Raw genomic sequence first — 72,089 nt, 5'->3', positions numbered from 1 at the left:
TATTTCTCTCCCCCCTATCTTGCACAAGGACGCATGTTGGTGCATGTCACTTTTAGCAAGTCGCACAATAGGAAAAAGGTTTTTATACTTTTTGTGCTGTATAGAAGATATATACTTTCCCATTCAGCTGTCCAATTTGGATCAATCAGGTCACTAATCGTTTGATCTAGATCTGACACTTTAGAGTATTTTATTTTTTATTTTTTTACAAATTATATGAATATAACATTTGGTATGTACCATCATCTCAATCAGGTGCACCTAAAAATAATATTAAAAAATATTTTTGATAAAATAAAATAATCAAAATACCCCAAAAATTTTTAATAGCATTTTGGTCATTTTATTTTATCGATAATATTGAAATTTGGTTTCAAAATATTTTGTAGAAAAAAATTACAAATAAAATAGTGTAGAGGCGTGAAATAGTGATTGGGGGCATCTCAACCGGCCATTCAAAATGGATGGTTAGATAGGGAGAAGTATATGAGTTTTATATATTATGGGAAGTATAGAAAGCATGCCCCTCACAACAAAACATCATTGTTTAAAAAATTCTTTATTTTATGAAATAAGTTAAAACGCCAAGTTGAATTTAAAAAATCTTTATTTCATGGAATCTTTAAAATTGCAAGTTTTTAGAAGGAAGTTAAAAAATTAGCATTTAATGAGCATTTTATCATGTCTATTAGATTTTACATCGAATGTATAAACATAATTGTGACCTCCTTGTACCAAATAGCAAATCGTAGTATGCAATCCTATAAAAAAAAAAATCATAAATGTACATAAAAAAAATTTCTAAAAATTGCTAAAAACTCAATATTCCAAATGTACAAAAAGCTTTCAAGCTAAATATTTCATACTACAAAGATGGAAAAAACCAATTTCACAAAAATTTTTGACAAAAATCTCAGAATCGCCTCTAACAGTAGGCAAAGATATGAGGGCACCTCTCGAACTGATCCATGTCTTGTGGTGATAGAGTGACCCACATCTCCACCCCACCGGTGTCCCTGGTTGGCATCAGCTTCACCACCCTCGGCATGCAAGCCCCACTCGAGCTCGCCCACACTGGTCACTCCCACTCGAAATCATCTTCGTATAGTGGAAACCGTACTAGCTCGTAAGCCCGACGAATGCCGTCCCTCCACAGCTCCCTCATCCTCGCCATACTGTCCACCAGACCCATCGGCCTCCCCCTCGCATTCTTCACATACTCTTTGTCCACACTGTGTATCGCTACCCTCATCAACTCCTCATTCTCGCCGTTGCCACTGCCACTGCCACTGCCACTGCAATCCTCTGCGAATGTTCCCAAGACAACATTCTCGAATGAGGCTTCGAGGAGCGACGGCTCGAGAGCCTGATGTATGTTCACGATGTGCGCCAATGCAGAGGGCTGACCATCCTTTGAGATGGACCGCCAGATGAGAACAGAGATCGCCTCGACAGTTGTCGAGACAATTCCTGGAATCATGCATGAAGCCTTTAGTGATTTGATGGTTTGGGCCTCGAAGACGAAAACATGGGTCACCAGCGGCTCCGCCGACCTCTATTTTATGTGTTTGGATTTCTTATGAAAACGTAGCTCATTGGATACGTAAATTGCCGTCGTGTTGTCGCAAAAAATCCTTATTGCCTCACAACATATAGGGTAAAGTTGAATTGATTAAGAAACTTTTTAATCTACACGACCTCCTTGGCGGCCAAACAACATGCCACGTATTCTGCTTCCATGGTGGACAGAGATATTACATCTTGTTTCTTTGATTTCTAAAAAACTGTATCCCCTCCAAGCATAAACACATATCCAGATGTAGATTTCGCATCATCTAGATCCGCGAGACAGCTTGCATCTGAATATCCCTCAATAGCTATTTCAGTTCGTTCTTTGTAAGTAAGCGCATAGTTCATGATCTCTTTTAAGTATGTGAGGATTTTCTTAATCGCCCTCCAATGCTCCTCTCCAAGATTGCTTTGGAATCGGCTAACTAAGTTCAAGACGAAAGATAAGTTCGGCCTTGTTCTTGTCATGGCGTACATAAGGGACCCAACTGCACTCTTATAATGTACTCTCTATATAGCTCTTATATCAATATCTTTAGTATGACACATCTTATTATTAAGCTTCGTCTTTTTATCTATTGGGGTAGACATGAGGACTTTTCCAGTATCCTCTTGTAGTAGGTTGTATGGGAAAGTTGGATAGTTTTCTCTTTTCTATTTCTTATTATCTTGATGTTCAACACATATGAAGATTTTCCAAGATCCTTCATATCGAAGTGTTATGCAAGTCTACTATTAAGGTAATCAAGTCACTAACAATTAACATATCATCCACATATATGGAAATAAAAACCACATCACTCCCACTGATATGTTGATAGATACAATAGTCATCATTATTAATAGAGAACCCCCAAAGGCAAAGGTCTCTTGAAATTTTATGTACTACTTACGTGATATTTGTTTTAGGCCATAGAGAGATGTGTTAAGCTTACACACTAGGTTTCCCTTTCATTTTTCCTAAAATCCCTCGAGTTGACACATGTAGATTTCTTCTTCTAAATCTCAATTTACGAAGGCTATTTTGACATCCATTTGATGAATCTCAAAATCAAAATGGGCTGTTATGACTATAAAGATTCGGATAGATGTGAATTTGGTAACAAGGGAAAACGTCTCATCATAATCTATCATTTCTTTTTGAGTAAATCCCTTTGCAAATAGCCTAGCTTTGTATTTTTTTATCTTCCCTTCCGAGTTTAGCTTTTTCTTAAAATCTCACTTACAACCTATAGCCTTACGTTTCTGAGGTAGTGTCACTAATTCCCAAACATAGTTTTGGTTAATAGAAGCAAATTCCTCTTTCATGACTTCTACCCAATATTCTTTTTCAAGACAAGACAAGGCTTCATGGTAAGTTTTAGGTTCAGAATCTAGATCTTCCACAACTTTATCATAGTGTTCCTTGAGGTAGATAAAGTGTTCTAAGTATAGAGGTGGTCTACTAATTCGGTTGCTCCGTCTTGGTTCGGGTTTGAGTTCATTTTGCACTGCATTTCAATTTTTGAGTTCAGGTTCAAGCTCAAGTCTATTAGAAGTTTCACGTTGGGGTTCTCGAAGCACATCCTTATTTATTGCTTCCTCAAAAAAATTGGCTTGTTTATGACTCAATCTTACTTCAAGGAATTCTTCCTCGAAGAAGTGAGCATTGTGGCTTTTAATAACCGCCCCGGTTTCAAAGTTGTCGAATCGATAACCGTTACTATGGTCTGGGTAGCCAATGAAAATGGTTTTTACAATTTTGGGTTGAAGTTTGGTCATCTTTTAGTGCTAGATTAGGACATGGGCTGAGCAACACCAAACTTTTAGATGGTCAAGGGAGGGAGCATGATCGGTGAATATTTCGTGAGGAGTAAGTGTAACGGCTTTTTGTGAGAGTCCAATTAAGGCTATAACATTCCGTCAACACGGTTTCTCCCAAAAAATCTAGGGAAAGTGCCCCATCATACTCCTTACCATTTCAACCAAGGTCTTATTTCGTCTCTCGGTAACACCGTTTTGTTCGGGAGTATTGGGCATGGTGTACTGATGGATAATTTCGTTTTCAATACAAAATTCTTTGAAAAGGTCAGATGAATATTCTCCTCCTCTATCAGTTGTAAAGACTTTGATTTTCAAGTTAGTTTGATTTTCTACCTCGGCTTTATATTCTTTGAACTTTTCAAGGGCTTCGGATTTTGTGTGAATAATATAAACATGGGCATATCGCGAGTGGTCATTTATAAAAGTGATGAAATATCTTTTGCGGCTTTTGGTAGCCACATTCATATGACCACATATGTCACTATGAATGATTTCTAAAACGTTAGTAGCTCTTTTTGCCCCGGTGGTATTTTTTCTTGTTAGTTTTCCTTACACACATGACTCACACACTTTCAATAAATCACCTTTGTAATTGTGAAGAATACTGTCATTTTTCAATCTTTCCATTCTTTTGTAATTAATATGTCATAACCTCATATGTTATAGGGTAGCATCCAAACCATTAAGGGACGAGACATAGACAATGTTCTATTTCATTTCAATAGTAAATAAATCATCTACAAGATGTCTAGTCATGACAACATTATTTCCCTTCTTGACTACCACCTTATCTCCAACGAAAGTGGTCACAAATCTCGCTCAAGACATCTTGGGAACCGAAACCAAACACTTCCTCATAGCGGGAACATAAAGTACTTGCTATAAGATTAAGACGCTCCCACTCTTCAATTTATGTACAAAATCCTCGACTCCAAGCACATTGGTCTTCCGGTTTCCTCCCGTGGATATATTGGTCTCCCAGCCCCATGGGAGTAAAAGAGCGGAAAGCTTTTTTGGTGTTTGTGAGATGAGCCGTAGCTTCTGTGTCAAGACACCACAAAGCTCTATTGAGATCGGCTAGCAATGTCTCAAAGATCACATAAGCAAGTTCCTTATTAGTCCCACTAAATTTGTTGGATCGACAATACTTTGCTGTGGCCCATTTTCTTGCAAAAAAGCAAGTCATAATATCTCTTTCCTCCTTTATTTCCAAAATCTCTCCTTTTGCAGTCGTATATCTTTCCAAAATTATTTCTACCATTTTTTTTTCTTAAGTTTAAAGCAGGGTGGAAATTTTACCTTATGTACAGCCTCCCTTAGGGTTGATGTCAGTGCATGCTTTGAGTTCCTCATTTCTTCTTCTCCTTTGATTGTCGTGATGAACTCCTCCAACTTTGATGCCTTCCTTCTAACCGAAAGAGAGGATACAAAAGTTTCCCATGAGTTAGGAAGTGAATGCATAAGATGAATTACTTGCATTGGCTTACTAGGTATCATGCTGGTGTCTTCCATCTCTCGGACTAGTGCACAACAGCTGTGCATATGATCCGAGAATTTAGTTCCCTCTGCCGTCTCTAACTCATTATACTCTTTTATAGTCATGACTTGTTTCATGAGAGAGGATCCACATACTTTCTCTCAAGCCTTTCATAGACTCCACTTGTAGTATAAATTGACTAATACTTGGAAGCATATGAGTTATTCATGACGCACAAAAGAATGTACTTATGTCTCAAGTTCCTTCTCATCTAAGTGGCATTCTCATTTTTTATTGCTTAAGATGAGTTGTCACTTGGACGATGAGGACGACGCTCATAGAGCATCTCATGCAAGTGCTCCTCATAAATGACATATCCAATCTTTCTTTTTCAAGATGCGTAATTAGTCCCATCAAACCTTTTAATTTTTAAGATCTCTGAAATGAAGGTACGGGTAGCCATATCTTTTATTCCCAAGCAAAATCTAGATTTCATAAAGATCAAAGATTCTTAATGACAACAAGTAACTATACTATGATACCAATGAAAGAAATACCAATGTAATCTTGTCGGGGTATGTATATTTTTATTTTCTTATTTTTCACCCCTTTTATTTTGGCAAAGATCACTTACAAGTAGTCTTATTACAATAACCCATGTTTCAAAGAAAAATAAAACCAAGATCTTAAAACCTTGATGTCATTAAATAAATTTTTTTTAAACAAAGAAAATAATAATTACTTCATATGCTTGGGAATATAAAGATAGTATAATTAAATATGCAAGAAACAAAAGATATGTTAGAGATTACCCCAACCGGGCTTATTATACCCCACGCCGAGTCACTACCATCCAATAACACGGGATCAATGATCAACCTTCAATCTCAACCGAGAAAACAAATTTAGGCCTAGCCCTTTAATGGAACTATGAACTCCTCTTGATCACAAGACTTTAGATTTTAGGTTCAAACCCTCAAGACCTAGTCTAGGGTATCATCTTGTTAATACTACCCAACCCTTAGGTTTAAAACAAGATGAGATAGAGAGATATAACTCAAGAGGTGGGGCATGCCCCTTAGGATAGGCTAGAGAGAGAGAGAGAGAGAGAGAGAGAGAGAGAACTATAGGGTTGGGGCATGCCCCCTATTGCTACCAAGAGAGAAATATTTAAAGAGAGATGATAGATTTTTGGTGTAGAGATTTCATGGGTAGATGTCTTCTATTATAGGGTAAGAATAAGATTAGGGTTTCCTAGGGCTTTCCATGGCTTGCCTTTTTTTGTGAGATGGAACATGAACTATTGATATTGGGTGACTTGTGGGGTGAGAGATTGGAGCCCTTCATACTATAGATGGGCTATCAACATTATGGAAGGAGCTAGAACTCTTATCCCCCTTTCCTAATCCATTTTCTCATCAATAGAAATTAAATAAAATAATTCCAAATAAAATATAGAAAAATATCCCTATGGATCCCATTTTCAACTTGCATTTCTTCTTGAACCCAAAAATTCAAAACCTATCTACTAGCCACCTAAATAACTTTATCTACTTGTATCCCAACTTTTAACCCAAACAAATTGGAAAAGACACCTTTTTTTTAACTCTCTCTCTCCTCACATGTTTCAAACTCTTACCTCATGTGTTTCTCTCTCTAGATTGTCCAGGAACTCATCAGAAACCTTGTGTTTTGGCTGTTTTTTTATATCAATGACTGCTGTGAAATAAATCTCAAGCATTCAACTTCATCACCATCTTGCAGCTGCTCTCCTTCTAAGAAGATTAACATTAGGCATGATAATGGAGGAGGAGATAGTGAGTGATGATAAGTACTGTCAATCCCAGGCAGCCATAAGAAGAAAAGCAACATCACAACAATAACAATTGATGGAGCATGAGAACTATGAAGAAGCAATTCAAGTTGTGAACCACTTCCTCTCTTCCTCCTCCAATCCTCTTCTTGAATTAGGAATTGACCTAGAGCTAAGCCCATGCCTCATTTTAGGGCCTCATCTGCTTTGGTGACATGCACTTTGCCCTCTCTCGCTATGACGAAGCTATGAGCTGTTACACCTCTGCATTGGCCCTTCAGAAGCGAATACTCGAAGACTCCGACTCTAGCTTGAAGATAGTCAGGGGATTGAGAGGGGGAACGCTTTGCCAGGGCTGAGGAGGCAGGGTGAGGTCGCCGAGATCGCCAAGGGCTTGGGATTCTCCTTGCAAATCCAGTCAAGATTTCGGCCAAAATGGTGCTGGCCAAAAAGATTCAGTCTGTGAAACCCTAAACCGAAAATTTTTGGGTTCTCCCTACAAATCCCTATCGAGATGCCAAAATGGCGGCCGGCCAAAAAGATTCAATTTATGAAACCCTAAACCAGAAATTTATGGGTTCTCCCTGCAAATCTTGGTCAAGATTCTGGCCAAAATGGTGGCCAACAAAAAAAATTGAAATTTGTGGGTTCTCCTTGCAAATCCCAGTCAAGATTTCGGCCAAATGATGGGCGGCCAAAAAGATTGAAATTTGTGGGTTCTCCTTGCAAATCCCTGTCAAGATTTTGACCAAAACGGTGGCTAGCCAAAAATGGTTTCCGGCGAGCAGGTGAGGAGGGGAGATAGAGAGAGAGAGAGAGGGCGTTTGGGAGGTTGATGGGGGAGAGAGAAAGGAATCACGTTAAGCGAGAGAGAGAGGGGTTCAGAAACCAAGTCTTTTTTAAGTCTGTTTGGGTCAAAAAAATTAATAAAATATGATCAGAGGGATAGGAGATATAATAGTGTAAACTTCTATGTAGTAAGATAGGTTTTGCAACCTAAGGTCAATGGAGAAATGAAAGTTGAAAATGGGATCTATGGAGATATTTTCCCTTGTGCATTCCAAAATAATGCACAAGCCTTCTCATACTTTCATAAATCTCATACTGTGGGCCATACTTTCAATTCCTAGATCATATGGATCCTTTTCCCATTTAATGAATCAATAAACATGGGGCACTCCACTTTTAACTGTGGACTACATATCACACTTGCTTTATTAAAGCGACCAAGTATTTCACATGGCCCACAGTCCATGGAAGGGCTCATTATTGGGTCACTAAAGTCTGGCCGATGAGCCAAGGGGTCGTAATTTCAGTTTGTGGATTACAGGTTCTCCCCTAGAAACGTTCCAAGATCACTTAGACATGATGCGATCACAACTCCTATGATGCATAGGGGTATCTCTCGCACATATATAAACTTCACCCTGAAAGGTAGTTCACGTTCCTAAAACAGTTATCATTATGTATGTCATGTGATGGTATATGGATGAGGTTTTGGCCCCCATCTCTGAAGGTCACCATCACATATAAGGGTTGCACAGTCCCTCAGCTCACTCATCTGGGCATACTTTGACTTTATCAAGGGATGACATATTAGAACCCTTACCAGATAGTTTTCTATGCCCAGGTAGCATAGGTTTTTCCCAACTGATTGGCTGAACTCATCAAGCTCAGTCTGGTATCAGCCAACGTTATTTGCTTAGTATAGTCCCCGAGGGACCACACTCCCACTGAGTTCATGTTCCATTATATCAAAATATTTTATTACAAGCATTCATAAGGCCTTTAATGGCCACACTCACCTAACAATTAGACCTTTTAGAAAATTATAGTTCGAAGTCATATTATTTTAAAGAGTAATGATTCTATAGGACCTCCCCTACCCATGTGTGTAGGACCCAATTAGACCTTTCAGAAAATTATAGTTCGAAGTCATATTATTTTAAAGAGTAATGATTCTATAAGACTCTCCCCTACCCATGTGTGTAGGACCCCAAAGGGTCACCATTAAATTTGGTACATATCTCTAAAAAAATTATCACATGGGTGTGAGACTTGACTTTTTTAAAAATCCGTACCAAATTTAATGATGATCCTTTGGGGTCCTACACACATGGGTGGGGGAGGATCCTATAAGATCATTTTCGACAAACTAAAAAACAAACATTTCCTCCACTTTTTCAAAATATTATAGAAAATTGAGACAACAATATATCATTTGCATAGTATTAAGGTCTTTTTCAATTTAATCCTTCACTAATGAATATGTGACAAAACCCATGAAGTTCGACAATAGCACATAGCTTTGAACAAATGAGCTTATCCAATAGACTTGTAGTATAATAGACAAATAATTTATATATCAAATGTTTTTACGAATTTATTTTGGACCTTGTACTTGTATCCCAAATTTATAAAAACACCATGATCTTTAAATAGTCATAGATTTTATTAACAACTTAATTCATCCTTCCTAAGGTCATCGCTAGTCTTATCTGCTACATGTATTTATTTAAAAACAATATTTATTACTAGTGACTAATTAACTATATTATCAATTAGTTATATGCATATTGAACCCAGAATTTTGAGTTAACAAAATATTAGAGTGCGTTCCCATAAAAGATGATTACATTATGGACTTGAGCCCCATTCTCTCTGACATCTTACCAACACGTTCCTTTGCTAGGCTTTTTGTTAAATGATTGACCAAATTTTACTCTTGAACTCACATGTTCCGTATTTACTAGTCCATCTTCAAATAATGTTCTTATAGATATGCTAGCTTTTCCATTTTATGCATCATTACATGCTCTTGCAATCGTAGTATGATTGTCATAATGAAATGTGATTCCTTGCACCGATTTTAGCCATATTGGTATGTTGTACAAAAAAATTCTTTGCCCATTTTGCTTCTTCACAAGAAGAATTTAAAGCTATAGATTTCACTTAATTGTTGAGTACCAAATGCGTGTTTGTTTAGTTGACCCCCATGATACTGCTCCACTTACTTATGGAAGTATTCCACCCGATTTTAATAATGATTTTTGGCTTTCCATATTCCAATCCGCATACCTATCCTGCCAATACTTAAGGATAACTTAAATAGTGTATGCCGTATTTGATAATTTCTTCTAAATATTGTAATACTCGAGCGATTAATTTTCTATAGGCCCAACTGATATATCTACTAAGTTTCCCTACTGCTTATAGAATTTCAAAGGAATTTTAATAATTTTTTATTGGTTGCTCCTTGTTTTGACGTGGGGGACCGTAGATTTCATGCAAAATATTTATAAACAAAATATAAAAATATAAGGCAAATCTCTACCATCCAAAGGCCCAAAGGTTGAAGCTACGAACTGGGCTAATTTGCAACCAGTCTCATAAGCATATATGTTAGCATGAGCTGTTAATTCTAAAACCGTATGATAGTTTATAATTAGCAGTATTTAGAAAATGTCTCCCATATTTTCCCCTTTCTTTCCAAATACCTTGGGCTGAAAATTACTTTTGAATCACTCAAGGTAAGGAATCAATACGGTCCAAAACTATTGTAAGGAATTAAACTAGTTTTGAACCGCTCATTGCAAGGAATAAAACTGATTCAAAACTATGAGTTAGTCCCAACCTGCTCATTTTAATGAATCATAGTGGTTTAGAACTTACAGTACTGAACCACCCATTGTAAGATATCAAAGTGATCGTTATAACAAATGAAAGTGAGTCTAGTAAGCAGTTAGGAACTAATAGTTTCTAACTAAAGATATTTTGAAAAAATTAAAATACAAGCATAAAATAAAGTATGCAGAAAATATCTTAAATACCACTAATTTCATATTAGGGTAAATATCCCTACTATATTCACGGGCATATACTCCCCTTGTTTGTACTATTCGCACAAAGAAAATAGTCCAAAGGCAAAACAAGCTCGAACTTCTGATTATGATTGCATTATGAGGGACTTAAAAATAAAAAATAAGAGAAAAATGGGTTGGTAGACAATGACTGGTGGCTTAATTTAAACATTATTTGCCGCTTGGGCTGTAAGCCGGTGGGGCCGGACCTAGGCGGACCACTTCCCTCAGGCTAGGAAATGTAACTGTGCCCAAACCCAGCCCACATCGGCCCGTACATTTTGAGGCTTGTTTGGCGAGGATGGCCTATTTGCACCATCATGGGGGTGGTTCCAACCTTAAACAGTCCAATTAAGGCGCACCTCCAAATTTTATGTAATTTTGGTGTAAAACATTCTTAGGATTGTCTAAAAATCTATTTTCATATCTAATTATAAAATTTTAAACTTAAAAAATAGTTAAAATCAAGTATATCTATAAACATATGAAAATCTTGAAAATAGACGATCTAGATATGTGTTGTAAGATGCTTTATTTTAGGACTCAAATTTATTTAATTTTTTTATATCCATATATCTCGATGTCAAGATGATCAATTAGAGGGTGCAAAGGCTGAGTCGGTAGCCGGAGAGGTAGACGAGGCAACTCCATTTTTCGTTCCAAACCTCAAGTTTTGGAAGCCCCATAGAAGCCTAGATAGCACCTGTAGTTTCAACATTAAGACAACATTTTGTAAAGGATTTTTGAGGTGCATCTTTAATTCTACATTTTAAGGTTGCAACCTTTTATAAACTTTTTTCTTTTATCCTTTATCAAATAAACATCTTAAAAAAAATCCATCCGTGTTTTAATGTCGTCAATTTTTAAACATTGGTTTCTTGAAGTCTTTGAATTTTGTTTTGATAAGCCTATAAAATTAAGATTAATAAAGAACATTGATTTAACAAAATAACATAAAAAAAAATTTGACTCATGTATTCGTAGAAAAATGTATTCCCCTAAAAAAACCATCCTCAAAAATTCAAATCACTCAGCTAGTGGATCTTTTTAATTCATCTTGTAATCATTTTAAAAAGAAAAAACAATTCTTAGAGCACTAGATTTGATCATCGATCAAATAGATGCTCTATAGCTATTGGATATGAAATTCAGGAGCAAAGTGTGTTATAATATTATTTTAAAAAATTTAATTTATGCTTTGTGCCCAGTCAATTACATATCTCCAAACACCTGATTTTACATCTAACCACCAATAATGATCTTGACCCCTTATATAAAAAATAACTACCTATTATATACATTTATATATAATAAAATATATACTATTTAGGAGATAATTTAATAATCATAGGGAACCTTAATGTGATCCCTCAAAAGGATATTCCTAAAAACACAACCCATTGGTTGAGAAACTTGTTCGCCTATCACTGCTAGTTACAAGCACGGTAAAGAACACAGATATATACAATAAGAATATTTATTTTTATATAAAGAAGTTACAATCATTAGATCGTTAAAATATTGAAATTGGGTGGTTAAAGATGTGTAATTCATTGAGCATAACGCCTAAAATAAATTTTCTCGAATGTTGTGACAATTCAATCTATTAGATTTTATATCAAATGTCTAAAAATAATTGTGACCTCGTTGTACCAAATAGTAAATCGTAATATATAATCCTGTAAAAAAAATAAAAAAGTCATAAATATACATAAACAAAATTTTTAAAAATATAAGACTAAAAACTCAATATGCTAAATGTACAAATAGCTTTCAAGCTAAATATTCCATATTTCAAAGATGGAAAAAACCAATTTCACATAAATTTTTGATAAAAATCTCAAAATCGCCTCGAGCAGTAGGCGGAGATCTGAGGGCACCTCTCGAACAGGTCCATGTCTTGTCGCGGCAGAGTGACCCACATCTCCACCCCGCCAGTGTCCCTGGTTGGCATCAGCTTCACCACCCCCGGCATGCAAGCCCCACCTGGGCTCGCCCACACCGGTCGCCCCCACCCCAAGTCATTCCCGTAAATTGGAAACCGGTACCAGCTCGTGAGCCCGACGAATGCTGTCCCCTCGTCCCTCCACAGCTCCATCATCCTCGCCATACTCTCCACCAGACCCATCGGCCTCCCCCTCACCTTCTTCACATACTCTTTGTCCACACTGCGTATTGCTGCCCTCACCATCTCCTCGTTCCCACCACTGCCACTACGATCCTCTGCGAATGTTCCTAAGACAACATTCCCGAATGAGCCTTCGGGGAGCGGGGGCTCGAGAGCCTGACGTATGTTTATGACGTGCGCCAATCCAGAGGGTTGGCCATCCTTTGAGATGGACCGCCATATGAGAATGGAGACCGCCTCGACCGTTGTCGGGACGATTCCTAGAACCATGCATGAAGCCTTGAGTGATTTGATGGTTTGGGGCTCGAAGACGAAGACATGGGTCACCAGCGGCTCGGCCGGGTTCTGTTTTGGAGTGCAATCACTGTCAAGGCATGTCATGTCTTGGGGTGGGAAGATGGCGTGGGAGTCGAATGTGGGGGAGGAGGAAGGAAGGTCTCCTCGGCTAATGCGGGACCATGTCAAGATGAAAGAAGCGAGGGAGGCAGCATCGACAACCCTATGAGCGGCGCAGACAGCTAGGGCAATGGCTCCACAACCGAAGTGGGTGGCCTGTACGCAAGCAACAGAATCGGAGCGTACAGAGAAAGGATGGCATGGGAGGAGAGAGACAAGGTCTTCGAGGGGGGATTCCGCTATAACGTCCGAGAAGAGATTAGGAGTTTGAGCTTCGACAAAGGTTAAGCCGCACGGCGGAGTGCAGTCGATGTGGATATCCGGAGAGAGGGGGTGGCAGAGGCGGCCCGAGAGGGGGTAGAAGAGGGAGAGAGCTTTAGAGAGAGAAGATTTGAGGGTGGGGATGGGATTGCAGTGAGGTGGGGGAGGGGGGAAGTAGAGGATGAGGGTGCTGTAAATTGGGGGGGCCATTTGATCAAGGAAAGAGAGGGGGTGGTGGGTGGGAGTTGGAGAAGAGGGAGGGATGGTTTCAGTGGAGATCATCTCCACCTCCATCTCCGTTCTGCTCCTCCTCCTCTTTTTTTCAGCTTTTGGGATCCCCATCAATCTCTTTCTTCTTCCATGAAAACCACAATGTATATTTTGTTTTCTCTCTTAAAAACAGGCCGCGTTTTGTTGGGAAGAGGTGGTCGTCCAGCAGTCTAGGCACAAACCTCAATTAATGGTATTGGAGGAGACTTCCAAAAATTGTTCATTGATAAGCGGCTACAAGAGCCACCTGACTGACCATTCTCGTAAAATGAAATTAGATGGTGCGCAATTGTTTTAAACAAAACTTATACTTTAAATAATATATGCATATATGAGTAATGATCCTAGTGGACTTTCTGCCATTTATGTATGGAGGATATCAAAAGATCACCATTAAATTTGGCTTATCAAATGGGTATAGGACTTGACTGTTTTAGAGATCCGTGTCAAATTTAATGACGATTTTTTGGAATCTTAAATAAAGAGGATTATATATATATATATATATATGGATAATCTAAACTCTACAACCTTCAAATTACAAAAGTTAAAGATAGAGTTGTGAATGATGGATTTCTTAATTTTGTAGTTTATTTTTTCAAAAAAGTTGATTTTTTTTGTGATATATTCATCATTAAGTAAAAATAATTGTGTAAATATTACTACAGGACAAAAGGTGCTTTTGTCATCTCTATGAAGGGTAAAGTTGAAATTTTCACTAAAAGACAAAGACACTTTATCGATAAAATTTCATAATACTAACTTCTCAAAACACTAACTTTCAAAATGTTATTTGTACTTTTCTAAAAATTTCAAATTTGACATAACTTAATAGTTAAATTACTTGTTAAAACAATTTTTAAAACAAAAAGTTAATCATCTTTTTTATATATACACTCATCACAACCCCTTCTAAGTTTAACTTTTGTATTTTGAGGGGTTGTTAACCATATATATATATATATATATATATATATATATATATATATATATATATATATATATATATATATATATATATATATATATATATATATATTTATTTATTTATTTATTTTTCTTCATATTCATGATCATCTTAATTGCGATCACGACTCCTTAAATTTTTTGATTAAAAATCTATTTTTAAGATACGATTAAGTTGAGGCTTGCATATGCATGGTATGAGTCGGCTGGCTCATAGAAATCCATCCCAACCAAAAAGTCTAAAGATTATATGCCTGCTGGAGCATGATTCCTCGAGTTAAACTTTAGAATGCTAACAATTTTAGGATCTTAAATTTTTAAGAATGTAACCTCCAGAACCAACATTAAAAAGTAAAAATAAAAATAATATGCTCATGCATCTTCATCAGAGCTTTATCTCAACTACTATTCGGGAACACTACTTGGGGCGAGTATTTGACCCATTCTCAATCCAAGTACTCTGCCCGAGTTTGAGTAACTCGGCTTGAGTAGAGTTGAGTAATGTAGTAGCAAAAAAAAGTTAAAAAAAATTATACAAAATACTCGGCCCAAGTCCGAGCAATCTTTATTTCCTAAAGGGAATTTATCAAAATACAATTAGGATATTAACTATTTAATATTTTAACTGTATTTTTTATTTAATTTTAAAATAGACCATCAAATTGAACATACTTTTGAGTCGGGATACTAGAGAAAAGGCAAAACGCTGAACAGTTGAAAAGTAATGTGTGTTTCGATAAAGGAAAATGTTTTGATAGAGCTGCAGTTCTGTCAAAATAAATCAAACCTCATTTCAAAACTCATAAAACATTACAGTTCTGACTTTGGAAACCTTCAAACCAACCATCTCGACCTTGACTATTATGTTGTGAAAAAAAATTAGAACTTTGAACCTTCGACCTTGACTATTATGTTGTGAAAAAAAATTAGAACTTTGAACCTTAAAAATAGTGTACATTGTATCACATTATCTAGACTATTGATTTCACCCTAGAAATAAGTGTTCACGGATCCTTAAGTTCTGTACTATTTTTTTAGCTTCAAATTTTATAGTTGATGTTGAAATTTGATTTTAAAGCCACCATGGAAATATTTGATACCCAAATTGCTTTCTAAACTGGAATTAGAGGTGAAATTTCACTTTATTTTCATAAAGCCTTTTATAAATTTCCCTTTCTTTCCCTACAATTCGCCTGAGTTTCTATTTCTACTTAAGTTTGTTGGGATATAGATATCTTGGATTCATATTGATATAGATGTAAGGTTAGATATCTAGAAGATAGAGACTAAGTTACTTGTTCATCAGTTATCATATCATAATTATCTCTTCTAATTGTGTGATTATCCTCTATATATAGGTAAGTTATCATACCATAATTATCTCTTCTAATTGTGTAATTGTCCTCTATAAATATAGAGATACTTCTTAATGTAAAGATTAATTCAGTATAATGAATTGTGTGATTGTCCTCTATAGATATAGAGATACTTCTTAATGTAAAAATTAATCCAGTGTAATGAAGATATAGCCGGTTGGGGACGTAAGGCTTTGGCCTAAACCACGTAAATGTTGTGTTCTCTCTCCATTCGTAAATGTTGTGTTCTCTCTCCATTCTATGCTCCTACAAATTCTAACATGGTATTTTAATATGTATGCTCCTTGTAATGTTGTGTTCTCTCTCCATTCGTAAATATTGTGTTCTCTCTCCATTCTATGCTCCCACAAATTCTAACATTATATTTTAACATGTATGCTCCTCGTAATGTTGTGTTCTCTCTCCATTCTATGCTGCCACAAATTCTAACATAGTATTTTAACATGTATGCTCCTCGGCTTAGGTCTGAGCTCGCCAACCTCAGATTTGAAGTCGAAAAATTTCAAAGCAAATAAGAAAAATCTGATTTGCTCCTCTACCGGAGCCCTCTGGTCCACCACGAAGAGTTTTCATCTCTACATTCTAGCCCAAAAAAACTTCCATCGAACTTGATATTGTCTCAGCCCTTAGAACTTGCCTTCGAAATTGATGCCTTAGAAAAAATATTTCCAAACAGATCTTTTTTCAGAAGAGGAAAAAGAACAAAAAAAAAAAAAACTTGATTTACTTCCTTTTGAGATTTCAAAGCAAACATGCAGGTGTTATGCGACATCATTTTAAGGTTCCCACACGGTCCTTGATGGTATTGGATGGTGTAGATTGTATGTGTCATTCGATTTTTATCCGAGCATTGGACAAATGATATTGAACTTGGTACAAATGATAAGGTACCCCAATTAAATATTAGGATGGCATTGTAATCCATGGAGGCTTGAAGGACACGCACATGTATTGAACACAACCTTATTCAAGGGCTATAAAGTAGTTTTATTTTTAAATTTTTGTTTTTGTTTTATAAATCTTATTGAGATAAATATGGGATTTTGTACTATGACAATTTATTATTGCTACAAGGAGCTCACTCATGGCCATTAGATATCGAATTGGATGGCTTGGGATGCATCTCGAAGTTTGAGAATTCTTTTCTTAAATTTCGAGTCCGGTCAATGATACACACTTACAACTATTCGATTTAACATTTGATGGACATGAATGATTGTGACCTCTTTATACTAAAAGTAAATGATCTCTCTACATATTTTTCTAATAAAAATTGGGGATAAATAAATCAATTTAAGACCCAATAGATAAAAAATTTATTTCAACTAAAGTTGAACAAAATATCTTTGAAATATGGAGGAGTATTTTGGTCTTTTTTTATTCAAAATATTATTTTCTTTTTAATTTGTTATGCCTATCAAAAATAAATCTAAGCCCAATTTTTAGGTAAAAAGAATTGGTAAAATAAAAATAAAACAATAAAAATCCAAATGAACTTTTGCCCCTCAAGGACAAGCCCTTGTTCGATCTGAACTGTTGGAACATTCACACCATGTGTAGACGGAATACTTTCCTTAGAGATTATTAAATGAATCCACTTATTTAAGCTTATTGGTTCACAAATCATAAGGATTTTCTTACAGTTGGCATGGGTTGGGCACCCCAGTCCAGCCTAGCCCTTAAAAATAAGGCCCTGTGGGATGATAATTGGGTTGGGTTGATCAAACCAGAATTTGGATCTGACAATAAATATTGAACCGGGTGGGTCTGGTCGGGTCATGTCCATGTCTACATGACTTTGAACCTGACCTAGGTCATGTCCATGTCTAAATAACATGAACCCTATATGGGTCAGTTCTAGGTATGGATACATCTTAAAGCATATTGGATCAGGAAGCCCTGGTCAAGGTTGGCCCGACCTAGCAAGTGGGGTAGGCACAACGTCCTAGACCCAAAATCTTGATGCCTAGAGGAAGGTCGAGAGATACACGAAGACCTACGCAAGGGGGGATCAAGTTGGGCTACGACAGAGTCTTCTTCTTCTAACTAGTTTGGTGAGTTTTAGATGTATCTTCATCTTTTGTTTGATTATCATGACTTGTTCCGAGTGTATTGAACACATCACTGATACTAATATTAAGCAAGAACAAACAAACTCTTAAACACTCCCCATGAGTCGTATTTTTCAAGCCACTCTCCAATGTGTTATGAAAATAGGACTTTGTTTTGACAAACATCTCAGGAAATATACATTTTTCTTGTTATGGGATCATAATATTTATGTCACTTTTAGGTAGAGGAGTATCCAATAAGGATACATCTCTCAGAATATTTATTACATTTATTCATGTTGTGCCTAGCCACATGAACATAAGACACGCATCTAAATACAACAAATGGGACAAATAATTTTTTTATCTTTCAACACTTCAAAGGGAGATTTATCCTTAAGCATTTTACTCGAAGTCTGTTAATCAGATAGCAAGCAATTAAAGTAGCTCGAAAACAATAAATTTTTTAAACATGTCTATGAAATATCAAAGACCTTGTAGCTTCCAAAAGGAACCTATTTTTTCTTTCGGGAACTATGTTTGTTGAGGTGTTCCAACACACGATGTTTTGTATATAATACTAAAATTATATAAATGCTTAGAAAAAAATTTATTCACATACGTTGTGTCATTATCAGTTCGTGGAATTTTAATCTTGCCATGATAATGAGTGGAAATTAGTTTGGAAAATTATATGAACACATGAAGAACTTATGTTTTTTATTTCAATAAATATACCCAAGTAACACGAGACCATTCATCAATAAAAGTAACAAAATATTTAATGTCAACATAAAAATCAATTGGGGTTGGTCCCCACACATCAGAATGTACAAAATCAAATGGTTCTTTTGAAACATGCATAAAAGACAAAAAAAGAAGTCATGTCAGTTTTGATAATTTACAAACTTCAAAAGAATGAGAATTTAAAGATAGAGAGAGCATTAAGATTTTCAAAACTTTATCAGAAAGGTGTCCAAATCTCCAATGCCACAATTTATTAATATCATAATTATTTTAACTTGCAACCAAAGCCCTATTCTCTTGATTAAATAAATATAGTCCATGAGGCAGTCTTCCTTCACCAATCTTCTTCCCCGTGGCTCGGTCTTAGAAAGTCACAAACTTGAGAGAAAATTAATATTGCAATTCATGCTCTGAGTAATTCTACTAACAGACATCAAGTTAGATGAAAGGATGACATAAAAACAACTTCAGAGTTACGAGACTTAGAGAAGAACTTAGTCTTACCAACACCACTGACAAGAATCAATGAACCATTAGCAATAGACACATAGTTCATATTTTCATTATTTTTTAGGTTGAATAGACATTATAAGTTTTCAGTCATATGATATGTGGCTCCTGAGTCAATTCATGTAGGAGTGTGGTCCACTTGGGTATGCCCTCAAATAGACATGAAGGTGCATCCCTAGTGTGAGGGCACACCTAAGTGGACCATAGTACCTTCATGATTTAACTACGTTACTTCATGAGAAGGAGGTGGGGACAGGTTTGACCTCTTCATGAAGGGATTACTTTCCCATGAATGGCATGCAGTATGCACCATTAGAGTGCCCATTAATGAGAAGATTACTCCTACATGAATGAGAGGGTCTTTCTCTTACTATAAAAAGGGAAGGGGTAGAGCTCTCTACACACAACAACTCACACATGAGAAAGGGTGAGAGAGCTCCATTTGAGAGGGAAAGGTTGAGTGTGGGAGAGAGAGTACAATCACTCATTTGAGTTCTTAGGAGAGACCCAGCCCTAAGAGATAGAATCGTGTGTGAGAAAGTCGAGCTTGGACTGCTCCTCATATTGCATTTGTTGGAGTATTCATGAGCTTCTACTTTGCTTGGGATTTGTGATTTGGAATCGATTATAGTAGTTGAACTTGCCTATGTAAGTTGATCATTCCTCTCTACATTCATTCACCAAATTTGTTTGCGAGCACTCAGGTATGATACTCGGTTCCTAGTTGTTTATTTTACTTCCGCTTAGGCCGTTGGACTGCTTTTTCCAACAGTTGTGTAAGTAACAAAATATTTGCTAATTTTCATAAGTTCGCCCTTGTAGATAATAGAATTTTTAGAATCTAAAGTCCACTATCTAGACTCTAGACCATAGACCAAAATACCCCCACTCTTTAATGCTGTAAACAGGGACTTAAAACTCTTAGGCCAAACTAGAAACCAAGAATATCCAAAGCCTGTTCATGACTAAAATTCCTTTATGATCTTGAACAATGACCGATAACTGTTTCAGATAAAGCCATGTCATCAAGACGCCAGTTATCAGCCATGAAAAGTTATCTTTTTATCCCTTTCTTGAACGGTCATGGAAACATGAAAACATATTAGTGAGGGAGAATCATATAGAGCATAACTGGACATGAAAGGGATAGAGAGAGAGAAATAACATCATCAGACAGTTCATAGAAATTCAGGAAAAATCTCTTTCCCCCTCTCTCTCTCTATGGTACCTTTTATGAAGAATCTGAATCTACCTTTCTTTATAATGTTATATCCAGCAAACCCTCTCATTGTTAAGACTTTAATCAGGTAGATACCCATCACAAAAATGTATATTTACTCCCCGAAATATAGAGTATACAATATTTTTGTATTCTTGTTAGAAAGTTTAAAATGAAAGGCATCACAATAAATCCACTTCGCACAATGAATTTGTAGAGAAATATGGATAGTACAACCAAGATCATTAAGGAAATGGTTATAAATATTGTTGTCTCTTATTATCTCACTTAGAGGGAAGAACATGGGCCCAAAACTTAAGATGTTCCTTCATATCGATGTTTTGATTAAATTTAGACATTGTCCATTGAATCAAATGGTTGTGAGTTTCTAGCTGATTAGTGGAGGCCAAGAATAATTAATATGAATCTATGACTCAATTTAGTCTCATCAAATGTTAAAACCCATGTGCATAAACCTTGTAGAATATTAGTTCTCAGACTTTTGTCCTAGCAAGAGCAATTTATGGGTGCTAAAAAAGTTTTGAGATGGACTTTCTGGTTTCTTAGATTATGGCATCTTCGGCAGATAAGACTAACCACATATCCAATGATTGGTCTCACTTAGTGATCTTTGGTATGGTGATGGTCTTACATCACAGTCTTAACACTGTGACATGTCCACCAGAGCTCATGTTCATCTTGGAATGGATCTTCACTATCCTAAACCATAACTATAACTAGATTGTATGTTCTTCTATGCAAGAAAAGAAGCCATTGAATAATGATTCTCTTTGTGAGTGGAACCAAATCTATGGGTTTGAGTTAAATTGTGCCTTGTTTTAATGTGAACTTGAAAACTTAAAACCAAGCAGCCCAAACACCGCCTCAATTGTCATATATGGTGGTCGTAGGCATTCTCCATAATCAGAAAGAACCAGCTTTTCTCAACATGGTGGAGGACGTAGTTGTAGTAACCTTTCCTTTTTCTTTTGGCACATATGGAAGGAAAGAAACAACAGAGTTATTGCTGATAGGCAGTGCTCTTAGGAAATTGTTAAAAGCAAGGCAGATTTAGGCTCGTTTCTTGGATTCAGGCTTAGAAGTTTTGTAGACCCCTTTCTAGAGAAGAAATCCTTAGAAACGGCGACACACTCACCCAAATTGGAACAAAAAGTTGACGAGAGCTTCTATATGAATTCTGCCACATGAAGGATGGTTTAAGCTCAATTTTGATAGAACAAAAGGTTGACAGGAGCTTCTATTTTCTCTTAATCGGTGCCACTTCGCCCATGATTGCTAATGAAGCAGAGCTTTGGGCAATCAAAATTGGAGTTTTAAAGCTTCAAGAACAATGTTCAAGATTGTCATCGAGGAAGACTCCATGAACGTAATCTGCTGGTACTCAAATCCTACCTCGACACCTTCGAAATACAGACTTATCGTTTTTGAAATTCGCCTCATCTTATTGTCTAGAGTCGTTCCTTTCCGCCGTATCTTTCAAGAAAGGAACAATGCGGATACTCAAGCAAAAGCTTCTTCCTGACCTTTTGAGGGCTACGTCCCTATTCATTTCTCTCCTATTCTCTTTTCTTTCCTTTCTTTTTCTCTCATCTCCTATGCTTTTTGCTCTCTCTTCTTTCCCTGCCTCTTTTCTTCTTGTACATTGCTCATTGTACACCTTTCTTATTCAATGATTTCTTATTAACAGTAAAACAAAAAAAACAAAAACAGGATTGGCCTTAAAAATACAAAAGCATGAGCATGAAAACAGACATAGGGTTGATCCATGGGACAATCTCATTACAAGGGCTAAGGAGTATGGAGGTAAAGTACCACATTGATTGAAACCCCGAGAATATAGCATTCCAAAGGACTTCTTTTTTCTTTTTTTATGGTCAATGTTGGTGCAAGTAGTGGAAAGGTTTACATGGATGCTGGTGTTGACCCAGACCCGAAAAAATGATATGGGACCCGGACCTGGTCCCAACTAGATTTGAATTCACCGGCCTTGGACCAGGGCTTAGACCCAAAAATATAGTGTGGGACCCAGACCGATCGGATCCAGACCCAAACCCAACCTGCCAAGTCAAATTTTTGGATCCGGACCCGATCGAACCCGGATCCAAACCCAACCCGCCTGGTCTAATTTTTGGACCCATACATGGACCCAGACCTAGACGTAGACCCAGACCAAAACCCAACCCGCCAAATCCAATTTTTGGACCCATACCCAGATCAGGTCTAGTCCTTGGGTGCCGGGTCGGGTCAGGGTCCATTGCCACCTAAGTTGGGAAGCATTGAAACTAGGTTCGGATGCTATGTCACCTTCATGCCATAAGGTCATCATCAATCTTAACTGTCAGATGTGGAAGACAGCAGCTTGGGTTCTGCTTTTAATTTCAATTTTACATTGGATAAAGATATATGTGACCTCTCGGAACAACAAGATGAGTAGTCTTATTGCATACTTTTTCTTGACAAGATTCGGTATCACAACATAAAGCAAGAGACTTTGCTACTAAATTCACCAATTTACACATTGTCAAATGACTAATAATTCTTGGGTAGGAACCGGTCTACGGTGTGAGAGGGAGACTAAGCTTAGTACATCAATTTCTAAGAGAAAGAGAGGACGAGATAAAAAAAGAAATGTGGCCCCACCTCCACCTAAGGATGGCAATGGACCAGGCCAACCCTGCCCCTTATATGGCCGGGCCAAACGGAACTGGGCTAGCAATGTTGTAAGCCAGGCCCCTAAGCCACAGTTTGTGGCCCAGGGCCTACTATTTTAGGGCGAGGATCCAGGGCGACCACCCGGCCCATTACTAGCCCTAACTCCACTATGGTCATGTGTTTTATGCAAGTGTGAGAGCATGTATGTAATTTCTACAGTGTTTAAAATATAGTGGAGCCTATAATCGAATCCATTCAGAATCACCCGAGTCGGATCAAAACTATTGGTGGTGCAATCCAATTCTGCTACAAAATTGAGAATCGCCCCTTTTTCGTGATATCATTTGGTTTACTACAGTGTCAATACTCCGATTAGTTATTCACTAGGATTTGGGAATCGCCGGATTATTTAAAAATCAGGCGGTTCCCAAAAGTGCATTAATGAGGTCCCAAACAAAGCCCTCCCTCTAGAAAATGAAATTGATTTCTTATGGGTTATTCCAATTTGGTTTTGTTGAGAAAGAAATGAGGGTTGAAATGGGGCTTTTCAGAGATCAGAAGATCAACAATAAAAGTGGGAATCTCACCTGGTGCTTACCCTAAAGAGAGAGGGAGAGATTGGGAATGGGTTCGGAGCATTCGTGATTTGGGGGGCAGGTGCCTCAACGTAATGTCCATTGCTCTATTTCCATCATTAACACTTTGAAAAATAAATAACGAAAGAGATTAGAAATAAAAGAAAAAATACGGAAACCATTTACCTTTACAAGATGGTGACAAATGATCTTGAGATAAAAATATAAACGAGAAAATAACTAATACATTAATTTTATTTTATTTTTGGAATATTAAGATGTGACCTAGTAGGAATCTAACCCAATATTTCATTTGGCACCTTAAGACAAAAAGCACCTTGAGCCCACTCATAAGACCAAAAAGCACCTTGAGCCCACTCATAAGACCAAAAAAGGAGGTACAAAAATCTTGAAAGATAAAAAACAGGGTAGTGCACATTAATAGGAAATCAAGTTTCTGAAATGCTCGGAGTTTCATTCCCTTTCTCTCTCGGATAAAAAAGTTAGGTCCCCTTAAAATCCTTTAGTCCTCAACCTATGTTATTTCATCATAAAAATTTCGCAAACCACAATAATGCGTTATTCGAAATCATTTGACAAATATTCCCCGGTTTTACTCAAACCCTTTACATCTATACTAGCCCAACTATGCCGAGCCAAATCAGAATCGTCAATCCAACTCAATCTCACATGGATATGGATAGGTTTAAGAGGTTTATACAGAGCCGAGGCTCTAAACAATCAAATTAGAGCCTACCTCCAAAATTCCACTACAAGAGGTTGTTTTGATGCCCAAATATCCTCAAATTGATCATCTGACATCAAGATGCATGGACATGAAAAAAAAATAGACTTCAAATTTTAAAAATAGTGATGCATTTTTGGACCGTCAATTTTCAAGATTTTCAAATTTTTATAGATCTACTTTATTTACACTATTTTCTAAGCCTTAAATTTTATAATTAAAGATAAAAATATATTTTAAAACTAACACAAAGATTTCCATTGAAACATTTGAGGGTAGGCTCTAATTTGATTGTTTAGACCCATTTTTAAAACCCTGATTTTATGTGTATGTGAGTTGCCATATGAAGTAAACCTCAATAGCAAGCTGCCAGGCATCATTCATCCGCATCACAAAAACTGTGAAAACCTCCATTCATATGAATACATCCTATCATTTCACAATCTTTGAACAAGAACATTACTCGCAAGTAACTGTAACTAACTTGTATCCTCAATTCTATACCAAATTTCTAGTGAATACCTAGTCCTTGTATTCTCTTAACCAGAGCCAAGGAGCAAGCATGCCTTGCTTCCCAGTCCTCCCTACTCTCCCCACCAGACCCTCTAAGCAACGAGTTCAAGCAGTCATCATTGCCCCCCAAAATGCTCACAACCTGCCTGATGCTTGGCCTCACCCTGGGCTCGAACCTAGTGCACACCACACCCAGTTTCACGAGCCTCATGAGCTCAGACCCATCGAACTCGTCGTCGAGCCGAGGATCCACGCAATCGTGCAACAACTCCCTCCCCTCCATCGCACGCACCCACCTCACCAGTAACACCTCTGGCGTCCGAAAGTCAACCGCCATTCTACCTGTCACCATCTCCAGAAGCACAACCCCGAAACTGTACACATCGGCCGCGGCTGAAGCCTCGCCTGTCTCTATGTACTCTGGTGCCATGTAACCAAATATGCCACGCACTGAGCTCTCGGTGCCAGACACTGAGTGCCCCTGCGCGTTTCGCACTAGGAACTCTGCCAGAGCAAACGCTCCAAGCCGCGGGCTGAGGTCAGGGTCGAGGACGATGGACGATGAGGTGACACTCTTGTGGATGACTTGCTCCTCCCACTCCTCATGTAGGTAAAGCAGCGCGGAGGCGAGGGCCTGTGCAATGCGGTAGCGGTGTCGCCATCCCAGTACAGTGGTCTTTTGGTGGAAGAGGAGCTTCGAGAGGGAGCGGCCCGCGAGATAGTCATAGACAACGAGCATCTCACCACGCTCGGTGCACCAACCACGCAATTGCACAACATGGCGATGACGAAGGCGCCCGAGGTTGCGGAGCTCTCCGGCAAAGCGATCCCGGAGAGCAGGGCACGTCTTCCAACCAAGCCGCTTGACGAGGATGTGAGCCCTGCGGGTGCTGGGCAGGATGCCATGGTAGGCTGTGCCGAAGTCCAATTCTGCCACTTTTCGGGTGCTCGAAAAGTTGTCAGTGGCAGCAGCCAGATCCTCGTAGGTGAATTCTCGTGGGGTGTCGACCATGACTGGAAGGGATGTTGAGCCGGAGCTCCAGTCAGAGGCTCCACTAGAGGCTGAGCTACTGGTATGAGCGGTTACATAGTTTGTGGTGGTGGCGGTGGTGATTATAGTGGCAGTGGTGGTGGTGGTGGTGGTGGTGGTTGTGGTTGTGTCTGTATTTGATGATAACGAGATGTAGAAAGGGAGACCCTGGAAAGATGGAAGAGAGGGCAGCTCATTTATGTCTCCGCAGAGCACCTCATTGACCCATTTCATGGTGGGCCGAGCTTGTGGGTCGTTGAGACTGCAGAGGAGACCAAGGTGGATGAGGCAGCGCATCTCGGCAAGGGCGTACGAGCCATCCGGCAGCCGAGGGTCCCCGGCCTCGAGAGGCTTCCCAGAATCATAGAGTCGGCGGACCCAGTCCAGCAGAACGATCTGCTCATCAGGGAAGGTGAGATCGACTGCACGCCTTCCCGAAGCAATCTCAAGCACCACGACCCCGAAGCTGAACACATCTGACTTAGCAGTCGCAACGTTGCGCTTCCGGAAGCTCTCTGGCGGGAGGTACCCAATGGTGCCCCCTATCTTACTGGTCTCAGCCAGCCGAAACTGCGAACAATAGTAAGCAGTTGACACAGACGACAAGGACGACGAGGACAATGACGACATGAGCGGGGATTGGGGCGACTGGGGCTCGAGCTCGTGCTCGAGCCACCGCGCCAAACCGAAGTCCCCGAGCTTCGCATTGTAGCCAGAGTCGAGCATCACGTTGCTCGTCTTGATATCCCGATGGATAATCTGTGTCTCCAGCTGCTCGTGGAGGTAGAACAACGCGGCGGCGAGCCCTGAAACAATTTGGCATCGGCGCCCCCAATCAAGTGTCACCGTGCCCTCTGCCCTCTGGAAGAGGATCCTGTCAAGGCTCCGATTGGGCATGTAGTCATAAACCAAGAGGAGCTCATCACGCTCAACACACCACCCTCTCAGACGAACTAAGTTTCGGTGGCGGAGCTGTGCCACCGCCACAAGCTCGGCCACGAACGTCTTCTCGAAGGAACTGCTTCCACCCCTTTCAGCCACACACTTAACAGCAACAGTGGTGCCATCGCTCGGGAGAACCGCACGATACACACGTCCAAATCCCCCGCTCCCCAAAACCTCATCTTCGCAGAATCCGTTGGTCCCGATGTAGAGCTCAGAGTAACTGAAGATCCTCGGGTTGTTGCAATGAACCTTGCCAGGAAGTAAAATTCCCGGAGTGTCATGGAACTGCAGGGGTTTATGAGCACGACTCGAGGGGAAGCAATTGCAGCGCCGGGTCCAATCTCGGAGGTGGAGGAGGGAGCGGTGAAGGAGGCCGGAGATCGAGCAGCACAACGATTGGTGCTTTGGGGGGATGTCATGGCCAGAATTGTCATCTCCGGTGAAGATCTCGTCGACATCCGCTGGTAAGATGATGCAGAGTCGGCTCAGCTCCATGGTTACTACATCCAGAACCCCTCTCTCTCTAAATGAGTATCTCTCTCTAAAATGGGGGGGATATATTTGTGTGTCCCCCTCTCGCTCCATGGAAGGGGGTACTGTTTGAATTTTTGGTGGCAGTTGACCTGTACATCGCCGTGGGAGGAAAATTATAAATACGACCTCACCCGCAATCACAGGCTTTGTTTCTAGAAGGGGAGGGACTGAGATGCCACATCTCATCAATTGAGAGAATAATCGGCGTGGAAGAGGCGCCCACACGCTTCGAACTTTGTCCAAAACATGTGTGGAATCCGACGTGTGAACTGAAACCCGACGAATCTCCGACTCTGTCTCCCTCCATATCTGCTCATCCACACGAATGTTTCCAAGAGAGCGCGGAAAGAGTTCAACGCTCACAAGGAAAGAGAGCAGCATACAAAGACCCGGTTTAACCCTACGTAAAGCACTTTGGTCACCAGCCACTTTTTTTGGACCCCATTTCTATGCTGCCAAGCTCGCGTATGCAGAAATGCCGGCTTCTTAATAAATATATTTTTTAAATAGATTTTAGGACTTAATTTTTAATGGCATGTGATTTCTAACATGGAAATCATAAATATGAAAAACTAAATAAATTTTAGAAACTAAAAATAACCATTCTAGTAATAAAACATTTGGGACCATTAGTTTCTATTGTTTTTAAATGGAACAACTACTTGCATCCCTCTTTAAGATGGATTATGTAAAACTACAGTCCAAGCTGCATGAAACAATTTTCGTATGGAGAATAGGACAACACGGTCAACAGTCATTGAATGCTAAAATTGCATAAACAATGTATAATTAATTAGGCTCAAAAGTTAAATAGAAAAAAAATTGCATAAACGATGTATCACCCTCAAAGTTAAAAGAGTAGAAACTTCAATATTGAGGACTACAATTGTATAATGAGGTATAATTGAGAGGCCCAAAGTTAAAAGAGAAGAAACTTTCAGAACTTAGTTCTCATTTCGGCTGAAGGCTAATGATAATTACAAAAGAGAAATAGTCTTGCATATGCAATCAGTTGGACGGACAGAGCAGTTTGTCAATAAATTAATAAAAAACTTGATTGGAGGTCGTAAGAAGCGTGGGAAACCATAAAAAAATAAAAGTATATGGCATGAACTAGTAGGTGCTTGATTGAAAAATAAAGGGCAAAACGGGATATGCCATGACCTAGTAGGTGCATGATTGAAAAATAAGGGGCAAAAGGTCGCATGGAGATGGGAGTCGTACACAAAACAAAAGTTGATTTCATAGTCTATTGATTGTGATACCCAGATGGGTAATAAATATAGCCTTTGATATATAAAGATATGGACCCCTCTAAAGAAAACCACAAAAGGTCATTTCTTTTAATAGTATACAGATACACCTAAGGGAGTGGGTTTCCACCTAATCCTTTTGAAAAGAAAGGGTCACAACCCACCCAATCCCTTACCCAAATTTTTATAAAGTAAAATCAGGCGGCCTCAAATGCTTATTTACCCAAATTGATGAAATTGGGAATACACCAAAATTGATTGGACGGTTTGGATGGTCCCGATCGGATGGTCCCGATTACAACCGTCCATCTGCAAACCATGAGACACTCACTTCATCAGACGGTCGGGATTTCCACATCGATACGATCGAGGGAGGCCATCTACCTTTATTTGGAGAGGAAAGGATAAGATTATGATGGATGAAGAGGGGCCCTCTCCCATCAATCAATCATAGTAGCATCCAAAGGGATTGTTTGGCCTTTTATTAGGTGGATTTTAGCAGGGAGGTCCATGGCGTTAACTACTGTTGTTGGGTGGGCCACTTTCCACCTCCATGTAGTTGTTAAACGTCACATTAACCCTACACAATCACCTCCACTAAAACCGCATCTCAGGAGAGAAGCAAACCAACTTCGTCAACTGCTGCATCTATAAATATATTTTATATACCCACTCCTTGGGATAGAATTCCATATCTAGAGAGAGAGAGAGAGAGAGAGAGAGCAAATAACATGAGCCAACAATACTCCACTGGAAGGGGTGCAAATAAGGAGATAACAATCCGTCGAAAATGTGCATCTCGCGAACCATTTTAGGGGCCCTAATTATGTAACTTCATATACAAAGAGTAACTGTACCAATAGTACCTAGAATTAATCTCCTTCCAGCACTAACCCTTACAAGTTTAAGGGGGCCTACCCCATGGCATACTTTTGGGTCCAGGTTCTGGCAGTTGTCTCGTACTTTGCCCTGTCATTCTTGTACATGTGAGCAATCTCCGGCACCAACGGGTCGTCAGGGTTTGGGTCCGTCAACAGGGAGCAAATGGATAGCAAAACCTGCAAAACCACATGTTCAGAGAACAAGAGAGAGGGAGGAATCCACACATCACACATTAGATAACCTTGAATGTTTGTGTGTGAGAGAGAGTGAGGGGGGGCACCTCCGCACAGCACACAATGGACCACGTTGGAAATAAGAGAGTGAGGGGGGGCACCTCCGCACAGCACACAATGGACCACATTGGAAATAAGAGAGAGAGAGAGAGAGAGAGAGAGAGCAAAGGATCACCTTGGATATGGTCAGGGCAGGGCTCCACTGCTCCTTGAGAATGTCCAAGCAGATGCTTCCATTGCTGTTAATATTTGGGTGGAAGACTTTGGTGCGGAATGCCACCTGAATTGAGGCGAAAAGTAAAAACTTGGTGCATACTGCAGAGTTTGGTTCCTTTTTATATATTATTATTGTCACTCCATTGTGAAAATTTTGAGAGAATCAAGACAAAAAAAGTGGGTTCCGATTCTAACCTTGGGAGGCTTGAACGGATAGTCGGGTGGGAAGTGAATCGTCACTAGGAACACACCTCCGGCATAGGGGCTTTCAGGAGGACCCATAATGGTCGCCTGCCAATGGAACATGTCTTCTCCCACAGGACCTAAAATACACACTACGAATGTCATTGTTTCTCATATCCCACCTTTTAAACATACAACTATTCCAATTTCCATCACAACGATTGAGATTACTTTTTTATGACAGACCAATTGAGGTCAATAAATGAATAAAGCATGTGCAAAGCATATGGGCATGATAACATAAATAAATTGCATGCCAATGTATAGGCACAGTCAATTACAACCGGAGTTACCAATACAATCATAAAATGTACACGTGTCAATTGGACTCATCTATGGACTACATTTGCTATGCATATACTCTTCGATAAAATGGAAGGCAAACTGCTAACCGGCTGACAATATAGCACAGAAGAATCACATACTTGTACTCTTCCTTTTTCTTCTCAAGGTTGAAGTACCAGGTTTCTGTACAAACAAGTGTTTGAAACCTGGCTTGGATGCCCAAACCGGGTACCTGCCAGGTCCAAGTCAGCTCAGCCTGCTCAGGTAAAGCAAGGGAAAAAACAAAAAACCAACAAAAAAGAGAAAAATGGTAAAATAATACACAAAAGCATAATAAAATTATTCAAAACTTAATTTGATTTTATTTCATCAAATAAGAGGAATAAAACAAAATCAAAATAAAAAAAAATTAAAAACAAAAACACTTTGAGAACAAGAGGTGGAAAAAAATCATAAAAAAAAACGGTGTTGGAGACTTTTCTTTTTTATTCAAAAAACATTGTTAATGATTTTGTAAAACAGTGTGATAGGATATTTTTAAACAAATTTGATATTTTAAGATGAATTTGAAGAAATTTGGTGAGAACAATGACAGAAAAACCGAAGATTTTTTAATTCGGGTTCAAAAAAACCCTATAAATTTGAACTCTCAATCTCTTCTATTTTGACTTACTTCCAGAAAATTGCTATAGGAATTTTCTAGAGGGCTCCAATACTAACATTTTGACCAAAATAAAATTTAAGATGATTTAGTCGTGTGTGTGTGTGTGTGTGTGGGTGTGAGAGAGAGAGAGAGAGAGAGAGAGAGAGAGAGAGAGAGAGAGTGCAAGAAATGCACTTGGGCATTACGCTAAAAAATGGTGAGAGTTTTCAAAAAACAAATCCTGCCGAAATGTAATTTTTTATCAAAAGAATAATTTTAGGGCCTAAGAGGGTCCAATTCGCATTCAAAACAATCAAGATCAGAGTTGGATACAGATTACTAGTTAAAAAAGTTTGAGAAAAAAAACTGTTTCACCTTTTTCCACGTGACAAGAAAAAAGGGTACCTCGGCCTACAAGCCCAAGAGTCCAGGTGTGGGTATCCTCTGAATCCAAACTGACTTGGCGATTCCAGAGTTGGCTAGGCAATTCTTTTAACACTAGTACGAACATTTTGACCTCAAGGTGCATGGAGATGGTCTATAGCAAGCACACTGGCAACAGGGATCATTATCAATAAGGTTTTGATGAAATATGTACATGCATTGCATCAGCTTGACCTTGGTCATTTCCAAGTCTCCTAAATGACTGGATTTGCTCAAATTATATTTCTCCCCAGGGGTATCTTTGGTCAATCAAATGTTGGACAATGGTCTAAAAGTATAAGCTATCCATAATTTTGGTAAATTGTTAATTACCGGTCTACCCCAATTGACCAAAGAGACACTTATAAATTTAAACTTTTTACAACTTATTTTCTCCTAGTCAACCAAGTTTTATCCTTAAACTATCAGAGGAAAACACAACTCTTTGGAATGGACCCAGCTTAGATGCAGCATGGTTTACTCCCAACTGGGAACAAAGTCACCAGAAAATTGGGTCCCAGAAGGTTCCTCACTGCATTAGACAAGACAATCCCCAGTTGTGCTAATAAGGACGTTGAGTTCAAAGTAGGCCATCTGTATTTGAATCCACGAGGGAAGAGAGGGAAATGACAAACTCTCTTAAACCTTAACCCTCTGCATATAACTATTATGTTGAATGATGTTTCATTATAACCATTGGATTTACCCGTCCTCTGTATTTAGACTTATTCAGTTTCGTACCTCTCGTAGAGTTTTTCAGAAAGCTCTTGACAGTGTTCTATGTACACCTTACTTTCACCAATGTCAATAAATACAAGTGATCACTGCAGCTTCGGATGTGAAAAGCCAAATGGTTTGATCTTTCAACATCACAAGACTACAATGCAAATGGGCACATTTTTCAACTGAGAGCATCGACTTTGACTACAGATTGAACAGACTTAAAAAGAGAATGGAATGAAATAGGTCCATGGGAGCAACAAGTTTCACAAGGAGATTGGTCCACATATCTTAGAAGATGGAGATACAGAACCAACCCATCTGTAACAAAAATGCAAATGATCACCCAAAAATAAAAAACAAATAAATGAATAACATTCTTAAAGAGCATACTCTCATGAGTCCCATGCCCCTCATGCATAACAGAATCAATGGCACCCAACTCCTTTGTTGGCCCCACTACAGGTCACTTAGATAGAATCCAACTCCTCACGAAAACATTCCTTTGATGAACTGCAGCTCCTGCACTGGTCTCAGGTATGGGAGTGCTTGCTTTGGACCACTGTAACAGGATCATCTGGATCTTTCAGTTAAATGATTGTTGTTACCGAACTTCAATGGAATCTACAATATTTCCTCCCTTTTATCTTTATTGCCTAATCCACTCAGTTTTGGGGCATCTAGGCTTATGGGCCCCTGAGATCGTATTAGGGAATGCCTCCAGGACTGTGACAGGAACATTCCAAATTTGTAAAGGTCTAAGCTTCAGGCTCCTAAGAAAAGGTAGAAGATGACATGAAATTATTTAAGACAATGACAAAGGAACATAGAGAAAGAAGAAGGATACAAAGTGGAAGAGAATGTGATGGTATTTAGGAAGTTCAGGGGGGGTAATATTGATGAAGCTACAGGGGAGCTGAGATCCACTGAAAGTTGGCAGCATAGAGAATGGAAAGGGCTAGACTTGGCAGATGGGAAATAAAACCCACTGAAAGCTACAGGGAGTGAGAGAGAGAGAGAGAGAGAGAGTTTTTTCTTCAATGGAGAGTAAGAGACGAAAGGGTTCACCACCTTCAAACTTTTTTAAGCCCAGCTTTTAATTGCTGCTTTGGAGGGCTCTATCAAAGGAGATTATTTCATGACATTACTGACGGCTGACTCCCTCCCTCCCTCCCTCTATCCTTCTTGGTGGTGGGTTTAGTTAGTCACGGGAGTGGTTTGAACTATGAAAATACATTTTGAGTTTTGTGTTTACTTGATTTTTGGATCTCTTGCTTTTTGTTTTGTGTGTGTGTGCGCGTGTGTGTGGGTGGGTGGGGATGGGGATGGGGATGGGGATGGGGAGGGGGAGGGGGGGGCATGTCAAGAGAGACTAATGCATGAAATTACTGATTTCTCTCATTATTGTGGCAATCATGAATGAGAAAGTAGGTTTTTTTCGTCTTTTGGTGTTGTTCTCTCTTCTAGGTGGGGTACAACACGGGTTTCTATCCTAAACAGGGAGGGATTCATGGTTGTTATATGGGCTCTGTCCCAATGTGTCATATTCCCTTTACATAAAGGGTGATATCATAGATCATGTTGCATAAAAGATAGGGAGAGGGTTTCAAGTCTCATTCTAAAAACTGGGAGGATTCCCAAGGGCTTTCTGTGGACCCGAGGGCTCATTTGGGACTACAAAGGTTGGGAGGGGAGTAATTAGTCTTTTCCCCTATATTTTTTTTATTTTTTTTAGAATGGCAACCTATCTTTCTCCCTATATTTTTTATACAAACTGACAAGGGAGAAAAGACAAAAGGCAGGAGGAAAATTGGGAGGAAAGAAGGATAGTAAAGGTTGGAAGGAGGAGAGAGTTCTGCGGAAAACAGCACAGCTATAAGGAAAACTTGTTGGAGAAAGATGAAGCAAACTGGCCGGAAAGATTGAGGAAAACAGAACAACTATGAGGTTGCAGAAGGATTTTAAAAAGAAAAAAAGAGTGGATCTTTGGTTCGTACAAAAAGAGATAAAGGGTAGAACATAATTGAGTGACTTAAGGGAATAAAAAGGAAGCTAGGACAACTGGAATGACTGGGGGGAGAGGGAAAAGCATTTTTTTCTAAGGGAGTTCAATCTTCTCTCATATCCCATAACAATTGACCCAGCAACCTCTGCCCTTTTGACTTAGTGGGACCTAAAACTCCCTTAAATTTCAGTACTCCTTACAATCATGAAAAGAGGAGAGAGAATAGAAAGATGAATTTAAATACGGAAATTCAACAAGAGGTTTATAATGGCCATGGAAAAAAGATGAGAAATTGGAAAGGCAAGAACAAGAAAAAGAAGTTGGAATCGAGGTAGATCCGGTGGGAAAGTTAGGTCACAAGTCCCTTCCTGTCAACTCTCTGAAAGAACATACACCTGAAAAGTCCACAAGCAGTTTTTCTTATCAAATAATGAAGCCATGTTACATATATGCCTTTGAATAGATCATTTGATATGTGTTCCGTTCCATAGATTATTCTCTAATACACCTAAAATTCTAGAGAAGACCATGTTGGAAGGCATAAAATTTCATATTGGACATTTCTCATTGGCAGTAAGAGTTGAAAATTTTGAATGGCTAACTAGGCTGATAGCCCAACATATGCTCCGCTGGAACTATATGAAAGGGGCCAGTTATTGGATATGGTTAGGAACTAATAAGGTTGTCGAATACTTCAAAATTCTTCCTTCAAAATGGTCAGTGGTATAAACAGACTGCCATTATGCATAAACAAATGGTTAGTATAATAATTCAATCGTCGTCATCCACTTTTTGCTGAGTCAATTAAAATTCCAAGTTTCTAAATGTTGATCAGTCAGGTATCATCATATTCCCAAAATCAGGATTGCAAGCATTGGCATTGTTTTGACTGTTCATGGTTTTAAATTGCTTGCCCATCCATGGTCTCATAAGACCATGTATAGAAGCTCGAGCCTCCCTAAATTTGTTAGTAGCATAGTTCCTGAATACATAATTAAATGGACACAATACATTCAGCCTACCAATATTTCATATTTCTACCTATATGTTTTTACCTTCCCCCATCTTCGTCTTCTACCACAACCTTGCCCTTCTCATCTCTACTTCATTTTTTCTCTATCTTCCCTTCTTTTCTCCCCCTCTAGCCCGCTCATTCATCATCCTCCTGGCTCTAACCTTTTTTGCAGGTCTTTGGGCTTGTGGGTTGCATCTCCCAACCCAACCCCACCCCCCCCCCCCCCCCCCCCCCCCCCATCACCAGGGGGCTTCTTTTCCATCCTACCCACTCTTAATCTTCTTCGGCTACTAAACTGACAGTTTTTCAGCACCTGATCTATGGGTAGTATCCATTCCACTTTTTGAGATCATCACCGTCATCGTCAAAGCCTTTTCCCATCTAATTGGGGCTGGCTACATGAATCTTGGTCCGCCATTCTGCTATATTAAGGGTCACACATTCAATGAGGCCATGAGTCCCAATATCTTTTCTCATTACTTCCGACCATGTCCTTTTGGGCCTACCCCTTGCCCTTTTTGAGCCTTCCACTTGAACTAGCTCACACCTCCCAATATGTGTTGCACTAGGTTTGCACCCCACATGGCCAACCCACTTAAGTCTACTCTCTTTCATTCCACTTTTGGAGATATGTTGGTAATTTTCTACAGAGCCCCCAGCATATGGGCTGCCTTCCCGTCACTCCTGGTGAGGACCTTTAGTAATTTTATTCCTATAGAGATAAATACACAACATCAACATTTCAAAAAAAAGACCAATATCTGGATTTCATTACCAATATATATCAGATCATCTTAGGACACTTATTAAGTAATTAAAAAAATAAAAATAATAAGAAACTTTAATGACTGCACATAATAAAAATTATAATGCAGAAACCAGACTTAATATTATATCCGCCTTTACTATTGTTTGTACCATGCATGGTTAGCCTCTTTATTGTATACCCATTTTTCCACATGGCATGGAGAGAATTGGGGTAGCTTTAGTAGTCTAGTATATTCAGATGTTCTTGTTACAACTTATTTCTCACAAAAAATTTCTGATGCATCAAAGATCGAACATAAATATGTAACAAAGCTCCACAATATGTGAGGCAAACTTATTTATCTGAAGAAATTTTTGAAGCATCAAAGATCAAACATACTTATTGAATGAAGCTCCAAACGACGTAAGGAAGCTGGATAACTTTGAGTCCAAGAAAAAACATTTTTAGGCCTTACATATATCAATTTTTTCAACTAGCATCACCCTTCCTAGAAAGTAGACACAATTTTTATTGGACAATGTATTTCTTGCAATGGGACATCAAACCAATGCCAAGAGATGTACATTACTTGATGGTTCCGTATACTACACTACATCCTCGTATTGTTGGGGCCGATCCACAATCTCTAATGGACTAAAAAGTGAAACAGCAGCTGCATCCATATCCATTGTTAAGTACATACGGGGGATAGGAGGGTCCAAGGACACACGACAATATACTTTTAAGTATTAAATATTTTCCCTTTTTAAATGAGTCCCCACAACTTTCAATTTTCAAAGTAATTATTTGAAAGGTTTCGTACATTTCATTCTAATCTTATTCAAACAACATACAGTTTATCAAATCTAATTTCAAGCAAAAATGGCTATTGCTAACTTCACCAATAACTAAGTATATATAGTTGTAGGCACCCAAGATTAGGGTGCAAAAATTTGGGAAGTCATGGACATCTAGGGGCAATGTTAAAAAATGTGGGGGCAGCCACCTAGGTGCACACCTCATGACTGAGATGCCCCAAAAAAGAAAAAGGGGGGGGGGGAGGGGGTTGGGGACGGGTGGTGTTAATATATACATACATACATATATATATTTAAGGGGTGGGGGTGTTAGTACATATATGTACCATATAATATAAAAAGTGGAAAGTTAGAGAAAGAAAGGAACAGAGTAGAGATCCATTATCTACCCCTCTCTATCTTTCTCTATATACTATTTAGTACAGTATAGTACTAGTATAGAACATATTTATTACTGGTACTATGCAAGAACCATATAGAGTAGAGAGAGAGGGAGAGAGTAGAGACCCATCACCAATACACTCAAGTATGTAATTCTAGGCATCCAAGATTTGGGTGTAAAAAATTTTGGGAAGCCAGGGACATCCAAGGGAAAATAAAATTTTTGGTACCACTTCTTAAAAATTAAAAATAAATAAATAAATAAAATCCCTTACCAAAAAAAAAAAGAAAACAGGGAGCAGCCTCTTCGCTACTACCAGGATGATGGATCCACAGCAGCTTTGTTGCATTTTTGTCTCTAGACTTCTTGGACTCTATTCTTTCTCCCCCTACTTTTCCCTTCTTGAGTCTCTTTTGTTGGGCTTCTGTAGCCCTTTTTCTCCTTTCTTTTTTCTTTGCTGGTTGCACCCAGCTGTCACCATTCTCGGTGACTTTTGCCCCTTCACTGTGGCTTTATATCTTTGTAATTCTACTCCATCAATACAATGTTAATTTCTCTCAAAAAAAAAATCCTTTACCATATCTCCTTGGTGTAAAGGTAAAGGAGAAACACAATATTGCACATCATCATCATCCAACCTCTATCCCAATTATTTGGGGCACATGAATCTTGTTCTTCCATTCTTCTCTATCAAGGGCCATACCCTCACTAAGACCAAAAGTCACTATTTGTTTTCTTACTACTTCTATCCATGTCCTTTTAGACCTTCCCTTGCCCTTTTAGAGTCTTCCACTTGAACCAAATCACACCTCCTAACCGATGTTGTATTAAGTCTATACTACACATGGCCAACCCACTTAGGCGTACTTTCCCTCATCTTATTAGCTATTGAAGCCACACCTAAGTTCCCTCTTATGTATTCATTCCTTTCCTCATCTTATTGGCTATTGAAGTCACACCTAAGTTCCCTCTTATGTATTCATTCTAAATTCTATTCTTTATTGTCTTGCCACTGAAAAGAAAAAAAAAAAAAAACTTTTGTAGATAATTATAGTCCAACCAATCCTTGTTGCACGGTGTAACAATATACGAATGTGCTGTAGTTGGGGGTTATTTTGTGCTATATTTTTAGGAGTTCGAAACTAGGGAAAATTTGGGATGTTGACTTTGTGGAGGTTTTAGGGGTTTTCTTTCTTTTCTCATCGTAAAGATTTTATGGCAGTTTCAGTCATAGATTTATGGCTAAGATTTGGTTAAAATAAAGGGCTGCCAATTACTTATGAATATATTAACTACTCTAAGAAGGAAAGAAGACAAGAAATCAAAAATTTTAGGCTTGCAAAGAGCCCTTTCATTTAGGGTGGACTCCTTGCAAGCCCAAAGAGGGTATGGTCCGTCACACTCTTTCTGCTCTGATTCCAAAAGATAGATATAAAGAACAAAATAAAACAATTGTGAGGGATTAGGCCACCTCTCTAGGCTTTCTTGGGAGCAAGCTCCAAAAGAAGGGTAACTTCTCAAGCCCAAGTCTACACTCCACAAAAGTTCAGAAATTAAAAGGGAGAAACCTAAGTCCTAACCTAACCCACAAGTGACGTTAATACAAGCAAACCTCAGCCATTTATCTAAAAACTCTGATAGATTAATTCCTAAGAGTTAAACATGAGATCCCTTTAAATGTTTAAAAAAAACAGGTAGGGTGCTCCTAGAAGGCAGCATCGATCAGGAGAAAGAAGAAAAAGAGGAGAGAAGGGAGCAGGGGAACGTGAGGGAGGTGTGGAGAGTTGGTTTGCTTGGCTCTAGGTGAGCGACTAGGTCTCAAGGCACCCGAGACAGACATATATGTGTATATGTGTTTTATTTTTGTGCATTTATGTATGTATATGTAATCTAACTAAACATATAAGTGCCTAAATGCTGTAGAGCACATTGAAATCATTGGATCAAATTAATAAATGACATCCACGATTCCATAGAACACTCAAATACCCATAGAAATTAAAGACCAATATTAAATAACTTAAATACAAACAAGACCACAACCACATGTCAATACACCAATGTGCATAGACTCCAATCTTCATAGCCTGTACTCTTTCAGAAATGGCAAATCCAAAGTTCAAACCCAAAATTTAGTGAGAAATGTGGAAGTCATAAAATTAAAATCATACAAAAGATGAAAAGAAATTGAATAAGAATGTATGTTCCAATGATCATCATCGCCAATCTTCGAGTTTTGGATAACTATGAACGTCTAAATCACCCTTAAATACCCCTTATAACTTCTTTTTGTGGTTAAAAATTCATCCAATTAGAAAAAAAAAAAAAAAAGATAACGTTTGAGATGATTTTTCTAAGTAGTAAAAAAAATTGACCTCCAAAAAATTTCAAAGATATGGCTTTTTTTTCATTGTTTTTATGGGGCTTGAATGCCCCAAAAAGAGCTCGTGGGGTTTTCAATACCCCAAACCCTTTCCCCCCATAAAAAGAAAAGAAGAAAGGGGGGACGGGGAGGGGGAGGTGGAGGGGGTGTGGGGGGTTGGGGGGGAGACAAAAGTGCCTTTGCCGAAGGGCATTTCCCACCCATGGGGAAGGACAAGACCTGGGCGCCGGCCCAGGTCTGGGTGCCGGGTGCAACTTGGCGAAAGCCCTAGCCCAGACCACACAAAGAGGCCTGCCTATCCCTAGGAGGGGCAGGGTGGCAACCGCAGAGGTAGGTGGGGCAATTGTTGTTTACATAATCCCTATAATTATAAAAGACACTAGCTCCAAATAAACTCCAACAACCAATGTTTTTGAACTTGGCTCGAGCATGGAACTTAGCCACGTGCCACGTTCCTCAAGCTAGTCCAAGTCGACTCGCCCGAGTTTGTGGTGAGCTACATGAGGAAGTCTGAGTCAACTCGCTTGGGTAGTCAAACAGTCTACGCACTTACCCTGATTCCAATATCTTAAGAAACATGACAAAATGAACCTTAACTATACATGAATGCCACGATGTCAATTGCATATGGAAAGTTGATGGGCGTAAGGCTATAAGGAATGGCTAACACAACCTCTAAGTTAGAAGCTCTAAGTGAGAATTTCACACAGGAAACTTTGCCTCGGTCACACTGAGGGAGTTAAGTGACAATCCTCATATAGAAACAGGGAACCCGTTACCCATTAAAGAACTGTTTTAAATAAAAGATAAGATCAAGGTGTATAGCCCATTTATCGAGTAGCATACTGTCATGTGTTCACTTAAATGGGCATCCAAAAGAGTGGGGCCTGTTGATGCACGAATCCACCAATTACCCATCAGGCTTTTCTGATGTACTAGGCAGAAAAGGAGCACACTAAGGTAACGATAGTGTTACCAGCGAGAGCTTGGGATGACTACTACCCTTTATTGTAAGGCATGTTGTAATAATATAGCTGATGTAGATAGGAAAATGAACATAGACAACCAGTGGGCCATGTAGCAGCGTTAACCGTGTTTCATGTGAGTAATGGGAAAGTCAAAATATTAAAAAATGCCAAGACAAGAGAATGTATTTCTAAATTGTGTGAGCAGCAGCAATCATGATATATGGTGCCGTGCCACAATGATGATTGTGTTCCTTTAAAGCAATAACGATCACCAAGCTCCAATTGATAACACCATCGTTAGCTTAGGAAGCTCCTCTCAAGTCCACATGCATCGGCTTCCATCTTATACCTATGTTGGAAGAGGAACAAATGAATACACAAAATAGTTAGTCTAGAACATTGAATGTTTTCAAGATGACAATACACCACATTTTTTTATGGGCCTTAGCTCACAAGGAATTTCAAGGCCTTTATTCTTTGGATCACAATTGAGAGTGGAAGACTGTTTCTCCTTTGTGTTGCACCCTTCGCTCTAGGCTAAAATGCCCATATAACATAGACATGAATATGGAGAAAGGGGTATGGCTCCACATACCTCGAAATCTAGGACGAGGAAACAGAAAAGGCATATCCTCTTTGATGCATCGACAGCATTTATTACTGCTTCTATGATACATAAATGCATGCATCCAACAAATATATTTATAAACCATATCATAAAAGCAACATTATCATTTTTTATTCATATTTTATTTTATTTTTATAATTATGCCAGTTCATAGATACAACTATCCTAGGAAGCACATAGCAATGGTATCACTATTGGCGTAGCCCCAAAGACTACCTAAGTTGAGCTTCCGCAGGAGCTCTCTAAATAACCTCAGACCTTTTGTTGTCAAGGGATTGTCAATGATGAGACTGGGCTGATTTGCCACCTTTGATAGTTCAAATGCCATACACAGTGCCAAAATGCTGAGGCTATACCTCTACTCTCCGTGTTCTTCAGGAAGAAGATTGTAGAGAGGGACTTTTTTCTTTTAAAAATTGGTGTCTTGGTGACAATAGATTACTATGATACTAGCTAGAAAAGCCCTAACGAGCAGCGAGGCAATGACAGAGCACATTTTGGGTGCTCAATGGACCAAAAGTACAAACCAAAAATAGTCGAAAAAAGGAGAACAGGCATCCCACAACATCTATATTCAAGTATTCCACAAAAACAAAAAGGGAAGAAGAAAAGGAATGGAGAAAGGGAGAAAGAGAAGAAGAAAGGGTTAGAGTGAAGAGAAAGAAGGAAATAAGGGCATTTTAGAAGACTTGTTAGAAGGCTCTGGCCTCTAGAGGAGCTGTGGACAATATAGAAGAGATATCAATCATAGAGAACTTTGCAATTCATTGAAAACTTATAACAGCACAGCTAACCAATCAACTAACAAGTATGCAGGCTTCAACTCACTCTCCAAAGTGTACGTCATCCCTCCAAGAACTTGGCCGTTCTCTTTGTCCCTCACATTCTCCCCTTTCCTATTCTTTTTCTTTCTGTTCCCTTTTATTGCGTACATCCTATTTCCCTGTGCTCTTGAGTACAACTTTATGGTTACCTTTTGCCCTTAATCAAGGAGTGCTCACTTTAAAAATGCATATAGAATCACTGGAAATTCACCCTAAGGAGCTTTTATAGGAAATTCATCCACTAGAATCATGTCTCTTCGGGATCATTTACAAAAAACATATGCATCAATAACATCATATAACCTACAAACCATACCCAATCAATTTAATTCACCAAAAATAAAGGTAGGGAAATAGCCACCGGAAAACAATTCGTAATTAATCAATAGGACTTCAGTGCCCAGAAAAATCAACCAAAACCCTTGATCATAAGGACAAGAAAGCACCCTCTTCTAATAATCATAAGAAGAAAAGTAGAACACGTTTTTTCCTTGATTAAAACAACAAAGCAACTTCTCCTAAAATATGTATGAGGACCGAGCAAAGAACCCTATCCATTGTCGGCATAGTCACAGGATCCTGACAGAGAAACTAGGGAAATGAAAAGACCAAATCAAAAGACGATAAATAAGGATCAAAATTTCACTTTTTTTTAGAAATGGATCAAAATTTACTTTTGCCAGGATAACTCTCTCAACACGCTTATTAAATTACAAAAAATCCATAGTGCAAATAGTCTCAATAATTCTCCCTCAAAGTTATAATCACAAACATCAAGAAATGGAGTTTACCAAGAGAAAATGGTAAAAGAAAGTCAAAAACATGTGCAACTATCAAAACCCAGTGCACCCTGAATAAAATGTTCTGAACAGAAAACCTCTTAATCAAGCAGCACACTAATCTCAAAACCATCTCCACAAATTCATATTGAAACAAGTCAAGAAGCAACTGAAGAACTAGATATACAGATTTTAGTCTGCCCCTCAAAAGAAGTGCCTCATATTCAGTAACACGCTGTACAGGACAATCAAGCATATGCAAAAGCCTAAGATTGAGTATCAAACTACATAAACAGATCTCTAACAGCCATATTGAATGAAATTTATACGAGAGAACAACTATTCAAACAATCCAAATAACAAAGAGGTAAACACACAACACGCACAAATATATCTCCTTTACGAAAATTTTCACATTTATTAAGAAAAAGACAAAAAATTGAGAAAAAAAGGAGATATATAAAAGACAAAGACAGATTGCTGTGAACCTGCACTGCAAGATGTGGGAGGATCCTTCTGCAGGTCCTTCAACTCCTTAAGGATCCGCTTCGAAGCCATTGAATTCGAGAAGAACCTGCACAACCCTAACAAAGACCAAAACCCTAAATTCGCAGAAACAAAAAGAGGAGAATCCTGTAACAAATGCACTAAGAAACCCTAAATTTCGAGAAAGAAGACGGAATGATTGCTGGAAGGACCTAACCTTCTCTCAATTGACGAGACTGCTCTCTTAATGCAAAAGACCTAGGGCAAAATTTTCAGGGCTTCTTTTTCGCTCCGGTATGGTAAGTGCTTGTGAATTTATCGCTTCTTATGCTTCGGGGGGCCCATCAATTGCTATTGCGATGTTAACTAGCTAATTGTACAAGGGCAATTTAGGATGCCAAGTCCAACTCAAATCATGGTTTAACTTTAAATAAAGGGTCATGGATGAAAAAAGAAAAAGTAAAATACCATTTATGGGGTTGAAACTCTATGCAAAATTATTAAACGGATCAAATGATCCTAATTAATGAGATATATTTTTATTTTCATTTAAATTAGCTAACTCCCTGAAAAAACATTACAAGATTTTCAAATTTTCATTGTTCAATATTAGAAGCTTGGAAAGATAAGGTATTTTAGTAATTTAACCCAGCAATTTAACCCCCAAGATGCCAAACCTAATGGTGGCATGGGTTGAGGGTCTAGGTGACCTAGCCTGATCAACCTATCCCTAAAAAACTAGGGTCTAGGCCTGGGCAATCATGGCTTGAAGGTAGGGCCAGATCCAGCATGGCCAAAGTTGATATAGTTCAGGTTGGCCCAACACGACCTTCTTTTTCTTTGTATCTTATTTGCCCCGACTCCACCCTAATGGGACTAGAGCCGGGCTTGGGTTAAAGGCTTTTCTACCTTATTAGGGTCGGGCCAAGCTTGGGCCTTTTTGGCCTCATCAGGCCAAGCCAACCCTTTAGGTACTAGGGCCAGGGTTAGTCCGGCTCAAACACTACTCATGCCCAATCCTAACCCAACCGCATAACAGATGCCTTTATTTATTCAAAGTTACAAATAAGGATCACGCACTTCAAAGTTTTTAATGAGGAACAATAAAAAGGCATTTATGAAGGCATTATGGTGCAAAATGTACAAAATTACATTTGCACCAACATCCAGTTGTTCCAATTACCAACATGTGAACAAGCACTGATATTGTTATTATTCAATTGGAGCTTCGATGGGTCAAATTATTGAAATGCTCCTAATTATTTAGGCCCTTTATGATGTTGTAAGAAGCGTTATAACCCTTTAAATGAATTTTTTCTATTAAGAAAAAGAGGTGATTTGACCATTTAGGGCATGTTTGGATGCCATCTTGGATGAAGATTCTTTTGTGATTAGACGGCTCCAATCACACGTAAAAAAAAAAAAAATTACATAAAACCCTAGATCTAGAAGATCCTCCACCTAGGAGCGCCCCTCCCCCAATTGATATTTTTTTCTGATTGTGTTCCTTCTTATTATTATGTCTACATCGACCCCCCAAGTCAAATTTCAATTTTAATTAAGACCAAAATGCATTTGTGCTCTTTTTGGTTTCTTCTCTATCTAAATCTCTATTTTCTTGTGTTCTTTTCCATATACATCTATTCTCTTTTTTATACTCATTCTCTTATTCGTGCTCCCAAGTGAACCTCTGCGACCAAGGGTATTTTTAAAGGAAAAGGTTTATATAAGGTTGATCACATATGCACTTCAAAACTCCATTAGAAAAAGGTTGTTTTAACGTTGAAAAACTCTCTAATCGACCATCTTGACATCGAGATGTATGAATATGAAAAAAAAAAAAAAAAAACCAGAGATTTTTAGTCCCATAAATAGTACATCTTGCAGCATATTATCTAGGCCGTCCATTTTCAAGATTTTGATATATTTATAAATCCAATTGATTTTAATTATTTTTGGAGTTTAAAATTTTATAATTAGATATAAAAGTAGGTTTTCAAATAATTCTAAGATTTTTTTACACCAAAATCGCATGTTATGATAAAATTTGGAGGTACACCTTAATTGAATTATTTAAAATTGCAACCTTATAGAAACCGCACCTATTTCTAAATAATTAGTGAACACAGCTCTAAGATTGAATGATACTAGATCAATCACACTCGAATTCAATTTTTGAGGTCTCATTAATAAACCTCTAGTGTTGAATCCAAGTGGATAAACCTTTAACATTCATTGTTTGAGCCAGTAGACCATGCTATGAAATTGACCAAATTTTGAATCTAGTAACCGATTTCTTTTTTCTTATAAAAGTTCATTGTTCCTTTTTTATGTTGGATTAAAGGGTTTTTAAAAGGGAGATTAAGAGAATGGAAAGGATCTTGGTTGGCACATGTAAAGCATGTGAACTACATTGAAGCCCTTGAAACTCGCTTTGTATCAAACTGGCATTTTTTTTTTCAAGCCCTCACAACTTGTTATTTTAAGATTTTACACTCCAAAGATGCATCTATAATGACAAATGCTCTATGTCACGAATGGATATAAGTTACAATAATGATACCATGAGACTTTTCCACACCTATGTGAGTAAGATCTCAAAAGATTACCATTAAATTTTGACACAGATATCTAGAAACGTTATCATATGGGTGGTGAACTTAGGTGAATAGATTTATTAATAACTTTTCTAGATATCTGTGTCAAAATTTAATGGTGATCATTTGAAGTCTTACTCACATGATTATAGGAGGATCTCATAGTATCACTACTCTATAAATTATCAGAGCATCATAGCAAACATAATTAGTTGAAAGGAACAAATTACTCACTATCACATCTGCCGATTACGAAATATACGAAGAAGGCAGATAAAAAAAATCAATCAAATGAACCACATTTGTATAACAACCAACTTATACAAACTGACTATTTTCAAACAGGACATCCTGAGGAATTAAAGAGTTAAATTATGATGGGCAAATTGCACTTGCGGTTCTAATATGCACACATACGTAACAACTACTAAATCATATTCAATTGTCATGAAACAAAAGTGAGTCATCACCAATTTCTTTCAAGTCACTTTAAATTACAAGTTGGTTACATAAATAAGTCAATGAAAACTATTGCCAAAGCTAAAAAGTAGCTAATTGGTAAACGAGAACATGCTCGTCAAAGTTTACTTGTGTTCATATTTATTGATGGTCTAACATCTAACAATATTTCTTTGTTTGATGGTGGTGATGTCCTCGTGTTCCAATCTTGTAAGCTCCTAAGATAATCATCGCAAAAACCGTAACATCAGCGACATTACTCAACATTACTAGTTGATGAACTAGTCATTTTTTCACCTGCAAGAACAATGGGAAGTCATTGTTTATAAGCAAAACCTTAATACTTTCTAATCCAAAGGAACAATAGATAAACTTAAAATAAGCATAGCGACATTGAGTTTTGAAGCACATACAAAATTCTACTTGCCACGACTGTCACTTTACATCAACTTGTAAAGTGTGGAGAAACCCAATCAGGCACCAGTTATACAGATGGGCCTCACAGGTGCTCTACATTAATTACAATGTGGACACCATGATAAATACATGCGGAAAAATGGAGAATCAAGACACTTAGTAATCTTGTCACACAACCGCAACAATCTTATACATAACTAAGAAAATAAAAGGGAGAAGAGGGTCAGCACTATATTTTCCACCACTCTGCTGTCGAGAAATGGTTTTTGTAGGCCCAATAAGAAAAAACAAAAATTGGGGTATTCGATTCCACATACATGAATATGATCTCAATGATAACTCTCGTCTTTTGTCTGAGATGGCTCGTGCTATGTAGACATGCAGCAGAGAGAGAAGCTAATGGAGAAAGAGATGCTAAAGGTGTGTGAGAGAGAGTGTGTGCGCGTGGTGGAGGTAGGAGAGAGACACTAGTGACTAGAGAGACAGAGAAAGAGAGTAGTGGAGACCAGAGAACTTGAGAAGGGAAAAGAGGTAAGGTTGATAATGGGGTTTGAAGCAGGGGAGAGAGAGAGAGAGATATATATATATATGTATAGATGGGAGAAGAGATAGAGTACGACACAGCTGGGTTTCGTTGAGAAAAAGTGGTATGACATTGAGAGAGGTATAAGGTAAAAAGTTTTTTGAGAGTTAAGAGAGAGTAATGGGAAAAGTAAAATCCTAGCTGTTGATATTTCCCTTATTAATCAGAACTGTTGGGTGTCTGCTACCGGTAACCTGCTCTGAAGCAAGTTATTAGGTAAACCCCAATCCCAATCTCAAGATTGGCACCAGGATTTAACGATGAGGACGCATATATATATCATTATAGAGTAATTTATCATTGTACTAAACAAAATTTGGACACTTATATACCATTATTTTGTATATAGAGCATTTTTTTAATAAGGGCATTTTTTTTATATAGACCATACTAGTGGGCATGTAATGCTCTATATATGTGATGTCACACCACATATAGATGATGTCGCACCTCTTCTGATGACTAAAAATTTTCTTATTAAAAAAATGCTTCATGTACAAAACAAGAGTATAGAAGTGTCTAAAATTGTTGAGTACAAAGATAAACTACTCCATAGTGTGAGCACCTTAACCTAACCTAAATAAATATATATATAGGAAGATACTACAAAACTCCTATTGGCGAAAATGAACGGTGATTTCGCCTACCCTCATCACTATCCAAAGTTCATCGCACAGTCACGATTGTCCAATAGTATTTCATTTTTCATTTTTTTTTCTACAAATCAGAATGAACTGAAATTTGGAAAGTGTGTTTATCAAAATTACGTAAATCTACCAAAAATATAAAAAAATATTTTACAAAAAAAATAATAAAAAAAGCCCCAAAAAGTCTTCCCAACTCCTATAAACGAAAATGAACAGTGATTTCACCTACTCTCACCACCGTCCAAAGTTTATCGTACGGTCACGATTGTCTGATAGTATTTTATTTTTCATTTTTTTTTATATAAGGGAATGACCTGAATTTTGAAGTGTGTGTTCATCCTAGTAAGGTGCATCTAATTAAAATATCAAAAAAAATTCGTAAAAATTAAATTGACCAAAATACCCTTAAAACTTTTCAAGAGAATTTTGGTCAATTTATTTCATGTAAAATATTTTTTTAATATTTTTGGTAGATTCGGCTATTTTTTATGAACACACGCTCCAAATTTCAAATCATTCTGATTTGTAGAAATAAATGAAAATCGAAAGACTACCAGACAAATGTGACCATGCGATGAACTTTGAACAGTGATGAGCATAGGCAAAATTACTATTCATTTTCACCTATAGGCATTATGTAGTAGTCAATTTATTTCATGTAAAATATTTTTTTGATATTTTTATTAGGTACGCCTTACTAAGATGTACACACTCTCCAAATTTTATATCATTTTTATTTGTAAAAAAATAAATAAATAAATAAAAGATTACCGAATAACTGTGACCATGTGATGAACTTTGTACGGTGATAAGCATAGGTGAAATCACTGTTCATTTTCACCTATAGACGTTGTAAACTGTTTTTCATATATATATATATATATATATATATATATATATATATATATATATATATATATAGGAAAAGATGGTATTAGCCCACTAGCCCACTAGCTCATATAAACATATGAGCTCAAAGTCCTAGATAGATTTTGAGCCGATCTGACGATCACAGATATCTGGTAGTGTTTGAATTTTATTTTATTTTCTACAAATCCAAATCATTTGAAATTTTATGTGTGTATTCATCAAAAATATTTGAATCTTTCAAAAATATCAAAAAAATCTTTTACATGAAATAAATTGACCAAAATACCTCTGAAACGTTTCGAGGGTATTTTGATCATTTTGTTTTTTGTGAATAATTTTTTTTATATTTTTATTAGGTGTGAGTTGATGAGAAGAACACGCACCTAAAATTTCAAGTGATTTGGATTTATAAATAAATAAATAAAATTCAAGTACTACCGGATATCCGTGATCGTCAGATCTGCCCAGATTCAATCTGGACCGTTGGACCCATATGTTCATATGAGCTAGTGGGCTAACCCTAACTTTTTCCTATATATATATATATATATATATATATATATATTAGATATGTGTAGAAAAGAAATTAGTGACCTCCAAACAAAAAAGTTAATACGACCAAGCTCTTCACCTTGGAGCTGTGCAGCTTTTTATGTAAATAAAAATGTTGAAAAATAACGAGGAGTTCCTCGACTAGTCATAAACTATAAACCTCTCAATAAAGTTTTAAGAAGGATTCGATATCTTATCCCCAATAAAAAAGATTTATTAGATAGAGTAGCTAATGCTTGTATCTTTTCCAAATTCGATATGAAATCTGGATATTGGCAAATACAAATTCAAGAACAAGATAAATATAAAACAGCATTTAATGTACCATTTGGACAATATAAATGGAATATAATGCCATTTGGTTTAAAAAATGCTCCATCAGAATTTCAGAAAATAATGAATGATGTTTTTAATGCCTATTACCAATTCATGATAGTTTATATTGATGATGTCCTAATCTTTTCTGAATCTATAGACCAACATATTAAACATATTAACACTTTTATACATACAGTCCAGAATGCTGGATTAGTTGTATCGGCAAAAAAGATAACTTTGTTTAAAACCAATATTAGGTTTCTAGGACATATGATTCATCATGGTACAATTATTCCCATAGATAGATCTATCCAATTTGCTGATAAATTCCTTGATCAGATACTTGACAAGAAAAAACTTCAGAGGTTCTTAGGATGTTTAAATTATGTCAGTAATCTTGCCATAGATGCTAAACCTTTACATGATAGATTGAAAAAGCATCCTTTACCTTGGACACATATTCATACTAAAGCAGTTCAATTAATTAAACAACAGGTCAAAACACTTGTTTACCTTTCTCTTCCTCATCCTACTGCTTTCAAAATAATAGAGTGTGATGCCTCAGAAATAGGCTTGGGTGGTATTCTCAAGTAACGCATTGATAATCAGGAACAACTACTCAGGTATACCTCTAAAGCCTGGAACCCAACTCAGCAAAACTATTCTATGGTAAAAAAGGAATTACTAGTCATTGGGCATTGTGTTACAAAATTTCAGAGTGATATTCTCAATCAACAATTTCTCATACGCACTGATTGTAAAGCCGCCAAAGATATTCTGCAAAAAGATGTTCAAAATCTCGTTTCCAAACAAATATTTGCCCGCTGGCAGACTATCATGTCCGCCTTTGATTTCGCTAATAGAAATAATACTACTCTATCATCTTCACCTAATTCCATGGGTTCTCGTAGCAATTCTCGCAACGACAAACGTCCACTGAATATAATACCCTTCGAAGGTGAATTCCCGCCTTTGGCAACCCTTTCACCTTCCAACTCTCCTATTCACCAAATTACTTACCCTGAGGCTAATACTTCTACTCCTGCTTATTCTCAAGCACAATCCAAATCCAATCAAAGGCCTAATTTGCCTAGGTCTTCATACATTGAACGAGCCTACCTTATGGACATCACCATTGATGACCATCACATAAATACGGACCCCATCAAGCTTGCTCCATTATATTTGATTAATCATTTAAATCCAACCAATGGAGTCAAAACCAGATAATATTATGAAGCAATTCTCATGAAAACAAGATCTATATCTGTTGTCCATTACTACCAACAGAATACTAGAGTCATTGCTTACTCCAAAGTCCAAATTAAGAAACTACTTTCTTATGATGAGTGGGGATGCAATCCCGTTCAAGGAAAGAAATTACACAACCCCGATTTTTTATACAAATATTACAAATATGCCGAATACATAGAGTCTTGGCATAAAATATTTTATTACCAAAATCCAAACAATACTCATAGCTGGTATATCCAGTTTCGATTACCTGTTTTCGAACGATTCCCCAACTGGTTTAAAAATTGGTTTTTAGTTTGGGGATCAACCACTTCAATTTTACCTCCTGCTTTCCAAAAAGTGCAGGAACAATTTGTGAAATTTAATAATAGCAATAATGATATTAACAATCACCTTTACTTTGTGGCCTTATATCAACTCCCATGGATTATGAAATGGGAATATACTATCTCTGTCAGTAATACGGCTGACCATACCTACATTCCCAGACTGGGTAAAACCATCTCAGTCAAGTGGTGGGATATTTTTAATATGGATCCCACAACCATAGTTCCCAAGAGGATACCTCCACAAAAACCTATATATCACCCAAGTCCAAGTGACCATAATACAGCCAATACTTCCTTTGACTTTCTTACATACCTACAAAATATGCTCCAATCTAACCCAAATGCTTCTAAAGAAATGCTAGAACAACAAATGAAAGAGATCTTCGCAGAAGCAGGCAGAAAACCTGTTTCATCAGACGAAACCGTACAATCCTCACCATTACACACCAATCAATATTTACAACTTGACGAAGCAGATCCAGAAGAGGAAACAGACCCAGAAGAAGAAGACCCAGATAAGTTCAGCCAAAGACCCTAAAAGATGCTCCACAGTACCTCACCGACATACACAGATCATACCAAGAGACTTTTGCTATGCCACCGACATATAAGACAAAAGCCACCGACAGAAGCTACCGACATACTGTACAAGGATGCTCTTTCACCATCACCACCGACAGAAGAAGACAAAAAGCCACTGTTCAAAGATGCTTTTTACTGTGGCCACTTCTATAAGAAACAAAAAAGTCACTGTACATGATGCTTTTTTAAGCATCATCTTTTCTCATTTTTGTCTTTTTCCTTTTTTGCTTTTACTTTATGTCCTCTCCCCCTTTCGGTCTTATCACTCCTTTGCTTCATCACGAAGCAACCTCTTCTATATAAGAGGAGGCCTCCTCTCATTCAGACCTCAGGTCGCAAACCAGTCTGGAGATCGCAAGTCAGTTCGCAGATCACAAGCCTCTCCGAGCTTTTCCTCTTAGCTCTGCTCCGCTCTACTACTCTCCCTCTTCTCTCTTTTCTTCTCTGTTTTCCCCTTCTTCTCTCTCTTCTGCCCGAAGATACTTCATCATCCAACAAGCTATCCTGACCTCATAGCTTCATAATTCATTTTACCTACCAGGTTCTATTTCTCCTCCTTATCTTTATAACAGCATGTGTGATTGCAATCTGCATTCTCTTCCTTCCTATTGCCCTCAACACTGGAAACTATTTTCCAGTTATTGCATATGTAAACAGTAAGTGTGTTATTGTATAGTTCTCTTTGTAATCAGCTTGTAATAGTTTGTATCAGGTTAATTAGTATCAGTTTGAATACAATTTGTTGCTTGTATGTTTACAAATTGTTAGATGAAATATTAATGCAATTCAAAATATTGTTTAGTTTTAAAATAGGAGATTTTAACCATACACAGTGGTTAGTCTTAGATATTTCAATCATTCCTTTAATCTGCATAATTCTATTTTGTTTAAATTTTTACAAAATATTACAAGAAATAGTCAAATATAACAGTTTACTTTTCACATATTTACTCTAATCAAATATATAAGATTTTAATGTAGATCTTGGAGGAAAAAAGATGGGCTTAGCCCACTCGCGCACCCCATTCAGGTGCGCCCACCGGTTGTGATCAATGGGAAGCAAATCGATGGTCACGATGGAGGGGCTTCGCTTTCATTCAAAAACATTAAAAAAAGACTCGTTGACAAAAGAGTGAGAGGCGCTGACAATACATTAATGAAATTGTCCCTCTCTCTCGCGTACCTCCCTCTCTCTCTCTCTTCACAGTCCTCCCTCTCACTGCAAAAAAAAGCACCCCCCTCTCTCTACACACAGTCCTCCCTCTCTCTATGCAGCCATTGCCCCTCCCTCTCTCTCTCTCTCTTCGCCATTCTCCGTCTCTCTTTGTGCAGCCATTAAAACCCTACCTCTAAAGGTACTTTCTCTCTATCTTTTATTTGATAGGTTTTAGTGACAGAAATTCCTCCATGAGTTCCAGCCCTCCTCAAGCCTCTTCTTCTTTCTTCATGACATCAAAAAGCTTAGCGAGAGAAGAAAAGAAGAAAAGAGAGAATCTAGTAAGAGATTTGTTTCTGTGAAGAGATCATCATCAAGCCATTTTATGGAGTTTGAGGATTTTATTCATAATTGATTGATCTAAGTTTGGAGAGTGTTTGATTGAGATTTTCTTGAATTGTATTGACTCATTTTTCTCTGCAATTTATTGGATCCTAAATATGTCAATAAGATCATCATTTTGGTAGGTTAAATTGAGAATTTAATTAGGGAAAACTATTTCAAATTTTTCCATGCCATGCCACTTGAGTATGTTGTTTATTTTAGATCTGTCATGCCTCAAGTTTTACTAAGCTCTAGAAATTACATGTGCATCTTGAGTATGTTGACTGATTTTTCTCTGCAATTTATTAGATCCTAAATAAGTCAATATGATCATCATTTTGGTAGGTTAAATTGAAAATTTAATAAGGGAAAACTATTTCAAATTTTTCCATGCCATGCCGCTTGATTTCCTACAGAATTGTTATTAATTTCAGCCTTATTTTCTCCCATGTTAATCCCTCATTTTGGATCCTAATTTTTAAGTCTTCTCATATGTTGAAATATGCCACAACAGAGCTGGAAAGACCACCTGCACAAGTTACTAATAGAATGCATTATGCTACTCATTAGTGGCATCCTTTTGACTGTTTTAATGTTGAAGGGGGCAAAACGAATGACCATTGACCCCCTAACCTGCTCCCGTCCATATGCTAAAGAATTGGTTATTTACCCATTTCCGAATGAAGCAGTTATAATTATTTATTGCCATTGTACTGATTAAGCCGATATCACAAAATTTTGACTTGGACTGCTTCTGAGTTACTTGGTGAATTAACTGCTAGTTAATTCTAGCCCAAGTCTCAATTTTTTAAACCTTGCTTTTTATAATCATCACTGGAGGCATATGAAATTCAGTATATGGATGCCTTCATGTGCTAGCTTTGATGTCATTACTGGTATGTTCCATCTGATGCGTTTTAATGAAATTTCTTTATTTTTTTGATGATCTAAGGAAATATTTCCGTAATTATTCTCCAAGTATGCCTATTTTGGTTTTTGTAGTGCATTTTTTTTATGATGGTTCTTTCTATTGATTAATCTAGTTCTCAACATCACTAATAGACTGTGCACTTATAACTTTTGGTTTTTTGTGGAGGAGGAGCTTGAATTTGAAGTGTTTGATGGATTTCCAAAGTGATGTATAATTTGGCAATGTAATTTTTATATTGCCGTATTTTTAAGTACTTGAGCACTATCAAGTTTATCAATCTCCTTTTTGCATCTAGCCAAGACCAATCAGAGTTGCAATTTTCTGTATGAGAAGCCAAGTTTGGTGGCTGAAAGTTGTATTTCAATTTAAATTTGTAGTTGCGATTCATGTAATTCAACTATTGTTGTATTGTATTGAGAAAGTTTTTTATGTTATGTCACTTGGATTTGGCTTAATACACTATCTATTACCAATGCCACCGTTATTGTATTGCAATTTACTACAATAATATAATCTAATAATATCTTTATGCAACACCCTTTCTTTTGTCTATTTGGCTTGATTGGAATGTGTTCCACCAAATCTTAATCTATGTCCATTTAGGTCTAGGCAATGTGTATATTACTCAATTTGTCTTCTCATCTCTTCCAAACCCTTGCATTGTCTATTGTGAATTGCCACTCAATGAGTTTATATGACAAGTATGTAGTATCCATTTGTGACAATTTTTGCATGTGGCATGGTGGGTTGAGAAAAATATGATTGGCATTCTTAAGGTGAAGGTTTGAATACATGTATTTTTATAGTTTGCAGTTTCAAGTTAGGTAAGTCAAAAAACTAAGATGGATCCCACGAATTCAGTATGTGTGACATCTAGCACATGCCCAAATGTAATCAGCAGTGATGAAATCCCTGATGGTGGTTGTGGCTCACCAAACAAAGGCCAAGAAATAGAAGAACCATGTGTAGGATTGATGTTTGGATCAGAAGATGATGCATATGAGTTCTTTAGGTCTTATTCATTGACAAAAGGATTTGGTATTTGCAGGGAGAGTACTCATAACAACAAAGGTAAACAGATCGATAGGATTTATGTTTGCTCGAGGAAAGGGTTTAAACAAGAAAAACCTAATATAAGTAGAAAGGTTTACCCTGAGTTAAGGTGTGGGTGCAAGGTTAGGATGTGTATAAGTAGTCAAGAAGACGGCGAATGGAAAATGACTAGCGTCGTTAATGACCATAATCACGATCTAGTTACTCCAAGAAAATCTCGTCTAATTCGTACACACCAATCATTGTCGAGTGCTACAAAGTCATCGATATATTCAATGAGCTCGGGAATGGTAGAGCCTAGACATATTCATAGAGCATGTTGGAGGGATCGACAATGTTCCTTGTACACAAACGTTAGAAGAAAACTTAAAGGAGAAGATGACAATGTAATTTTGCAATGGCTCTATAAAAAGAACCAAACGAACCCATCATTTTTCTATAGATTGAGATTAGATGATGAGGATCATATTCACAGTATCTTATGGGTAGATTCTACATCTAAAGTTTCCTACTAGTGTTTTTCTAATGTGGTTACCTTTGATACCACATATACGACAAATACGTTTGCTATGCCCTTTGCACCTATACTTGGTGTAAATCACCATTTCAGTACAAGATTCTTTGGATTTGCACTCATATTTGATGAGAAGATAGAATCATTTATATGGGTATTTGAAAACTGGTTAGAAGCCATGGGTAGACGGCAACCAAGTGTTATTATCACTGATCAAGATCTTGTAATTTCATATGCAGTGAGACATGTTCTTTACCAAAGTAAGCATCATTATTGTAAGTGGCACTGTAACAATCCTAAACTTTCAAAAAAAAAAAAAAAAACTATTAATGCATGACAATTCGTTTGAACATGATGGTCCTTAGGGACCATCGTTACTTTTAAAAGCTTTTGTTTTAAAAGCTTTGTGTTTCCTTGCTCTTGCCACATCCACTAAAGAACGTGGGCTTTAGGTGTTTAAAGCGTAAACTAACGCTCACACCTGTAACGTAATAAAAGCTTTAGGTGTTTAAAGCGTAAACTAACGCTCACACCTGTAATGTAATGAAAGAATAAAATAATATGTTAGTAGAATTTAAATTCAGAGAGGTGAAGACTCCTACCTTAGAAAACTTATGAGATTTTTCTCTTTGGTCAAAACACAATGAACTCCTCTCTTGAGCCGAATTTTTATCGGAAGCTCCCTCTCAAATATTTGTGTGTAAATGACATCATCTTCTTGAAAAATAGTATGTTTTTAATAACTAGTGATATTTCCGTCCAGAGTCTTTATTTTATAAGTTTTGTGTGTAAGTGACCTCATTGTCTCGAAAAATAATCCATTCTTTTTAAAAATGAATGAAATAATTATTTCTGCTTATTATCATGAATTTTAGGCGCGATAAATTTTATGCGCACGTGACCTCATTATCTTGAAAAACAATCTTTTTAATAAAAATTGTGATATTTTATCTATGTTAGAAATTTTAAATGCTGTAAATTCTTAGAAAAATAAATTTATTTATTTTTCTTGTCTATTGTTAGAAATAAATGTGATATTTCTGCTTTTAGTAAAATTGTGATATTTCTTTCTACTGTTTTGAATATTTAGACATTGTAAAATTCATGTGCAAATGACTGCCTTATTATTAAAAAATTGACATTTTTGCAATTGATTATAGTATTGTTGTGAAATGTTTATTTGTGGATTGATATCCCATAAATTGTGATAATTCCGTATTCTTGAATTTCTATAAGAGTTTTTTTATACATATTAAATTGGCAATTATGCTAGAATGCCTTTACAAACTGCTACCTTTCTAAATTTGAGCCCAAAATATTTGATTGGTTATTTTTGAAATGTTATAGAGAGTGACTGTTATTAATGGTTTATGTGAAATTCATATTAATGATTTCAATGATATGTTGAGTACATGATATTGCTGCTTTCGAATGTTTAAAGAGATTTAGAAATAATTTAAGTATGCAAGTGAACTCATCTGGTTCGCCAGTGAGGTATAAGTGGACCTATCTAGGATGCCGGTAGGGATTAAGTGGACTCATCCGGTACGCCGGTGAGGGATAAGTGGACCTGCAGGGATTAAGTGGACCTATTTGGGACGCCGATAGGAATTAAGTGGACCCATCAGGACGCTGATGGGGTATATAGGTGACCTACTTGGGATGCCAGTAGGGTATTTTGTGAAATCCTTTAAATTATGCACTGCCGTTGAAAGTGTTATAAGCATTTCAACTACTCGGATTATATTTAATTATGCATTTATTGAAAGTGAAACAGTTGATGCATTTCTGTTAATAGATCTCATTTTAGAAAATATTAATATCTTTCAATCATGATTATTTTTAGGATTATGATGATCACTTACTGAGTAGCCAAACTCATCAAACTATGGTAAACATTTTTTCAGGATAATTGCGGATTCATTTTGAGTGCTAGTCAAGATCAACCTTGGAAGATATTGTTGTTGTGCTAGCTTTCTTTTGTTACTTTGTAAGACCTCGCCACTGTAAATTTGTCCTATCAATAGATGTATATATGTTTTGTCTGTCACATCTCAGGAATAACAGTATTGTAAATTCTTGGGGTGTGACAATTATGGTATCAGAGCAATAGATTTAAGATTCTTAGGAAATTTAAAAAGAATGTACTTAAAATCACATTTATTGTGTGTACAGACCGGGACAAAGTCAAGATCCAGAATAGCTGAGGCTAATATGGAAGGAATTCACAAGGCCTTGGAAAATATGGTTACTCTAATGCAACATCAGATGAAAAACAACAATCCACCCAGGCAGTCAGTTACAGGAAATGGTGGGAGTAATATTGAACAATTTAAGAAATTGAACCCACCTTCTTTTAAGGGTGCTGTAAACCCACTAGAAGCCGAGGAATAGATTATGCAATTGGAGAAAATATTCGAGGTAATAGAATGTCTTGATGATAGGAAAGTGGCCTTAACAGTCTTTATGTTAGAAGGTGAAGCACAACACTAGTGGCGAATAACAAAAGGAGTATTGGTCAAAGAAAATAAACCCTTGACTTGGGAAGTATTTCTAAAGGCATTTAATGAAAAGTCTTTTCCATATTTTATTCGAGACAAAAAAGAAATAGAATTTTTAGAATTAATCCAAGGAAATAGGACAGTGGCACAATACGAGGGTAAGCTTACTAAATTGGCCAGGTTTGCACCACATATGATTAGCAATGAGGAAAGAAAGGTGAAGAAATTTGAAAGGGGTCTCCAGCCAGCTATTAGAAGCAGAATATCAGTCTTGAAATTGAGAACTTATGCTGAAATAGTGGATCGAGCCCAAATTATTGAAAAAGATTTTGAAGATTACCAAAAGACGAAAAATCAGAAAAGTTATATTAGACCTACATCATCTAATCGACAACAGTTTGAAAGGCCAAACAAGAAGCCAAGGCCCTCACCATTTCAAAACCCAATAGAACCATGTAGAAAATGTGGGAAAAATCATGGATCAAGTCCTTGTTATTGGAATACCGGAGCCTGTTTTAAATGTAGAAAATTTAGACACCAGATTAGACAATGTCCTAGCTTACAGACACAACAGCTTCCAAAGCAAGGAGAGATAGCTCCAAAGCTTCAGATGAAGGAAAGAGTATTTGCGATTACAGAGCAAGACGCTTAGGCCTCAAAATCAGTGATCCAAGGTACTCTTACTATCTTCCAAAAAGTAGCTCATGTTTTGATTGATCCTGGATCTACTCATTCATTTGTATCACAACACTTTGCATGCCACTTAAAGGTAGAACCAGAACAATTAGAATACATTCTAGAGGTAGCTACACCGATGAAAAATTCAATTAACACCAATAAAGTGTACAAATCATGTGTAATAAAGATAGAAGAAAAGGAACTGTTGGTTGATTTAATACTCTTGAAAATTCAAGATTTTGATGTAATCTTAGGCATGGATTGACTTTCTGCATACCATGCAAGTATTGATTGTTATAAGAAAATTGTTACCTTTAGTATTCCGAATCAACCAGTATTTTACTTCAATGGTGTCAAAGAATACTCTCCATCATATTTAATCTCTTGTATTCGAGCTAATCGCCTCATTCGAAAAAAGTGTCAAGGCTTTCTTGCCTATATCAAAGAAGATAGGAAGGAAGAAATAAATTTGGATACCACTCCGATTATCCGAGAATTTCCCGACGTTTTTCCAGAAGAATTGCCAGGATTACCGCCTGACAGGGAAATTGAATTCTCCATTGAATTATTGCCAGGGGTAGCACCAATTTCTAAGGCACCTTACAGAATGGCTCCTGCAGAACTTAAGGAACTGAAACAACAATTGGAAGAATTATTAGATAAAGGTTTTATCAGGCCCAGTGTGTCACCTTGGGGTGCTCCAGTACTGTTTGTCAAGAAGAAAGATGGGACTATGAGATTGTGTATTGATTATAGACAGTTGAACCAAGTGACAGTGAAAAATAAGTATCCATTACCTAGAATTGATGATTTATTTGATCAATTACAAGGATCACAAGTGTTTTCAAAAATTGATCTTAGATCTAGATACCATCAGCTTAAGATTAAAAGTAAAGATGTACTCAAGACAGCTTTCAAAACAAGGTATGGCCATTATGAATTTTTAGTCATGCCTTTTGGATTAACCAATGCACCGGCTGCATTTATGGATTTGATGAATCGGATCTTTAAGCCCTTTTTGGATAAATTTATTGTGGTATTCATCGATGATATTTTAATTTATTCCAAGAATCAGAAGGAACATGAGCAGCATGTAAGAATGGTATTGCAAATATTAAGAGAAAAGAAATTGTATGCCAAACTTAGTAAATGTGAATTTTGGCTTGAACAAGTGACATTTTTAGGACATGTTATATCAAAAGAAGGTCTATCAGTTGATCCTTCAAAGGTTGAAGCCGTTGTTAATTGGAAACAACCAAGTAATGTGACTGAAATTCGAAGCTTTTGGGATTGGCAGGATATTATAGAAAATTATAGAAGGATTTTCTCGAATCGTAACCCCATTGACACAGAAAAATATCAAATTTGAGTGGACAGGTGAATGTGATGAGAGTTTTCAAGAACTAAAAGTTCGATTAACTTCAACACCTATTTTAACTATTCATGAGGGGAGTGGGGGATTTGTGATTTATAGTGATGCTTCACATAAAGGTTTGAGCTGTGTATTAATGCAATATGGGAAAGTAGTGGCATATGCATCCAGACAGTTGAAAAAATATGAGAAAAAATATCCAAATCATGATTTGGAGCTAGCAACAATAGTATTCGCTTTGAAAATATGGAGGCATTATTTATATGGTGAGCAATTCGAAATATACAAGGATCATAAGAGTTTGAAATACCTCTTCTCTCAGAAGGATTTAAATATGCGACAGATAAGATGATGAATTTCTTAAAAGAATATGATTGTACAATCCATTATCATTCAGGAAAAGTTAACGTTGTGGCCGATGCTCTAAGTAGAAAATCTACGGGAGTCTTAGCTCATCTAATGATCCAAGAAATGAGATTGTTAGAGGAAATAGTGGATTGGCATCCAACTCTGTCCATTAATGGTGTGGTAAGTATGATTGCCAACATTAAGGCGGAACCCCAATTAATCCAACAGATTCGATTGGCACAAAAGAAAGACCCTCAGCTTATAATAATTATAGAAGAGGTAAAGCAAGGAAAGAGAGATGAATTCTCTATATGTAGTGAGGATTCGCTAAGATTCAAAGGTCGGGTTTGTGTCCCGAATGATGAGAATGTGAAGAAAGTTATTTTAGAAGAAGCACATCATTCTCGTTATACGATACATCCCGGAAGTATTAAAATGTATCAGGACCTGAAGAAAACCTTTTGGTGGAATAATATGAAAAAAAGAGGTAGCACTATTTGTGTCTAAATGCCTAACATGCCAGCAAGTAAAAGCTGAACATCAAAGGCCCTCTGGGTTGTTGCATCTTTTACCCGTGCCAGAATGGAAGTGGGAGCACATCTCTATGGATTTTGTCTCTGGCTTGCCTAAAACAAATTCAGGACATGATAGCATTTGGGTCATTGTGGACCGGTTGATCAAAGCTGCCCACTTTCTACCGATTTGCACGACGTATATTTTGGATCGACTGGCCCAGTTGTACATTAAGGAAATAGTGCGGTTCCATGGAGTTCCTATCAGTATTGTATCGGACAGGGATACTGGGTTTACTTCTAAATTTTGGGCTAGACTATAGTCAGCCATGGGGACGAGACTCACCTTTAGTACTGCCTTTCACCCCCAAACTGATGGACAATCGGAGAGGACCATCCAAACCTTGGAAGATATGCTGAGGGCCTGTGTTATTGACTTTACAGGAAGCTGGGATGACCATTTACCGCTGATTGAGTTTGCTTATAATAATAGCTTCCAAGCTAGTATTCAGATGGCACCATATGAAGCCCTGTATGGAAGAAAATGCAGGTCACCCATATGTTGGGATGAGGTTGGTGAAAGAAAGCTTTTGGGGCCAGAAATTGTCCAGATAACTACAGATAAAATAGCATTAATTCGTGAAAGGTTCAAGACAGCTCAGTGTCGGCAAAAGAGTTATGCCGATAACCGAATGAGAGATCTTGAATTTGAGAAAGGTGATCGAGTTTTCCTAAAAATCTCACCAATAAAGGGCATTATGAGATTCGACAAGAAAGGAAAGTTGAGCCCATGTTACATCGGACCATTTGAAATATTGGAAAGAATCGGAGGTGTCGCTTATAGACTTGCCTTACCACCCGAATTGGCAAACGTCCATAATGTCTTTCATATATCTTCACTACGAAAATATCAGCCCGACCCATCCCATATCTTGAAATATGAACCTTTACCGATCAGGAAGGACCTATCCTTCATTGAGCAGCCAATTTTGATATTGAATAGAAGGGTGCAAGTATTTCGCAAGAAGGAGATTCCTTTAGTCCGTGTATTATGGCAGCACCATTCAAGAGAAGAGTCGACTTGAGAAACGAGAAGACGATATCAGAGAAAAATATCCCTATCTTTTTCAGTAATCAGGTACACAAATTTAGAAGACTAAATCTCTTTAAGGGGGAAAGAATGTAACAATCCTAAACTTTCAAAAAAAAAAAAAAAACTATTAATACATGACAATTCGTTTGAACATGATGGTCCTTAGGGACCATCGTTACTTTTAAAAGCTTTTATTTTAAAAGGTTTGTGTTTCCTTGCTCTTGCCACATCCACTAAAGGACGTGGGCTTTAGATGTTTAAAGCGTAAACTAACGCTCACACCTGTAACGTAATAAAAGCTTTAGGTGTTTAAAGCGTAAACTAACGCTCACACCTGTAATGTAATGAAAGAATAAAATAATATGTTAGTAGAATTTAAATTCAGAGAGGTGAGGACTCCTACCTTAGAAAACTTATGAGATTTTTCTCTCTGGTCGAAACACAGTGAACTCCTCTCTTGAGCCGAATTTTTATCGGAAGCTCCCTCTCAAATATTTGTGTGTAAGTGACATCATCTTCTTGAAAAATAGTCTGTTTTTAATAAATAGTGATATTTCCGTCCAGAGTCTTTATTTTATAAGTTTTGTGTGTAAGTGACCTCATTATCTCGAAAAATAATCCATTCTCTTTAAAAATGAAATGAAATAATTATTTCTGCTTATTATCATGAATTTTAGGCGCGATAAATTTTATGCGCACGTGACCTTATTATCTTGAAAAACAATCTTTTTAATAAAAATTGTGATATTTTATCTATGTTAGAAATTTTAAATGCTGTAAATTCTTAGAAAAATAAATTTATTTATTTTTCTTGTCTATTGTTAGAAATAAATGTGATATTTCTGCTTTTAGTAAAATTGTGATATTTCTTTCTACTGTTTTGAATATTTAGATATTGTAAAATTCATGTGCAAATGACTGCCTTATTATTTAAAAATTGACATTTTTGCAATTTATTATAGTATTGTTGTGAAATGTTTATTTGTGGATTGATATCCCATAAATTGTGATAATTCCGTATTCTTGAATTTCTATAAGAGTTTTTCTATACATATTAAATTGGCAATTATGCTAGAATGCCTTTACAAACTGCTACCTTTTTAAATTTGAGCCCAAAATATTTGATTGGTTATTTTTGAAATGTTATAGAGAGTGACTGTTATTAATGGTTTAAGTGAAATTCATATTAATGATTTCAGTGATATGTTGAGTACATGATATTGCTGCTTTCGAATGTTTAAAGAGATTTAGAAATAATTTAAGTATGCAAGTGGACTCATCCGGTTCGCCGCTGAGGTATAAATGGACCTATCTGGGATGCCGGTAGGGATTAAGTGGACTCATCCGGTACGCCAGTGAAGTATAAGTGAACCTGCAGGGATTAAGTGTACCTATTTGGGACGCCGATAGGGATTAAGTGGACCCATCAAGACGCTGATGGGGTATATAGGTGACCTACTTGGGATGCCAGTAGGGAATTTTGTGAAATCCTTTGAATTATGCACTGCCGTTAAAAGTGTTATAAGCATTTCAATTACTCGGATTATACTTAATTATGCATTTATTGAAAGTGAAACTGTTGATGCATTTCTGTTAATAGATCTCATTTTGGAAAATATTGATATCTTTAAATCATGATTATTTTTAGGATTATGATGATCACTGAGTAGCCAAACTCATCAAACTATGGTAAACATTTTTTCAGGATAACTGCGGATTCATTTTGAGTGCTAGTCAAGATCAACCTTGGAAGATATTGTTGTTGTGCTAGCTTTCTTTTGTTACTTTGTAAGACCTCGCCACTGTAAATTTGTCCTATCAATAGATATATATATGTTTTGTCTGTCACATCTCAGGAATAACAGTATTGTAAATTCTTGGGGTGTGATAGGCACATATTTACAAAGATTAAAAAAGCATGTGTCATGTCTTGCGTATGCATCCTTTTTACTTAGATGTCTTTAGGAAGTGTGTTGCTAGCCCAACAATTGAAGAATTTGGATCGGGATGGAAATCAATGATTGATAATTATAAGCTGAAAGACAATAAATGGCTCAGTAAGCTTTATGATTGTCGCATACAATGGGTTGATGCATACTTGGCTGGCACGTTCACTGTAGGTATGTCTTCTACTCAAAGGAGTGAATGGATGAATACACACTTCAAGATGTACTTGACACCCACAACAAGCTTGCGAACATTACTAGAAGTTGTTGCAGAAGTTCAATATAAGAAGATGCGAAAATAGAGGGAAAATTACTTGAAAGATATTCATACTACTCCAGTCTTATGAACAACCACTTTCATTGAGTCGCATGCATAAAAAATCGATGCTCAAAAGATTTTAAAAATATTTGGGGAAGAGGTGGCTAATTTCTTTAATTTTACGAGGGAGACAGTTGAAGACAATGGACAGGTTGCTACCTTTAAGGTGGCTGTCCCGGGGATCGCATCTAAACTCTACTTAGTGAAATTCAATTGTCATGACAATTTTGTTTCTTGCAGTTGTCACTTCTTTGAGAGGATAGGGCTTCTTTGTGGGCATATACTGAAGATTTCTATGGTGAAAGATATGTTTGAAATCCCTGCACAACACATAATAAAGTGTTGGACAAATGATGTAAAGAATAGAGTTTTTCTTCATGACATTGGGGAACAAATTCAAGTAACATCTGAACTACCAGCTCCATTAGATATAATGAGGCTATGCAGGCAAGTCGATCCCTTGCCGAATGTGCTTCACAAAGTGTAGAGGGCCATGAGTTTGTAATGTCCATAATACAAAATAGAATTCGTTAGTTTGATGAAAAGTTTGTGTGTAAGAGAGGTCCATAGGACAATGCCATGAACCATGTCAATGAAGATGACAATTATGGTAGTTGCAGTAACACACCAAGTGGAAGTAATCATTGCCGCAATGTCCTTGAACCTGCACCAAGTGGAAGTAGTCATTTGCAAATCATATGAAATATGCAAATCATATGAAACAGGTCAGGTCGCCTTGATGGGTCCAGGGTTCAGATCTGGACCCCAAGCATGCACCCGGCAGCTTAGATCTAGGTCCAACAAACTTGACTTGATTAGGTCCAGGTATAGCCCAGACCTATCCAATTCGTCACGGTTGGGGTAGGATCTGCGTGCAGCCTCAACAGACCAAGATCTTGCGGAGTCCAGGTCCAGGTCAAACCCAAACCTTGACCCATTTAAACATTTATCCAAGGGGAAACCCTAAAACTTCATAACGTTAAAGAGCATGCCTCAAGGATAAGAAAAATGTCACTCAAAAGGTAAACAAGAGATAAATACCAAGGAATTAAAAATATCAATATTATCTTTTTTTTCTTTCCGATTGGTGATAAGAAACATTTTTAAAATTGATAATCCATGTTCAAAGCAGAAGGATTGCTTTAGAGTTGGATGTGCCCATGTTTTGAAAGAAAGTAGGTGAATTCCCTCCTAGCATAAACAACAATCGATAAGCAAGAATTATCAAGAATTATCGTCATCCAACAAACCAGAAAGTGAAAAAATTTTCGGAAACAATTAAAAAATCTAAAATAAACAACATGCATTAGCAATTATTCATATTTAGAGTCGAGAAACTTGAAGAAAATTGAGACTAACACTACCTGATGAGTTATGCTCTCATCTGATTCTTTAATTGGAGAACCATCGCCATCCCATCCAACCACAACTCCAAAAGCAGGAATAACAAAGAGCAATGATACCCTTGGAACCTATATGAAACAGGACTCATTAGCAACAATCATCTTTGCAAAAAATTAAATACATATTAGTGATGTTGAAAACTAGATTAATCAATAGAAAGAACTATCATAAAAAAAGCACTACCATAAAAAAAGCACTACAGAAACCAAAATAGGCATACTTGGAGAAGAATTACCGAAATATTTCCTTAGATCATCAGAAAAATAAAGGAATTTTATAAAAACGCATCAGATAAAAGATACTAGTAATGACATCAAAGCTGCACATGAAGGCATCCATATACTAAAGAGGCATGGCATGGAAAAATTTGAAATAGTTTTTCCTTATTAAATTTTCAATTTAACCCACCAAATGATGATCTTATTGACTCATTTAGGATCCAATAAATTGCATAGAAATATTAGTCACACATGTAGTTTCCAGAGCTTAGTAAAACTTGAGGCATGGCAGATCTAAAATAAACAACATACTCGAGGCATAGCATGGAAAAATTTGAAATAGTTTTCCCTTATTAAATTCTCAATTTAACCTACCAAAATGAAGATCTTATTGACTCATTTAGGATCCAATAAATTGCAGAAAAAAATCATTCAATACAATTCAAGAAAATCTCAATCAAACACTCTCCAAACTTAGATCAATCAATTATGAATAAAATCCTCAAACTCCATAAAATGCCTTGATGATGATCTCTGCACATAAACAAATCTCTTACTAGATTCTCTTTTTTCTTCTTTCATTCTCTCGCTAAACTTTTTGATCTCATGAAGAAAGAAAAAAAGGCTTGAGGAGGGCCGAAACTCAAGGAGGAATTTCTCTCACTAAAACCTATCAAATAAAAGAGAGAGAGGAGACAGAACCTTTAGAGATGGGGCTTCAATGACTGCACAGAGAGAGACCAAGGACCACAAAGAGAGAGAGGGAGGGGCATCACTGGTTGTACAGAGAGAGAGGGAGGACCACGTAAAGAGAGAGAGATGGTTTTTTCTGCTGCAGGGAGAGAGGGAGGACCGTGAAGAGAGATGGAGGGACGGTTTCCTTGATGCATTGTCAGCGCCCCTCTATCTTTTGTCAGCAAGCCGTTTTTTAATGTTTTTTTAATGAAAGCCAAGCCACTCCATCGTGACCATCAATTTGCTTCCCATTGATCACAGCCGTTGGGAACACCTAAATGGGGTACGCGAGTAGGCTAAGCCCACCTTTTCTCTCTCTTTATTTATATATATATATATATATATATATATATATATATATATATTATATATTAATTTATCATTGTACTCAACAAATTTTAGACATTTTTAGACTCATTTTTTAATAAGAGTATTTTTTGTCACTAAGAGAGGGATGTCATCCACATAAGGTGTGACATCAACCACATGAATGACATTTAATGCACTTTATGGTTGATATCATACTCCATATAGATGATATCACACTCCTCTTAATGACCAAAAATACTTTATTATAAAAAAAACATAGGTTCTCTTTCTACATTAAAACAGTAACAGGAAAATGTTTATATAAGGTTGCAACCTTAAATGTAGAATTAAAGATGCGTCTTTAAATTCCATCGGAAAAGGTTATTTAATGTTGAAAAACCCTCTAATTGATCATCTCGATATCAAGATGTATGAATATGAAAAATAAAGATTTTAAGTCACAGAAATAATGCATCTTGCAACATATTATCTAGACCATCTATTTTCAAGATTTTCATATGTAGATCTACTTGATTTTAACCATTTTTGGAATTTAAAATTTTATAATTCGATATGAAAATAGAATTTTAAATAATCCTAAGAATTTTTTACACGAAAATTATATGTTATGATAAAATTTGGAGGTTCGCCTTAATTGAATTGTTTAAGGTTGCAACCTTATAGAAACCACACCTACATTAAAATGCCAAATTCCTAAATACCCACTCTCACTCTCTCTTTTTCCTTCTCCATAAGCAACTCCAAATTTTAGTGCTCTCTCTCTCTCTCTCTTACAATTCTCGTTTTATTTAACATAAACTCATATTTGACAATTCTCATCAAAGGGTAGGGCATTTATTTTTGGGTGAGGTTTGCATAAGGTACGGCCATATACTATAAGGCACACCTCTAAATTTTGCTGGAAGATATAGGTCCAATGTGATGATAGCTTGAAAATATATGTCCAACCTAGTTATCGAATTTAAAATTCTAAAGAAGTGTAAATCAAGTAGATCTATAAATATTTAGAAATCTTAAAAATATACAATCTAGAAACTTGTTTTAAGATGTATTAATTTTTAAGACTTGAGATCCTTTTTCTTTATGTCCATACATCTCAATATTGAGATGATAAGTTGAAAGATGATCCAACTCCGGAACACTCTTTTCTACTGCTTTTGAGGTGTACCTTACTTCTATAGTGTAAGGCAGCAACCTTATAAAAACTTTCTTCTTTTATTTTTTTTATTGGGTAAGTATCAACAAGGGCATTTTAGCAAGGATAATATCAGCTAAATGAGGAAAATTACTAATGGAAATCTTCCTTTAACTTGCTATTTTTTATATTCGCGGAACATACAACATTGAGAGAGAGAGAGAGAGATGAAAAATCAATGGATATCTAAAGGCTAGAAAAACTTTCACAAAATACAGGAAGTTTAAAGAAAGCATATTTTATGAATCCTCTGCTCATAAAAATGAACTAGAGTGTGTTGATCCACTTCAACGTAGAGATGAGCTGTAAACTTGTAATGAAGCCATTGAAGAGGTTGTAGAACTAACGAGAAGTAAGAGCGCGAAAGGATCTATTATGCAATTTTGAGCCTAATTTTTATATCCACTTAGTGGAGGCTAACCAAAAGAAAGTATTGGGTGAAATACTTCAATTGCAAATTAATCTTCCTCTCTCAGCGAAGCATAGCATCTCGTGATGTTATCTTTTGGAGGGAGGTCATTGACAGTACGATGGATTCAATTCTTATCAATAATATATGGAAGTCAGTAGTAAGCTTAGTGTCCAGTTCTAAACCTATTGAATGTAAATGGCTTTTTAAAAAGAAAAGGAATGTCGATTGGTCCATTAACAAGTACAGATTTCAAGAGTCGCAGCTATTGACTATTGAGATCACGCATGAAAGTAAAAGGGAACTTTTTCTCTCTATATAAAGACTTATTTCCTCATGTTCTACATACACGGAACCCATATGAATTTCCTAAGTGTTATTTGTAAACTTCCTCTCTCTAAAAAAAAGGCAACTATTATGCTCTAGAATTTGCAATATTTGTACATTTATATTGACAAGTTAATTTCCTCAATCCTCTACTCATAAAAATGAACCAGAATGTGTTGATTCCCTTCAAAGAAGAGATGAACCATAAACTTGTAACAAACCCATTCACTTCGACCTAACAAGAAGTAAAAGAGTGAAAAAGGAGCCATTATACAACTTTGAGCCTAATATTTATATCCACTTGGTAGGGGTTAACCAAAAGAAAGTATTGGGTGAAAACGCATGACTTCAACTATGGAGGAATATTCCTCTCTAAGCAAAGCACTAGCATCTCATGATGGTGTCTTTTGGAGAGAGGTCATTGATAGTGAGATGGATTCAATTCTTGTTAATAATATATGGAAGTCAGAAGACTTACCGCCCAATTCTAAACCTATTGAATGTAAATGGGTTTTCAAAAAGAAAAAGAATGGCGATGGGTCCATTAACAAGTATAAGGCCAAGTTTGTTGCTAAGGGTGTTAAATGAAAAGAATGTATAGACTATTTTGACACTACTACTTGCTCTTACATCCATTAACTATCAAATTACTGACCAAATGGATGCAAAAAATGCATTCCAAAATCTTGAGCTGGACAAAGAAATTTATATATAACAGCTAGAAGGGTTTTTTTTTTTTTTTTTGAAGTAAAAGTGGTAAGTCAGTGGGGATTTGAGCTCCTACCCTTTGGTGAGGATGGAGTCAGAGACCTCACCATGGGGCTCGATAATACTACCACCAAGGCCCTAGGCCATTCTCCTAGAAGGGTTTGTTATGTTAGGTCATGAGCACAAAGTGTGTAAATTTGTCAAACCATTGTATGGGCTGAAACATGCTCCAAAGAATTGGCACAAAAGTTTGATAATCTTTATGTGGATGATTATATTACTATTTGGCCTTAACTTGAAAGTTGTAGAAGAAACCAAAATGTTCCTCAAATCTAACTTTGATATGAAGGATCTAAGAGTGACTGATGTGATACTTTGTATCGAGATAGTGAGAGAGGACGAGACTTTGGTGTTAACCCAATCTCACGGCATTGAAAAGATGCTAAGTAAATATGAGCGTAGTGATTGTAAACCAGCACTCACACCAATGGATCGTCATATAAAATTAATGAAAAATGAAGATGTATTTCTCAAATTGAGTATGCAAGAATAATTGGTAGTCTAACGTATGCAATGAGCTGCACAAAACCAGACATTGCGTATGAAATGGGAAAACTCAATAGCTATACTAATTGCCCAATTAGAGAGTAGGGATGAAATCTCTTGAGTTTTGAGATATCTCAAAGGAACTATCAATTATGGCATATGTTATATTGATTATCTCTCGGTGTTGAAAGGTTATAGTGATACAAGTTGGAGCACGGAACTCAAAGAATCACTATCCACACCAGATGCGTATTCACCTTAGGCGGTGGAGTGATATCATGAGGCTCAAATAAACAAATGTGCACTTCTCGATCGACTACGGAGTTGGAGTTCATTGCACTAGATGTTGCTTATGAAGAAGCAAAATGGTTAAAGAAATTTATTTCAAGGAATTTCATATTCGCCCAAGCCGATACGGGCAATCACAATTAATTGTTATAACTATAATAATTGCTCAAGCAAATAATGATGAATATACCGACAAATCTAGACATATTGCGTGCAAACATAACTCCATCCAAATGTTAATTAAAGACAGTGATTAGTCTAGAATTTGTAAGGTCAAAAAATAATTTAGTGGATCCCTTGACAAAAGGGCTTGCAAGGGAAGACGTCAATCGGATATCGAATAGAATGGGGCTAGAATCCACAAAAGTAACCACCAATGGTGGGAACCCAATCTAAGCCTTTGGTTACCTCAAGGGGTCGAGATTTAATACAGTAAAAAAGCTGTTTGGGTGATTAGTGAAATCACTAGATATGTTTAATGTATTCATAAGCACCCATTCTTAAAAAATCCACAAGGTGAATAAGTATAGTGATGACCTGCATGCCAAGAAAGGTTGAGCTACACTCTTAGTGAGTACTATATGATTGATATCAGTTGGAGTGTCATATATGCAAAGGCACTCTTGATAGACGCACCTATGACTATGGAAGTGATGCTGCTTCTTATGGGATTGGACTCTTGATAGACTCACCTATCAATATGGAAGTGATGCTGGTTCTTATGGGATTGGACTTGTACTTTAGAGCACTCGTAAAGTAGGGATATAAGGTCAAGGCCCATAACAAGCTGGCAGTATAAAGAGTCGTTGAAGAGTATATGTCATTTGGCAATATAAAGAGTCGTTGAAGAGTATATATATATCATTTGTGTGAAGATCCTTGGTTCAAATCTATATGCTTATCGCATGACCATTGATACAAGCTATGCGCCGCACCGACAATTGACATTTCAAGAGCCGCAACTCTGGACTATTGCGATCACATGTGAAAGGAAACTTTATCTCTTTATACATAGGGAATTATTTCGTCATGCTTTGCATACACATAACCCATGTGAATTTCCTACGTGCTTCTTGTGAGCTCTCTATAAAAAAACGTTAACTTTGGTGTTCTACAACT

At 37.2% G+C, this 72,089-nt stretch overlaps 3 protein-coding genes and 2 long non-coding RNA genes across 7 annotated transcripts; 1 reads left to right on the top strand and 4 right to left on the bottom strand.

Moving 5' to 3' along the window:
• Positions 1–12,243: 12,243 nt before the first annotated feature.
• Positions 12,244–13,789, bottom strand: LOC18429918 (limonoid 21-O-acetyltransferse). Its single transcript, XM_020664694.2, has one exon. It carries the CDS (start codon positions 13,647–13,649, stop codon positions 12,363–12,365), a length of 1,287 nt encoding a protein of 428 aa, XP_020520353.2. The 5' UTR covers positions 13,650–13,789; the 3' UTR covers positions 12,244–12,362.
• Positions 13,790–24,788: 10,999 nt separating this feature from the next.
• AP4.3A (protein kinase family protein) lies at positions 24,789–27,552 on the bottom strand. Its single transcript, XM_006840087.4, has one exon. The coding sequence runs from the start codon at positions 27,510–27,512 to the stop codon at positions 24,951–24,953; it is 2,562 nt and encodes an 853-aa protein (XP_006840150.4). The 5' UTR covers positions 27,513–27,552; the 3' UTR covers positions 24,789–24,950.
• A 1,793-nt stretch (positions 27,553–29,345) lies between these two features.
• LOC18429920 (ubiquitin-conjugating enzyme E2-17 kDa) lies at positions 29,346–43,683 on the bottom strand. Of its 2 annotated transcripts, none has more exons than XM_020664712.2 (5): positions 43,613–43,683; positions 43,398–43,493; positions 30,241–30,368; positions 30,005–30,109; positions 29,346–29,772 (listed from the first exon to the last, which is right to left on the bottom strand). In XM_020664712.2, the coding sequence occupies exons 2-5, from the start codon at positions 43,465–43,467 to the stop codon at positions 29,629–29,631; spliced, it is 447 nt and encodes a 148-aa protein (XP_020520371.1). In that variant the 5' UTR covers positions 43,468–43,493; positions 43,613–43,683; the 3' UTR covers positions 29,346–29,628. The 2 variants fall into 2 exon arrangements, with proteins under 2 accessions (XP_020520371.1, XP_006840151.1); XM_006840088.4 differs by having other exon boundaries at positions 43,398–43,483.
• Positions 43,684–52,304: 8,621 nt separating this feature from the next.
• On the top strand, positions 52,305–54,913 carry LOC148781780 (uncharacterized). The gene is made up of 2 exons (XR_016058549.1): positions 52,305–52,544; positions 52,985–54,913. It is a non-coding gene; the product is annotated as an uncharacterized LOC148781780 (long non-coding RNA).
• Positions 54,914–65,142: 10,229 nt separating this feature from the next.
• Positions 65,143–67,357, bottom strand: LOC110006881 (uncharacterized). 2 transcript variants are annotated; one of them, XR_002280217.2, is made up of 3 exons: positions 67,135–67,357; positions 66,175–66,282; positions 65,143–65,474 (listed from the first exon to the last, which is right to left on the bottom strand). It is a non-coding gene; the product is annotated as an uncharacterized LOC110006881 (long non-coding RNA). The 2 variants fall into 2 exon arrangements; XR_016058550.1 differs by lacking the exon at positions 67,135–67,357 and adding an exon at positions 66,990–67,104.
• Positions 67,358–72,089: the final 4,732 nt, after the last annotated feature.

Source organism: Amborella trichopoda, chromosome 6 (assembly GCF_054954075.1).
Source record: "Amborella trichopoda isolate Santa Cruz 75 chromosome 6, AtrichopodaSantaCruz75HAP2 v2.0, whole genome shotgun sequence".
Taxonomy (NCBI): domain Eukaryota; kingdom Viridiplantae; phylum Streptophyta; class Magnoliopsida; order Amborellales; family Amborellaceae; genus Amborella; species Amborella trichopoda.
The sequence above is the reverse complement of the archived record's forward strand: the minus strand, read 5'-3'. Positions and strand labels throughout refer to the sequence as shown.

Excerpts from the sequence above, each read along its gene's own strand:
- LOC18429918 (XM_020664694.2), bottom strand. The coding sequence starts at position 13,649 with ATGGGGATCCCAAAAGCTGAAAAAAAGAGGAGGAGGAGCAGAACGGAG.
- AP4.3A (XM_006840087.4), bottom strand. The coding sequence starts at position 27,512 with ATGGAGCGAGAGGGGGACACACAAATATATCCCCCCCATTTTAGAGAG.
- LOC18429920 (XM_020664712.2), bottom strand. The coding sequence starts at position 43,467 with ATGGCTTCGAAGCGGATCCTTAAGGAGTTGAAGGACCTGCAGAAGGAT. Across the intron at positions 30,110-30,240 it reads ATCCGTTCAAGCCTCCCAAG|GTGGCATTCCGCACCAAAGT; the intron begins GTTAGAATCGGA and ends GCCTCAATTCAG. Across the intron at positions 29,773-30,004 it reads CTGCCCTGACCATATCCAAG|GTTTTGCTATCCATTTGCTC; the intron begins GTGATCCTTTGC and ends GTGGTTTTGCAG.